Source organism: Muscardinus avellanarius (assembly GCF_963383645.1).
Source record: "Muscardinus avellanarius genome assembly, chromosome: 15".
Classification (NCBI taxonomy): Eukaryota; Metazoa; Chordata; class Mammalia; order Rodentia; family Gliridae; genus Muscardinus; species Muscardinus avellanarius.
The window spans coordinates 15,728,494-15,800,582 of record NC_137801.1 but is presented as its reverse complement, the minus strand read 5'-3'; the positions used below and the strand labels follow the sequence as shown (position 1 = coordinate 15,800,582).

Genomic DNA, 72,089 nt, shown 5'->3' with positions numbered 1-72,089 from the left:
ATACTGTGGAGACACTGGGATGACAACCCTCCATCTTCAAGCCAAGGAGAAAGGCTTCCCAAGAAACCAGCCCTCCAACACAACCATCTCAAACTTCCAGGATCCCTGATGATGAGAAAATAAATAACTGGTTTGAGCCACCTGGGCTATGGCACTTTGACACCGCAGCTCAAGCTGACTAATGCACAAGATGTGTTGGAAGTCACCGTGGAACATTCCGCACACACGCCAGACTCACGGTCCAGGAGGCATCTCAGAAATGAACTGAGATACTGAGGCCCCAGATGGTGGAGATGAGAAACATGATATGAAGGAGAAGGAAGAAAAGGATGGGTCACGTTCATAGAGAGGGTGGAGATTAGGCCTGAGCTTTGGCAACTGTGGTGAGACAGTGAATATCCTGAGAAAGAGGAAGGAGAGAAATAAAATGGGAGGGTGAGAAGAGTGAGACTTCTCACCCAGGGAAGTCTTTCTCCCTCCACAGAAGAATGCTAGACGGGCATCAGGGCCGAGAGAGGAGCTGCCGCTGGCCTGACCGAAGGATGGGCGTCAGGTCACCAGGGGTAGGGGGCTTTGGAGTCTCTAGAGTTTTCTGACTCTTCTGTCTCCCTCAGTCAGAAAGCGTTTAGCTTCTCTGACCAATAAGGGAGTTCACCAACCTTTTAACAAGGAGACACCGTTATGTTGCTAATGAAGTGAGAACCGAGTAATTATCTGGATAATTTAAGCATCTATCACCACTTTTAACTGAAATGTCCAGGAGAAGAGGTGTAGAAGTCAAGAGGAATAGACTGACTTGAATTGCCTCAATTTACCGTTTTATATTAGACTTGTCTAAATTAAGTGACACAGATGGCCTCCAGCTTTGCCTCGGGGTCAGGCGGTGACAGAGAGTGCTGTCAGCCAGTGTTCTCCCAGGGGACGCCAATCCAGAGGACAGCCCCGGCCCAGAATGAAAGTGAAGACAACTCATTTTATACTAACTAATTCTCAGCTATTTTATGAGTCTGATGTGGTATCTCACATTTCAGAATATTAATCCAATAGGATCAAGTATGTAACAAGCAATATTTAGCAAGTGCAGGTAACTACAGCAAAAGAACTGAGATATCCAACTAGCTTCTTATTTGCCTACTAGGGGGAAATATATAAAGGCACTTAGGAGGGGAAACTTATAATAAATGTTATTTACCTTAAGAACACAGGTTATTTACCTTAAGAACACAGCCAAAGAGCAGTGACCACAGGTGTTTCTGCATATTGGCATTTCTCCCATGTTCTTGCATATTGAATCAGAAAGCTGATGTTATCACAGGGGTGCCCTAGGCAATGCCTTAAACTCCATTGCCTTTGCTAGAAGTGGATTATTATGGTATTTCCAGGTTTCCTTTCTAGGTGCCCTTCTGGGGAGCCAGCTAAGACTCAGAATCTCCTTGTCTTATTTCTTTAACAAATGCTATGAAGAGTCACGGCTTTCCTAATCCTCTCATTGGGATTCAAGATGGTGGAGTATGAACTGCGCCGGATATAAAATCAGAACACCTGTGTTTGTGTTCTAGCTCATCTATTTATATGCCAAGAGATCCTGAAACATCACTTAACTTCAAGGAGCTTCAGGTGTGTGACCTATGATGCGTAGCATCAAACTCAGAGTTACTAGGATTAAAAGGGACAATAGACACCAAGGCCTTTTATGAACCACAAAGAGTTGTGCAACTGCTGTTCTTGCTAATAAGCCACTAGCCCATTCCCCCAGATAGAGAGCAGCTTGTGCGCATGTGCCACCAGCACTGAGATGCTGTCCTCTGTTGCTCGTTTGCGCTGCGCTGCATACATATTCATAATTGCTCCTTCTAGGTGCCTCTATTTATATAATGAGGACAGTGGAATCTGGTTTCTTACAGAGAACTTAAGACATGGTGCTTTTATTTCTGAGAATGGGGGTTAAAATAGCTCCTTTGCAGGGTTTTTCTTTTGAATATTAAATGGGTCTATTTATGAAAGTTAACTACCATGATGATTGGTTTATTTGGGGTCCTTTTTAGAGTTTTAAAAAATATTTATAAATTACTATGATTGTTTTTCTGTTGCCGCTCAGGAGCAGAGAGGCGAACTCATGACCCTCCCAGTACCTGGCACACTGCCGTCAGTCATTTGTCAGGGACCTAGGCTCATTCTGCTGATTTATTTGTTCCTCATCCTTACTCCCCACTCCTACTCCCAATTCATATTTTCCTACTTCTTATCAAAAGCGCCCCTTCTAAAGTGTTTGATATCACTTGGTTTTTATTTATGGCATTTTTAACTAATACGTATATAAGACATGTTTTCTATAAAACATGTTTCTCTGTTTTGGGTGCTTTATTTTTTAATCACATATACTTTATAAGTGAAAATGGAAGAACAGTTTTAGGGAATTATGGACACCAAAAAGAGTTTGAGATTTCAGCTTCAGAGACAGAGAACATTTCCTTTTTTTTTCTCTCTCTCTCTCTTCTGAAAAGGCCAGGGCTCATGACCTGCCCCATCAGGACTGTGGCTCTCAGCCCCAGAAACTGGCCTCTGACTGCTCTGGAAAACCCCAGGGAGAACAGACCTTGGTAAGGACTGATCCCAATCATTGAGCAACAGGACTGATGTCATCCTCTTGGGAACAGATCACACCCTATTAGCAAGGAGACAGAAGAGGCAACTTAGACTCACAGAACCTAGAAATTGTAAAGGTAAGGCTCAGAAGGAATCCTTTATACACCAAAACTGACGCAAAATGTGTTGTAGACTTAAATGCAAGGCCCCAAACTATAAACTTCCTAGAAGAAAACATAGGAACAAATGTTCTTAACCTTATTTTGGGCAATGATTTCTTAGATATGACAACAAAACAAGCCACAGAGGAAAAATAAATAAATTGGACTTCATCAGAATTTAAAATGCGTGTGCTTCAAAGGAAATTGAAAAGACAACTCATAGAGTAAGAGAACATATTTTCAAATACATATACATATGTATAGCTGATACATAAGTTGTATGTGGGATACATAAAGAACTCTTAAAAATTAATAATAAAAAGTTCAAACAATGCAATTAAAATTTCAAAACCCAAAGGATATGAGTAGACATTTTGCCAGAGGAGATGTACAAATTGCCAGTAAGGGCACCAAAAGATGTTGAACATCATTAGCTGTCATGTAAATGTTAAGTCAAAACTGCAGTGAGCTCACTTCACACCCACCATGATGGCAAGGATGTGGAGACACAGGAACCTTCCTAAAATGCTGCTGGGAACATTAAGAGTTAAGACACTTTGGTCAACCATCTGGAGGCTCCCAAAATTATTAAATATCAAATTTCCGTATAACCCACCAATTTCATTCCTAGGTATATATCTAAGATTAACAGAAACTTTCCATGAAAAAACCTTGAACACAAAACATTCATGGCAACATTATTCAGGATACCCATTAAGTTAAAACCGTACAAATGTCCATTAATTGATGAAAAAGTAAATAATATGTGACATACCCATATATATGGACTTATTTTATAATTAAAAGGAATTAAATGCTACCACATAGATAATGTTTGACTATACTAAGATAAAAAACAGTCACAAAAGGCTACACATTGTATGATCTCATTTATGTGAGAGAACTATAGGAGAAATAACTAAAATGACGAAAAGTAGACCTAGACTGAAGGAATGGGGAAACTAAGGGTGATGATTCATTGGTACCAGATTTCATTCTGAAGTGATGGAAATGTTCTAAAATTGATCATTGTGATACTAAAATCAAATTAAATGTACACTTTAAATGAATATTTCATGGCACATGAATCTTAACAAAGCTGGGTTTTGTTTGTTTGTCTGTCTGTCTGTCTGTTTAACTGTTTGTTAAAAATCCCTTTCCAGGGTGGACCGTAGAAGTCAGGATGGCCATTATTTTTTAAGTAACCTTATTAAAGTGCCACCGAAAAAGACAGACAATGAACCCCTGATACTAAATAGCATATTTCTACCCACTTTCTCTTTGGAGACTGTATTAGTCACCTCCGCATAACTACAATAGAACACCTGAGGCAGCAGAAAATTTATGCTAATAAATTTGGGAGATTAGGAGTTCAAGATCAGGTTGGTGTGATCATTGGATGGGCCTCTAGTGAGAGGGTGGCACATCATAGTGAGTGTGTGTGTGTGTGTGTGTGTGTGTGTGTGTGTCCACTGCCAAAAATGTCCAAGAAAGAGATGGCTCAGACATTTCCTTCCAAGGGCACCCTCAATGGCCTAGTGACCTTCCACTAGGTCCAAAGTTTCTACATTTTTTTATAGTGTCACCTCAGGGACCAAGCCTTTAACACCTGGGCCTCTGGGGGACATTCAGCATCTATGCCATGGGAGAGGCCAAATAGCCAATGAAGGCTGGGTTCCAGTGATGGCTAAGTTTCATGCTAATAAAAAGTGTATAGAGGAAAACAATATCAGGAAATCAGGAATTCCAGTATTGATTTTATACACATAGATAAAAGATGCTTTTTTATTTTTTGGTGGTACTGGGGTTCCTGGAAACCCTTCTACCTCCAGGCTACACTCCCAGACCCATTTTATACTTTTTAAAATTTGGAAACAGGGTCTCTTAAGCCAGAGAGGCTGGCTTCAAACCTGCGCGATCCTCCTATGTCTGCCTCCCAAACACAGGGATTACAACTGTGCACCACCACGCCCAGCTAAAAGATGCTTTTTTAAGAGTTAAACTACTGTGTTTCAAAATTCAAACAGAAGAAAAGAAAAAAACACTAAGTTGGCTAAGTCTTCCTCCCTCTTGTACCCTCAGGCTTCTAGTTCTCTTCACCCCAGACAACCCATGCTCAGTGTCTCCTGCACTTTTTTATGGACATTTTATACAAACAAAGCAAATAAATGGAAAAAATGCACAATAACAAATATAATCTGTCACCATCTGAAGTGATGTGGTTTTGACTTCAGAATCTAGGGAAGGATAGGATTGGAGACACTTGCGCCTCAATACAGACGTGGCTTCCAGCTTTCCCTGTGATGGGTGGCCTGTGACCCAGATGGAGCCCAGAAATAGCAGAAACTGAGATGCAGCCACAGAGCATTGCTATACATGTGCAGGATCCATCTGGCCATGTAGACAGGCTGGGGAAGTTTCCCTTTCAGGGACTCTTAATTGGTATGTTGATTAGATTATCACTTAATCTCATGAAATTCCATCAGTCAGGCAGCCTATTAGTGGATACCCAGGTATTCTCAGACTGATGGAACATCTATGCTGGGAGAAGACTGACCTATGGCCTTTTAAGAATTGAACTTCTGTGATTCTATATAATTAGCTACATAGTAATGTTTGTTTCAAATATAAGCCCACAAAATTCAATTAAAATTTTTCACTTTTAATGAGCAGTGATTACAAGGAATTCTACTTATATCAAAGATTCACCTCTATAAAACAATCTCTTAGCAAGTTTAAGAATTCAGGATAGATTTAGTATAATCAGTCAAATGAATATTCTGTATTGGACACTAGGAGATCTCAGTCCAGTTCTTATCGTGAGAAAAAAAAAAACATTAACAAAATTTTAAAGCAAAAAAAGGCTGTGTAGATTTCAGTTTTTCTATTTATAAAATGAGAACAGTAGTCTAGAGTTGGTGTCTAAGAGCCTCTCTGCCTGAGACTTTATGAATTCCTCTTCCTACAGCTCCATCACAGCTCTTGACAAGGAGGATTCAGCTCAGTACTCATGGCCTTCTGTACAATCTACAATTTTAATGCCATATGCACTGTATTTGGTGCCAAGTATACTGTGCACAGTGTTATAGTAACCCCCAGTTAAATTGAGGATTTTAATTAGCCTGGCAGCTCTGTCCCTGGCCCAGGCACAGAAAACTGTGTTGTCTCCCTATCCCCAACTTCCTAACTCCTCCATGGATTCCACTTAGCTGGCTGCGGCCCGATTTGTCAGACACATCCAGTATATACCCTCCTTCCTGCCACTGTTCTTTCAGAAGTGCCACTCACGCCAGTGACCTAGATCCTCCCACCTTCCAAGATCCAGCTCCAGTCTTACCCTCGTAACTGGCCAACATGTGATCGTGCCCATCTGATCTGAGCTCTCAGCAGACGGTGCTGAAGCAGGGCAGAGGATCCGGAAACAAGAAGGGTTGAAAAGGCCGAGCCGGGCGTGGTGGCACAGGCTTGTAATCCCAGCATTCGGGAGGCTGAGACCTGAGGATTGAGGTTTGTGGACAGGCTCAGCTACTTAGTGAGGCCATTTGCGACTCAGTGAGACCCTGTTTCCAAAAACAGACTAAAAAGGCCATCTGTATCACCTTCTGTGAGCTGCATTCTGAGGACAACCCGTGGGGGGAGGTGAGCAGAGACAATTGGCAGCAGGAAATGAGGGCCCTGCCAGCCCACAGGATCACAATTCAAATTAAGGATTGAAATTGGACAAGGACATCGGTCTCCCGAGAACTAGTTCTGACCAATTGTAAAAAGAGTCGATGGGGAGCCTCACTAAAGTTTAAAAGCTCACCTCCAAGAACTTTGCTGGCTTTTGTGTTTTGGGGTTCCCTCCCCCAAGTGTGAGGGGAGCTGTTTTTGTCTTCTATCTTTCCTTGATTTAAACTTTGATATATCTCTGCCTCTGGACAGGAACCCAGTAAGAGAAGACACCGGGTATCATTTTGGCACCTGAGATGGGTCGAAGGAAGGAAGCCAGGGAAGGAAGAATTTGGTTACAGTGCTTAGGTATATCCAAGAAAGCTTTGCTGAGGTCAAGGTAAGGACACAGCCTAAAGCTAGACTTGGGGGTGAGAGTTGTGTGTTTCCTCAGAACCCCCAGGAGAGCATGCCTTCTTTTATGGAAATCTGTTTAATATGGGTAGAGTTTATTTCTAAGAAGCCTGAGTGCAGGTCTTTTTAAGGTGACCTCCCTGAAATCCATCCTGCTCAATGGTCTCCAATCCTCAGCCACAGTTCCTAAACACCGTGAGATCTGGGCCCAGCGTAACTTACGGATTTGTTTCTCAAGTCCCAAAGAATCAAGTGCGTCCTAAAGGTCATCAGTCCTGTCTTCTCATCACACAGATGAGGACTGACACCTAGAACATCAGAAGCGATGCCAGAGAATCCTTGCTCACAGGCCCTGCCTCTCTTCTCATTCATACAGCTTCAAGTTCACTGTGCATTCTTTTTTTTTTTTTTTTTTCTGGTACTGGAGATGGAACCCAGGGCCGTTGTACCTCAAGCTACACCTTAGCCCTATTTTTTAGTCTTTTTTTTATTTTTGAAATAGAGTCTCACTGAGTTGCAAAGGGCCTCACTAAAGTAGCTGAGGCTGTCCGCGAACCGCGCTCCTCTGGTCTCAGCCTCCTGAATGCTCTGAATGCTGGGATTACAAGAATGTGCCACCATGCCCAGCTTCACCATGCATTCTAAATCCTGATATAAATATGTGCAGCAGCACCAAAGTGCAAAAGGGAAGATATATACAAAAGAAATCTGTCTCACAAGGACGTTAAGACCTTATGATCACAGTTCTCTCTCTCTCTCTCTCTCTCTCTCTCTCTCTCTCTCTCTCTCTCTCTCTCTCTCTTTCTCTCTCTCTCACACACACACACACACACACACACACACCTTTTTTAATTTTGGTAGTACTGAGACTGAATCCAGGAGTGTTCAATTTTCTTTTTGAAACATGGTCTCTCTAGGTTGCTTTGAGTCTAAGTTGCTGAGGCTAGCCTCAAATCTGAGATCCTCCTGTCTCAGCTTTCAAGTACTGAGATTACAGATGTGTGCCACCCACCCAGGTAGTCTTCCAGGACCCTGTAATCTGTGCTCTGCCTCTTCTTAGAAGGAAGAGGGTTGGGGGGGGGGTATGAAGGCATAAGCTACACGTGGTTCTTGCCCTCCAGGTTTATCTTCCTGGTTTGCAAGGTAAAATGTAAGCAGATGAAAATTTAAAAATCCTACAAGAGAAAAATATAAGTTCAAGGTAACCAGGTGTGTATGAACACTCTTCGTGATGCCATAGAGAAATTGACTGATAGGACCTTCACAGTCCTATATAGAAACAGACAGGAGATCAGGGTGAGAAGACATGGAGTCTGCCGTGGTTGGTCCCAAGGAAAGGCTCCTCCCAAGAGGTGGGGCAGCTGGAACCAGCCAGGGAGGGCAGAAGGATGCGCTCTGCATAGCCTGGGAGTGCACGTTCACATGCCAGAGCCTCGCTGCCCGCTGAATCCTGCTGACTTTTGACTTCTTTACCCATTAAGAACGGCTGCTCAACATTCTGACCTTAGCTCTTGGATAGCAGAATGACGAATGACGGAGTTGAAAAGTTTCTTTTTGCTTCTTCATGGGCTATTAACTCACTTGTAATATCTGCATTTGGCTGATACTGGGCCACCGTAGCATCTCCCACCTAAGTGCACCATCTTCTCAGTGTGTGTGTGTGTGTGTGTGTGTGTGTGTGTGTGTGTGTGTGTTGTCATCCGGATGTTCAGATCACGCTGCACATAGTTCCATCTACTTTTCTTGAAATTTACTTTCCAGCTTCTGGGCGCCATTTGCAATTATAATGCTGCCATAGGCCAGAGAGAGAGAGCTAGAGAGACGGGGAGGGGGGCTAATTAATCATTGTCAATACTGGTCCCTATTTGCCAGATGAGTTTTCTGAAGAACATGACTGGGAATAATTTGTATCCAATTGTATTTCCTCACTTTATGTCACTGAAAACATTTATTTAGCATAGTGGCCACTGTACAGAAATATCCTGAGAGCAATGGGGTATAGCTAAGTGGCATAAATTCATTCATGACATTCAGCTAATTAGGTACCAAAAACCTACTTCAGTATGTGAACTACACTGAACTCAAAATATTGGGATGCCGTGGTTTTCTGAACCTGGCCAGGCCCCTTCTGGTCACCTGCAGATGGCCATAAGGGATGATTCTGTTTCTGAGACAGTTCGCATGCTCCTTGAAATTCCACTAGTTCGGTGGCTTTCTAATGAGTACTCAGAGCCCCGTGATTACTCAGGTAGGTGGTTCACCCAACAGGACTTTGCATCCTTGAGCTGATAAGCGATAGTGACTCGTAGCTGCGTAGCTGCGTGACAAGTGGAGGGAGGACAGTCACCAGTCTGCTTGTTTTGTTAAGGCCTCCATTTGCTCAGAAAGGACAGAGGTTTCCCATACCTAGAACTCTGAGAAATCATCCCAAACTAATGTCTGCTCGGTCATGGCCACACATCAACCCCGCGGTTGCCCACTTCACTCCTACTCCCTTTCACAGTCCTTGGTTTTCTGCTTCTGTTCTTTTGGTCTCGGTAGATGTGTGGGTTGTGGTTAGCTAGCTCAGAGAAGTACCAAGCAAACACAGCCAAGCCAGATCACACACACAGAAAGAATCATAATGGCTACCTTTTACTGAGTGCCTTTTATTTGCCAAGTAGCTTGTTAGGTGTTTTATGTTTCACAAAAATTGTTTTATTTAATTCTCACTAAAATTCCTAGGAAGTAGGTATCATTAATCCTGTATCCACACAGAGGCTGGTGTGTCATTTGCCTGAGGTTACAAAGTTCGCAGCTAGGATTCAATCTCAGCTCTTCCTGAGTCTAACAGCCACGTTGGTTTCCTTTAAGATAGCTGACCCTCTCCGGACCAGAATTTTCTCTGTTCGAGGAGTAATTTATACACGATTGCTTCCTGGTCACGGATTCTATCTGAAATCTCTCTGAAAACTGGCCAGTGCTCTTGGAAACTTAGAACTCATGTAGGAGAATGAACTGAGGAAGATTCTGCTTAAAGGAGATTATAAAGGGTGATATCCATGCTCACAAAGAATAATATATTTTCAATTAACTTTCTTCTGGCAGCTCTGGGGATTAAACACAGGGGAATTCTACCTATGACCTACACCCCCATCCCAATTTTTTATTATTTATTTTGAAACAGGGTCTCACTAAGTTGCAGAGGACCTCACTTAGTAGCTGAGGCTGGCTGTGAACCTGTGATCCTCCTATCTCAGCCTCCCACGTACTGGAATTGCAAGGTTCAAATAACTTTTGACAGAAGAGCTAAGTAGTTTTCGTAATTTAAGAAAAATCTACATATCAGTCCTCACAGTATCTATGTGAATTTACTTAAGTCAGCCCAGCAATTGACCCTTTGTGTGGGTGGTATTTGTGTGCTAGGTAAGTACAGAGACAGAGGCACAGTCCAGGGTCACTTTCCAAAGGCCATCAGGAAAAGAAAAGGAAACAGAACACAGTACTATGGGGTCTCAGGTTTCCTTTTATAGAAATGGTGACAGTCCATTCAGGGGTACCCAAGCATCTCATGGTTTTCTCCTGTATCCAAGTGATCAGATTCATTTGTGATTCACAACTTAGAAAACATTAGGTATCCTACTGATGCTGACCATGGAACATTGGCCTCATCTCTCATTCAACAAAGAAAGCCCAATCGTGTGCTTGTAAATAGCATTAGACCTCTCTTACTGGTTTCCCTATATTAAACACTCTTACCTGTTTTCCCTGAAGTGAATATTCATGGGCGCTGGGTCATTTTCTCAAACTCTAACAGTGCTACTCCAGTGCAAAGCCAGACCACATAAAATAATGCACATAAATGCTCTGAGAAATGGGGTTTCTGGACAACTACTTTTCTGGATTATTCCTGTCGTAGCAATGTGAGTTTGGCCAGCCTTGTTTTGAGACCCCTGTAACATCCACCTTTAACAATATTCAAACATGGGAACCCAAAGCAATGGATCACTGAAGGAGTTTAGCTATCCACAGGGATTTTGTGGCTACAGACAATACCTGAGTGAGGGGAGGAATGGAGGCCCAGGTGTATCATGATGTGACTCCTTTGAGACAACAGGGTCTTTATATACAATTAGTTTCACAACTAACCCTCCTGGAACCATCAAAAAATTTAACAATTTTATAAGTAGCTTGCTACAAGCACAGGGATATAACCTTCAAATCATACAAAGCGGACATGTAACAATAACTACTGACTTCCCCAATGGTACTTCCTGTACCTTTTCCCCATTCCCTGGGGCCACCAGCCACTCTCAGTCCATCCTGTGTGCTACTCCAGCAGATACACTCTATGAGGTCTAGACTTTTTTTTTTAATAGCCTACCCTGGATACTCAACCACAATTTCCTAACTGATAACCTCTTATTTCTCCAGCCAGATTGGAGGTGCCTTGCAGACATAGCCAGGCTCAGACATTTAGACATCTCATCACAGTGCTACCCATCAAATGACCTTTCTGATGGATCCAGGGGCAGTAAAATCTGGCTGCTGAAATGGTTACGGCGTGCTGATTTCCTACAGAAAGAACGAGGGAAAGAACACCGTCAAGTTTCCTGGGGGTCCCGGATAGCTCACAGAGGAGAAGAAAGGATTCATGAGAAGGTTCTGGACTTGCTGGTGCTTACTGTACCCTCTTGTTCCCTCTGTGCTCTTCTTTGCCCTGCGTAGGAGGAAACTGGAGAGCTTGTGTTATGGGGGAAAACCTCACTCCTCAGTCTCCCGGTAGGACCCTGCCCAGCAGTGGGCCCTGGGAGCTGGCTCCGCCAAAGTCCCTCTCCTCTGGGTTTCTTGGACTCAAGTAGTGCCTGGACCAGTCCCCATTGCCCAGGGTCAGTATCCTGTCACATCACTGACCCAGATCTTCCTCTAGCTTCAAGAACTGAGCCGGATTGGGCTAGTCCATGCAGACCCAAAGTCCAGAGTGGGGAAGGATGTCTCAACTAGCACCTGAAGGACTGGCTCTCCAGAAGCCTCCCCGGTCAGAGCCCAAGGAGGGTGGGCCATCCCTGTGGCTGGTCATCTCTGCTAAAGGCAGCCAGCTAGGGGCAGGATGCCCAGATGGACGAGCCCCTCACCCCGCCACCCACTCTCTGAGACCCCAGCTGGGAGGGCTGAGCCAGAGGAAAGCTCAGGGTGACTGTGGCAGAGTCTAAGATGAGAGGAGCCCCCTCCCAGGCCCCTCCTCACAGCTCAGAGACAAGCCAGTGTGGAAAAGCAAACAGGCCAGGGATGCGCCCTTTGGACCTTTTGCAATTCTTAAGCCAGGGCCTCCCCAATAAATAGAGCGCTGGCGCGCGGGCGTGCATTCCCACCCGCCTGCCTGCCTGCCAGCCCAGCGAGCGAAAGTCTCTGCGGTGTCCAGGAGCCCTCAGAGCCAGCAGCGGCGCAGGCCGCAGCCAGGGAGCCGCCCCGTCCACCTGTCGGCCATGGGCCCTCCGAGGCCCTCGCGGCTGCGTCCACCGCTCCTGCTGCTGCTGCTCCTGGGCGCTGGCGCCTGGGCCCGTGAGTGCACTGGGGCCCCGGGTGCGGGCTGTGGCACCAGGCGGTGACTTAAACCCCAGGAGGTGGAAGCCTGCAGGGCAGGCAGGGGCAGCTTGGGCTTGGGTCAGGTGGAGGGCCAACACCGCCCGCCGGGTCTGGGTCTGGAACCAACACTAGCTGGTGGCTCCTCAGGACTCAGGATGGGGCTCATAGGTCGAGGGACTTATTACTCACTTATTGAAAATTAAGGACTAGCCGGGCATGATGGGACACACCTATAATCCCAGTACTTGCGAGGCTGAGACTGGAAGATCGCAGATTCCTAGCCAGCCTCAGCAATTCATCAAGACTCAAAGCAACCAGTCAGACTCTCCCTGTTTCAAACACAAAAAAAATTTTTTTAAGGACTGTAGGTGTAGCTCAGAGGTAGAATTCCCCTGGGTTCAATCCCCAGTATGACAAATTAATTAACGAACTAATTAATGAAAACCTATGCATAGTTCTCCTTGTCAGGCCCTGGCCCCCATAAAGAAGACATGGAAAAAAATCTCATTTTCTTTCTTCTTTCTTTACAGAAGATGAAGTGCTGGAAAACATCAACCCCGGCTGTCCAAGTAAGGCGTTTTCCCATGGGGTGTGGGGGCCCCAGTCCCTGATCCCTGTCTCTGGTCACTAAGGCCCCTCACCCCATAACCTACTCAGGCTGTCTGCCAGGCTGGGGTCACTGTCATCCTGGGACACTTTGAAGAGACCCATCTGCCCTGTTTATCAGTGACTAATCATTGATTCAAAATGTGTGGAGATGAAGAAATACAGACTTTAACCTTTGTGCAGAAATCCAGCCCACCACCTCTTAGTATTTACCTGACCCCTGGGGTCAGGGGAGCTGGGCTTGCTGCAGAACCAGTGTTTGCTAGAGCATCAGGCTTGGCCTCTGATGGTGCGGCACCGTCATCTGGTGGTCGTCATGCATCACTACATCCAGGCTCAGGAGCCTGATGTTATTTTTCTCGAATTGTTTACAAAATTCCTCTCAAATACAGTGGGATCCTACAGAAATTTCTTCTTGGGGGTTTCTTAAAGTCAATCAGATACCACTAATACTTGATTAACTTTTCCTTGGGCATTTGATGGAATAAAAATGGTAGTTGCAGAATTATGGTATTTTCACTCTGAGAAAGCATTAGAGACAGCATATATCCCTTGCCAAGTCTTAATTTTCCAAAGAGTCTCTCCTGTAGTTTTTCAGAGCCCCATTATTTGAAACTTGACACTCTCCTTCCTGCACCTCAAATGATTGTGTTCAAGGAATCCCAGTCTATTTAGACACGAGTCTCAGCACAAACATAATGGGGAAGTTAAATCTATAAAGGAAAATTAGGCATTAGGCAAAGTCAATTCAAAGTAACTTGAGTTCAGTTACAATTTTTATGATCTACACCACCACCTCTCTCTGCCCAGAACTGACAGAGTCATTGGGAGAGTTATTTCTGCTATATGGATGACTTATTTCTCCTTGTTTTAGAAGAAGCAACTCGATTCAAGCACCTCCGGAAATACATATACAACTATGAGGCTGAGAGTTCCAGCGGAGTCCCTGGGACTGCGGATTCTAGAAGCGCCACAAAGATCAACTGCAAGGTACAAAGGATGGGGGCTGGAGGGACCTGGAGCCCCAGGCTTCCCCCAGCACCAGGTGCCCAGCACCAGACTTTCCAGGAGGTCCAAGTTTATCCTTCCATTATCCTCCAAGATGTAATAGGAATACATCGACTAGTAGACTTGAACCTAAGCAACGCCTGTGAGTGAGCTAAGCGAGGCCAGAGTCTCAGGAAAGCACTGTGGAATGGGGTGTCGGCAACCAAGTCAAAAAGAATCTGTTGCTAAAAACAAGTGGATATAAGATAAACCACAACAAAAAAAAAGTTAAACATGCAATTTGTTCTAAAATAAAACTAATTCTTGAGAGTGGTTGGACTCCTGTGTGCATGCGGAGCAGATCCAAAGACCTCCACTGAGGTTCCTATGGGGAGAAGTCATATTTCCCTCTTCTCTACAGGGCTCTGTAGCTCCTGTCCGTGCCATCGGATAAAGTAGGCATTAACCACGTGTGGGTATTTAAATTCAGTGAAATGAACAGTTCAGTTCTTGGTGACATTAGTCACATTACGAGTGCCCAAAAGTCACCTAGAGGGTTCATGCTGACATATCAGTCAGTGCAAATGCAGAGCTCTCTCTCCATCACGGTAGAAAGATCTTTGAATAGTGCTAGACAGTGGTTGGGAATCTGTGTCCACTCCAGCTGTATTCAAAGCTCTCGAGAGGCCCAAGTTGTCACAGTTTTCTGGATGAGACTCATGAAACATTTGATGTTGAAACCAATATAGATATTGAAACCACTGATAGCCCTCTTCCTGCTTCCTATCATTTTTCTCAAATCTCACTTCCAGGCTGTCTTTCTTTCTAACTAAGCATAACAAATTCTTGATAACTAAAGTGAGTAACTTTAGAAGTAGTAAATGGACATCCTCTGCCCCAAGCATGGGACAAATGTAAGATACTTGTTATCCCAAAAGGAGAAACAGATTAAAACTAGAGTAAAGCCTGGGCCGATACATGGAGACCCATGAGGCATCTGTGGAACACGTGGTGTTGGGGAGCAGCCCATCATGTTCCCCAACATTTCCACTGGTGTCCTGATTAGAGATTAAGCCCGGGGCTGTGGGGACATCTCCCACCCTTGATGCAGAACCTCAGGATGCTGCTACCCTCCATTTTCAGGTCGAGCTGCAGGTTCCCCAACTCTGTAATTTCATCCTGAAGACCAGCCAGTGCACCCTGAAGGAGGTGTATGGCTTCAACCCTGAGGGCAAAGCCTTGCTGAAGAAGACCAAGAACTCTGAGGAGTTTGCAGCTGCCATGTCCAAGTAAGGCGTGGGCGTGTGCACTTACTTTTCTGAGCTCTGTGCATCCCTGGATGTGTGTGTGTGAGTGTGTGTGTGTGTGTGTGTGTGTGTGTGTGTGTGTTTGTGCACATTTCCACTGTGCGTTCGTAGTATGCATGACTCTGAGCAGACGTATTTGTGCTCAGTATTCAGCACGGGTTAGGAGACTGCAAAATTTTCGCAACTCTCAAAACCAGGGAAGCATTATTTACCCTTCCTGAGTTAGGTGCCTGTAATTGTCATTTAAATGTTCATCTAAAAGATCTCATGTTTTTAAGTTCCTTGAGACAGTTAGGGGGGAGTTTGGTTTAAACAAGTGAATTCTTGCTTAAAGAATTAAATAAGGCTGGTGCTTCGGGGTGGTCAGCATATATCCAGGCAGCACAGGCTGCGATGGCCAGTAGATGGTGGTGTGGGGCCTGTGTCTTTCAGGGCTAAGGGGAGCCAGGGCTTTAGCTCCCCCCTTCCCCTTCCAAGAGCTAGACTCTGGCCACTGCACATTGGAAGGCCAGTGTTGCTGTTCATAGCTAGCATTTCTTCTGACCAATCAGCATTCATGTTACACCAGTCAGTAAATATCTTCAACACCAGTGCTGCCTTGAGTTGCCTACTGAGAGTTTAGAGAGCCCGAAGTGTTTGTAAACACAGTCAGCCCTCGGTTGTTAATTCAATAGCATGAGGAAATTCCATCCCTGCCCATATTTCAATGTTCTGACTATTAAAAGCCAGCCCCTTCTCTGAAAAAGAGGCTTGGGTGCTTCTGTCTTCTATCAAAACATCTGGCTTTATCTGAGACTTAGATGTGTGTGGAGTAAAGGGGTATGGAGCCAGAAGAAATAGCAGTCACTTTTTGGCCCTTATGCTTCTCTGAACGCTGGGGAGTCCTGCTCTTGACCAGGTGTGCTGTTCAAGCTTGCAGTACCATGTCTGGAACTTTCTGACAGGTGCAGAGCTCTGGGAGAAATAGCTGCTGATCTTTTTCTCCTCCTTTTGATTTAACTAGAGCAGGTGCAGCCAGGCCCTCAGAAACCCAAAACTTCCCCCAATGGGAAGTTCCTAAGACCAAGGTCAACATGAACTTCAGATAGGGCCTGAAGCCATAATTCTGAATGTAAGCAAGTGTGGGTGGCACAAACCTGTAATCCCAGAACTTGGGAGTATGAGACAGGTTGATTGCAGGATCCAGGCCAGCCTCAGCAACTTAGTGGGACCCTGTTTTAAAATAAAGAAAAATAAAGAGGGCTGGGTGTATAACTCAGAGACAGAACGTGCCTGTGTTCCATCTTCAGTGCCAAAAGGAAGTGAATTTCAACAAATAAGTTCAAATTCACTAGTAGTCAGTAAATGCATATTACTATTATAAGGATATCTATTACCTTATACACCTCAGAGTGTAAAACTTTGAAACAGAAATGGCACCAATTTCAGACAGGCCAGGGAGGAGAAGTATTCCCATGCACTGCTGGTGGAATGAGAGCCACAGGGCATATCAATTGAAAATACATTCTCCAACACAACAATCCAATCTCTGGAACTCTCGCCCATGAAAATAATAGCAGTAATGCATGAAGATGAAGATAAATTAGAAAGATTCATAAGGATGTTTGTTTCAGTATTATTTGTTTGGTAAAAAAAAAAAGTCCAGTAAGAGAAAAAGTAAATGTCATCATTAAATGAAGTAATGTTGAATAAACTATATATAACCAAAGAATGAAATGTTACACAGCTATACCAAATGACTGAAAAATTTCATGGAATATAATTAAATGAGAAAAACAATATGGAGAAAAATATTTCCAACACAATTCCATTTGTTTGAAATGAATAATAACATTAACAATATCTTTATGTCTGTGTTTACATTCACTGCATCCATACATCACTCTTTGAACATGGAGATACTAATGAAATCTCCACTAGGGTGTCCAAATGTGGAGAGGGAATGGTAGATAGAGAACAGACAGAGGATGGGTGAGGAAAGAAAAGAAATAAAAGAATACTGAAGCCTTTATTTGTATACTTTTTTGAAAATGTGTATATGAGTGCATACATATATTTATAAAGAAATGATGTTAAAATCAGAACAGCTGAGCTTGAGGAAGCCCACCAAACCACCACCTTCCTTGCTCACAGCAGAAAAACAACCTCTCCGTGACCATATGCCCTCTCTCTCTGGGACAGATATGAACTCAGGCTGGCCATTCCTGAAGGGAAGCAAGTTTTCCTTTACCCAGAGGAGGATGAACCTAAACATATCCTTAACATCAAGAGAGGCATCGTTTCTGCCCTCCTGGTCCCACCAGAGACAGAAGAAGCTGAACAAGTGGTGTTCATGGTGAGAATTTAGAAAGCTGATGACCGTGGCCTTTTGAATTCCTGTTCATAGGTTAGAAACCAGGCCTACTGTTTCAGAAAGTGAACGGTGGTGTGGTGACACAGGAAACCCATATTGGTGTTAAATATCAGTGCCCACGGTTCCTCCTATTCCCTGGGCTCACTGATGAACCATCCCAAGTAGGTCAATCCTGTCAGGTCTAATTTTAAAGCAGTTATTAAAACCCTTGACCACTGCATCTGCTTTCATTTGATTTTTTTCCTCCCATCCCCACGTGCTGTGACCCAAGAAAGCCTGTGTGTGTTGTAGATGCCAAAAAGATTGGGATACGTTGATAGCCTCTTTTAAGAACGTGAGGTTTCAGTGTAGAAACAATTCAGCTTTATTCAGTCCCATGAATGCTGTTGAGTCCTTACTAATGTTCTGAGTTCTATACTCTAGGATGCTGAGAATACAGAGGTGTGTCCTGCACAGCCTTTCCTCAACCACCTTTAGCAGGTGTCTCCCAGCACTGGCTGACCAGGCACCAGCCACTCCTCCCTCTGCTGGGGGAAAAGAGTTCTTCCAAAATCTGTGTTCTTTCTGCCTTTGCTGCCAGGTTTCTTTCTTATCCCCTTGCAAATAAAGATGTTTTCCAGCGTTGAAATGCACCCAACTGCATCTTCTGCTCTCACAGGATACGGTGTATGGAAACTGCTCCACGCACATAACCATGAAGACCAGGAAGGGAACCGTGGCGACAGAAATATCCACTGAAAGAAACCTGCAGCAGTGTGACAGCTTCCAGCCTGTCAGCACAAGCGTCAGCCCACTGGCCCTCATCAAAGGCCTGGTGAGTCTCACACCACCATTGCACACTGAGTGGCATCCTCCTCACAAAAGCTCTGGAATGTTCCAGCTAGTGGGGGCCTCTGAGTGTATGCTCAGCTTGTTCTAGATAGGTAGGTAGGTAGGTAGGTAGGTGGACAGACAGACAGACAGACAGACTGAATATGAGCAGTACACTAAGGATAAGACACAGGAAGGACTGCCAAGGATGCCTGGCATATTATTAATGGAGCCAGGACTAGCATGAGGTTCCTGACTCTCAGCCCAAAGTTTGGTGTTTCCTGCAGTCTTTCTGTCATGACACAGGCCCATCTGCCATTACTGGAGAGTAAAGACTGTCCATCTCTGGGAAGGCAAAGCCACCTATTCTTACTTCCTGTGCAAGGGCTGGTCGTCCCAAGCATCTAGCCTCCAAGGAAGTATCGGGACCTGTATCCCATCCTCTCTCTCTCATTCCATGACGTGGCAAGACCTCGAGTGTTCCAGCTCCTGTCCTTCCACACACAGGTGTGGCCCTGACCAAAGTGAGGCCCTTGGGCCTCCTGCCTGGGCCACCCAGGAAGCAACCTTCTGTGCTATAAACCGGGGTCACAGAGCACGGTGTTAACTGAGTTTGCTCAACCCCTTGTCACATCTTCCGGGATGTGAGGCACAGGTTATCTCAGTCAACATGAAGGAGTTGAGCATTTGTGGCCATGCCAGGCAGTGTGCCTGGGCTTCATCCTTGGGGCTGAAAACAGGGAATCTGATGAGCATGAGGACCACAGTCTGCAGAGGTCGTGCACCGGTTTAGGTCTCTTGAGCACTTGCTGTGTGCTCCCCCCACTCTGGTCAGCAATGAGGGAGGGAAAGTAGCAAACCAAGCCTGGACCTTCACCTAGCGATGCCTTCGGGTGAATGCAGCCCCACACTTCATGCGATGCCAGCAAAGGACTGCACATAGCTTATCTGATAAGGATGTGGTGCATGAACCTGGACAATACAAAAGTTATTCAAATAGGAGAGACCAAAGGGCAGGCTTCCAGGCAAGGAAATCCTAATGAGTAGTGACATGGGAGGTGGTGGTGGTGGTGGATCTGAATGGGCTATCAGGTTTATGTGTTGTCTGGAATGAGAACTCCATTGAGGTGGAATGAGAGTCCACATCCTTAAGTATGATCACTGGTCATGTCCCCTTATCTAAAGGTCAATAATCTAGTTCTCTTCCTTTCTCTGAGTTTATGTAGTCTGCAGAACTCCCACTCCCTTCTACTTGAAGGAGAAATACCTACAACAGAAGACTCAGGGCCAAACCCTAGGGACTGATCAACATTCATCCTCCCATTTCATCCACAGGTCCACCCCCTGTCGACGCTGATTAGCAGCAGCCAGGCCTGCCAGTACACCCTGGATTCCAAGAGGAAGCATGTGTCGGAAGCCATCTGCAAGGAGCAACACCTGTTCCTGCCTTTCTCCTACAAGTAGGTCACCTGCTGCTCCCTGATCCATCACTTAATGGGTTGATGTGAGCTAAACACCCCTCAAGTGCCCTGTTGCTGGCCAGGCTGTGCCTGGGAGCAAAGATAGAGAGGCACAAACAGATCCCAACCCTGTCCCCCTTTTGAAGATTACAGGCAATTAAAAATATCAGGCATGAGAAGTCTTTATTATGGGTCTCAATTAAAGACAAATTGGTCTCAAAATAAAAAAAGACATCTTGGACTCAAACTTGAAGATCTGTAGATCCACAAAGGCAGTAGATCATTACAAGAGGCCCTAGTTAGAAATAGTTCCATGGAGGATTGGGATTGTTAACTGCACACTTGTGTTTCCAATCCATTTTGAAAACTAAAAAATAACTAACATTTACTCCATAATAATTATTGTTCTTGTCACTGTAGTGTGGGAGACACAAAAGAATTATTGGGAAGGACTGGTGTGGTGTTTAAGGTACGTTTGTCCTTCTGATGGAAGGACAACTAGTATGAGCAGGAAGAGATGGATGCTATTCATTAGGGGGTCAAGGCTGGCTAGATTTAACAGTGCTTTAAAATGTGGGCAGGATTTGGGCAAAAGCAGAGATAGGAAACTCTCCCCATGAAAAAAATAATATGTTCTGGGGAGCTGGCCATCCATGAGCTGTATGCTTCTTTTGTTATCAGGAATGAGTACGGGATGATGACACACGTCACACAGACTTTGAAACTTGAAGACACACCTAAGATCAACAGCCGCTTCTTTACTGAAGGTAAGACTTCATGTCCACATAAGTACAAGGGCATCTGTCCCAAGAAGTGCCTGTGATGGCTTAGCTCTTGGCTGGGCCCTGTTAGGTGTCTGCTTTCTAGTGAGTGGAGCAGACTCTGATGTTTTAGCCACTGAGTTACCACTAGTGAGCAAGCATAATCATTTCAGAATGTCAAGGAGGATAAAGGGATGGGAGAAGACTCCAAAGCTTCTTAGGGTTTACAAGTGACAACCTGGAACCCTAAGCTTCATGCGATGCCTTTGGTAGCGCTGACATCCTCATATAGCCTATGATAACCATAGGCCATCCTGGAAGAGGTGAGGCAGTTGAAAAATATCTTTAGGACCAGGCCAGATAGTGGTCCAAATAGTTAATCTTTAGAGCTAAAAGTAACTACAGAGATCTTTCACCCTAAGCCTGCATTATATTGTTTTTAATCTGCTGAAACTCTTTCTTGTGCATTCCTTCACCGTTCTCTTTGTTCACAGTGCCTGTGATGCCAGCTGGTACAGGCATGTGTTCTTAGACCCATTCTACAGAGGGACATTAATACGCAGGGAGGCTTGGCGAGGTAGTCGAGGTCACAAAAATCCAAAGATGATGTAAAATGAGCACTCGGGTCTAATCAAATCCAAGGCTGCCCATTGTAGCACACGTCCACATTGACCTTCATCCATCTTTTCTTGGCAGAAATCAGGGCAGAATGATGGAGGGGCTGCAAAATGATTGCCGCTCTCCACAGGCTGCTAATAGGCCCAATTAGAAGGGTTTTCAGGTGAGAACCACTAAGCCGAGCCCCAGCTGTCCCTGTGTCCGTAGCAGCGGCTCCTCCTCATCCTTTCCAGCATGATACTCAACTCAGATCAACCAGGCTTAAATTCCAGCCCTGCCTATTAGGGCTGGAGAGTTCTTGGGTAAGGTCTCTCAAACTTGCTCATCTGGGTTCTTAGTTCCCTTGTCTATAAGCTGAGGAATAATGCTAGTGCAGAGCCGGATACCTACTAGGTGCTGAGAATACAGTCATTTTCTTCTCTCTCCCCTTGTGGCTACTCCCCAGTTTCCCTTAAACAAAGACATGGGTGACCGAGATGTTGAAATAAGAAAGCATTGTTCGGATACTTTGCAGGTGCCCAGAAGGTGGGTCTGGCCTTTGAAAGTACCAAATCCACGTCGCTGCCAAAGCAGGCTGAGGCTGTTTTGAAAACCCTCCAGGAGCTGAAAAAACTGTCCATCTCTGAGCAGAATGCCCAGAGAGGCAATCTCTTCAATAAACTGGTTACTGAGCTGAGAGGCCTCGATGAGGAGGCAGTCACAGCCCTCTTGCCACAGCTCATCGAGGTGTCCAGGTAGGCCTTCAATGGTTGGGACTTCATCTCTCACGCAAGCTGGCAAAACTTTTAAACTTCAGAAAAGAGCCTCGGGAACCATTTAAATATCAGTCTGGTTGGTCAATTAGTCAATCGGTGAAATGTCTACTGGAGAGAGAACTATCAGCTAAGGCACTTAGAGTTTCATGGACAAGAAACACAACTCTGTGCTTGGTTTAACTCAGTGTATTTGTAGGAATGCACATGTACCCACCACATTCAAGGCAGGCCTGTAATTATGTGTTAAAACAGGAGGGAAGCAGCTCCCTCACTTGCTGGTGTCTTCTAATTCCTAGTTCTGTTTTGGGTACCTTGAAAAGTGTGAGGGGAAAAAAACTAGCGTGCCTTCTGGAAGCTGATAGGCTAGTGGAGAATGAGCTCACAGGAACAAAAGAGTGAAATTTCTCTAGACTTCAAGGCACTGGCTCTGGGTCTTGTAAAGGTCACAGAGGGACTGAAGCCAGGGATGGACCAGGCATGCTCTGTGTCCTGACCAGAGGGCAGTGGTAATAGTCCTCCCTTGGACTGAGATCCAGAAATCATTTTTCAGACTTTCCTGAACATTGCTTCCCCTGGGGAAATACTCGTAGGCAAAGCATCGTGTTTCTCAGCTCTGTGTTGGATTTTGAAAGAGAGTAGACTCAGATAGTGGATAAGGGACAGAGGTACGCTCCTGGAAGAGGGCACACCACGGGCCCCGGATCTCATCTGCGCCATCTGTGCTCTGTCTAACTCCCTCTGGATCTCTCTCCTCAGCCCCATCACTTTGCAAGCCTTGGTTCAGTGCGGACAGCCCCAGTGTTACACTCACATCCTGCAGTGGCTGAAAAGCGAGAAAGCTCACCCCCTCCTCGTAGATGTTGTCACCTACCTGGTGGCCCTGATCCCAGAGCCCTCGGCACAGAGGCTGCAGGAGATCTTTAAGACAGCCAAGGAGCAGCAGAGCCGGGCTACTCTATACGCACTGAGCCACGTGGCCAACAAGTGAGTCTCCACATTGCATTTCTCCTCCTGGAACAGAGAAAACCCCCACATTTGTATATTAACATGGCATCCCTCCCTCCACCTTCAAGTTCTGGTACTTACTCTTTTCTGTTTCTACTGGTCATGTTGAGAGTAACAACCTGATACAAAAGGAAACAACACATCAGGTGCTGTGTGCATGGGGGCTTGTTCACTTCGAACCTTACTATGATGTATAATTATAATGCATTAATGAAAGAAAAAGTATAGCCGGGCGTGGTGGCCCATGCTTGTAATCCCAGCATTTGGGAGGCTGAGACTGGAGGATCATGACTCGCAGACAGCCTCGGCTACTTAATGAGGCCCTTTGCAACTCAGTGAGACCCAGCTTCAAAATAAAGAATAAAAAAAAAAATAGGGCAGGGGGTGTAACTCCAAGGTCAAATGCCCCTGGGTTCCATCCCCAGATCCGGAGGGGAAAAAAAAGAAAAAGTATTAAAAAAAAAAAACTTGAAATCCAGGCATAGTGGTACATACCTGTAATCCTACTACTTGAGAGGCTGAGACAGGAGAATCACAGGTTTGAAGCCAGCCTCAGCAACTTAGTGAGGCTTTCAGCAACTTACCAAGGCTTTCAGTAACTTACCAAGGCTTTCAGTAAACTATTGAGACCCTATTTCCAAGTAAAAACAAAATACTGGGGTGTATTACAGAGTTAGAATGCCCCTGAGTTCCAACCCTAGTTCCACAAAAACAAAAAAAATGTACACACACAAAAATAAGTAAATAAAATGGGGCTGAGGGTATAGCTCAGAAGTTGAATACTCTGGGCTCAATCCCCAGTATTTAGGTTGATTGCTAAATAAATAATCTTGAAATAAGAAGTTAGCAAACACACATTTGGGTTTTAAGAGAGCCTAGCTGTGTTGGCTGAATCCAAACTCTCTTCTATTATTCTGCAGCTATTATAAAATGACCCGCACAGTGACTCAGGACCTGCAGGACATCGCCGATTACCTGTTGGAACAGATTCGCAACGAGTGCACTGGGGATGAAGAACACACCTACTTGATTCTGAGGGTACTTTCAGTCTTCTGTAAAATTTACACCACTTCAGAAACACTCTTCTACCTGGGTGAGGTGGCGCACGCTTGTAATCCCAGTACTTGGGAGACTGGGACAGAAGGATCTGAGTTCACAGCCAGCCTCAGCTAATTAGTGAGGCCCTCCACCGCTTAGTGAAATCCTCTTTCAAAATTAAAGAATAAAAAATTGGGCTTGGGGCGTATCTCCGAGGTAGAATGTCCCTGGGTTCCATCCCCAGCACCACAAAAAAGAAAGAAAGAAAGAAAGAAAGAAAGAAAGAAAGAAAGAAAGAAAGAAAGAAAGGGAGGGAAAGAGAGAGAGAGAGAGAGAAAGAAAGAAGGAAAGAAAGAAAGAACCACTCTTCTAGGATACTCCTTACTTCTCCTTCTGTACTGTGGTGAGTTCTTTTTTTTTCCTTTTCTTTAATGCAGGTCATTGGAAATATGGGCAGAACCTTGGAGCAGGTAATGCCAAGATTCAAGTCTTCAGTCCTGAAATGTATCAAAAGTGCAAACCCGTCACTGCGGATTCAGAAAGCTGCCATCCAGGCCCTGAGGAAGATGGAGCTTGGAGACGAGGTGAAGTACACAGAGGGCTGCAAGGGAAAGTTCATGTGGATCTGTGAGATCTGGGGAGGAAAAAGGGGGAATGAGAGTCTAAGTATCATCATTACTCTACATTCGTCTACTGTTTTCTGATTGCCAATTTCAACAAGCCTATCGACTTGACTGCCAGGCAGTACATGGACATGGGAGACATATTTAACCTTGCTCCTCCTCCATCATTAAGAACACAAAGTTTTGCATTATGCTGGCTATCCTTCCACTTTGATCATCAATTTCATCTTGGAAAAACATGCTTAATTTTCCCCCAGTGTCACCAAACTAGGATAGCAAACCTGATCTTACCTGAGGTAGCAAAAACTTCAGTTTGGGGACTTACCTTATTTATGAGCTCCAAACTTTCATTAACCTTCCCACATTGGCTCTCACTCTGAAATGATTTATGTTAAAAACAACGTTATCTTCACAGTGACAGATCTCCAAAACTGAGTCAAAATTTGCATCTTTTTTTTATCGGTACATTATAGTCATACACCTTGATGGATAAATGCACGATGCGTGCATGTATGTCTCTACCATCTTGCACTCCGTAAATCTGTATCTCTTAATACAATGGAATTCAGGGAATATTTGATGGAAGTTCTCTGGGAACCCTACCTTGAGCTGATTGCTCTGGGGGAACAGTCGTGAGATGATTCGCCATCAGCATTTAAAGAGAGTTATTAGAAGAGAGATTGGGAGTATACCAGTGCTAGCATATTTCATATTCTGATCAAAGGACAGTGATAATCATCTCTTCTTTTGGCTGCAGGTTCGGGGAATCCTTCTTCAGACTTTCGTTGACAGTGCCTTTCCAGTAGACAAGCGGCTGGCTGCCTATCTCATGCTGATGAGGGATCCTTCTCAGGCTGACATTAACAAAATTGTCCAACTCCTCCTGCGGGAGCAGAATGAGCAAGTGAAGAACTTTGTGGCTTCTCACATTGCCAACATCTTGAACTCAGAAGAACTGGATATCCAAAGGTAAGTCCCTTCCAGCCATGGTAGTGCATGCCTGCAATCTCAGTACTTGGGAGGCTGAGACAGGAGGATTGCAGGCTCAAAGCCAGCCACAGCAATTTAGTGAGACTTTCAGCAACTAGTAAGACCTTATTTCAAAAATTTTAAAAAAATAGAAAGGGCTGGGGGTGTAGCTTAGAGGTAGAATGCCCCTGTTTCAGTCCCAAGTACCATAAAACAAAACAAAACAAAAAACAAAGCAAAAGTAAGTCCCCCATCCATCCGTGGGGTAGAATTCCAAGCCTCCGTCCTGGTACGGGTATGCCTGCCCTTTATGGAGTGTGCTTTCTTCAGGAACTCAGCAGACCCTGAGCCAAAGTCTTGGGGCAAATGAAACCCGTATATTTTAGCAGCCATTGGGAATCCAAATTTACTTGGGATACAAGAGACAGTGACCAAGTAACATGGCATATTGGCTCAAAGTATATCCTTTCATCTAGTCTGAAAAACTTTGTAAGAGAAGCCCTGGAAGAATCTCAGCTTCCATCTGTCAGAGACTTCAGAGAATTTTCCCGGAACTATCACCTGTTCAAATCTGTTTCTCTTCCGTCGCTTGACCCAGTCTCGGCCAAAATCGAAGGGAATCTTATTTTTGATCCAAATAATTATCTTCCCAAAGAAAGCATGCTGAAAACGACCCTCAATGTCTTTGGATTTCACCCAGGTGACCTCTTTGAGGTATGTGTGCAACTGAAAGCCTGGGGAGGGGTGAGAATCACCAGTCAGTTCCTACCTTCCCTTTGAGCCCTCTTTCTTTCCTTCCTCACCCTCTTCTTTCTCCACTAGGGGTCATCTGAAGCATAATTCCTTATATTAATGGGATGTAGATGTTTTGGAGAAGTCCTTCAACCCCAAATCTAAGGAAATGCTTGAGCTATCCAGTTATATCTGGATCAAATCCTAAACCCACTCCCAACTCTGAAACCTTGGTTTAATTATTTATCCTGTGATCTCTATCTGTCTCTTGTAGAAAAAAAGCAAATGAGTTCTACAATTTAAGATTCTAGTGAGATTGAAATAGACTGCTTTCTATAAGAGCTAAGCTCAGCTCCTTCCCCATGGTTTTCACCAAATAATTTTTTAATTAAACAGACATAAAGGATTACAAGAGGCTGATGTGCAGCTGAAAACCCCAATGGCATACTCTTATTTCGTTTCTTTCCTCAGATTGGCTTAGAAGGAAAAGGCTTTGAGCCAACACTGGAAGCTCTTTTTGGGAAGCAAGGATTTTTCCCAAACAGCGTAAACAAAGCTTTGTATTGGGTCAATGGCCAAGTTCCTGACCATGTCTCCAAGGTCTTGGTAGACCACTTCGGCTATACCAAAGACGATAAACATGAGCAGGTATGTATTTGCTAAGTCCCCTCTCCAGGAAAGCTTTGGGTCTCAGTGCAAAAGAATTCTTTTCTAAGCATGGAGGGTACAATCTAACTGAAATGATAATTGTGGTTCTCTATCTATTTATCAGTTTTATGGGGGTAAGGACCAGTAGTCTATGCAGTTAAGGGCCGCATGCAAATTAAGCGTTCCCAGGAACCAGACTCAGTGTAGGCACTCTAGAAAAATGATTAAGAATAGAAAGTCTGGAGCATGGGTTTGTGTTTTAACCTCAGTCTTCCAAGTTGCTTGATACTGTATGTATCTGTTCCTGCATCTCCAGGGTACCAATATAATCCATATCACACAATTCTTTAAAGACTAAATAAAATAAAGTATGTAAAATGCTAAGCACAGTGCCTGACACTAGTATTGGTTTGATAAAAAGACACTAGTGCATGTTTTGTATTAATATTTTCAGCCTTATTAGCTGATTTCGTTGGTTGTCACTCACACCAGGGCCCTAGCACATAGGACCAAAAATCCAAATGGAAGCTGGCAACGAGCTCCGTTTAAGGAGCAGAAACTAGGTTGCATAATCTGGAGCTTCTTATTTTTTAACTTTTGCTACAAAAGTGTGGTCTGATAACAGCCTTCTAGAAATGCAGGTTCCCAGGCCTACCTAGGACCAACTGAGTCAGAACCTGCCCTTTAACGAGACTCTAGGGGAATTGTGCGTAACTCTGAGACTGAGGAGCGGGGCAGTAATTTGGTCCCAGATGCTCATCAGCAGCCTCACCTCTGTCTTCTGATTTCCTCACCTCTGCTTGAAGCCAAGGGTCTTTGATCTGCTTGGGGTTGAGCAGTCTCTCTTCTTTCTTAATACATGTGCATCCACTTACGGAATTCTTCCTGTCTCTAAGAAAAAGAGGTCTTCAATCAGGTGTTTTACAGCGTTTTTGCTGACTTATACAGCACCTAAATTTTCTCAAGAAACCTTGTCAAAGAGAGCTGAGGAAGGGGACAGAGGGTCTTTTAATCTCAAAGAACCCTAGGATTCTTAGCATCCTGAAAAACAGGGATTCCCCTTACTATTGCCCACATTTCAAAGTGGTCCTTAAATTACGAAGCACAGCTACCGCTGACAACATTTTGGGTGTGTTTTGTGTGTGTTTTGTGTGTGTGTTTTTTTTTTTTAATCTCTGTTTAGAGAAATTATCTTTCAGTCAAACGTGAGAGCCCGATTTCATTGTCTGTTCCATATCCCCACTTTGAGAGTTTGTATTTAGGCCAATCACAGCTACAGTAGACAGACCCTACCCTAGCACTCTAAAGGTGTTGGACAGAGCTAACATCTCACTATAAATTTTGTTATAAAAACCCTAGGACATGGTAAAAGGAATTATGCCCATTGTTGAAAAGCTGATGAAAGATTTGAAATCCAGAGACGCCCCGGAGGCCAGAGCTTACCTCCGCATCTTGGGAGAAGAACTTGGCTTTGTCAGGCTCCAAGACCTCAAGCTCCTGGCAAGGCTATTGCTGAATGGTGTTCGAACTCTGCAGGGCATCCCCCAGATGGTAAGTGAACCGGGCCCCAGCAGAGAGCACATGGATTAGCCCATGCTCTTCTTAGATATCCCAGGCTCCCTTAAGATTCCAGCCACACAAATCTGAGAACATGCATATACTCCCCTCAATGACACAAATTTGCCTTGAATTTCAATGAAGATGATTCTATACTCAAAAGGAACTGGCAACATTCAAAAATGAAACTATTCATAATGTGAGCTGTATCTTTTAAGGGCATTCATTTGAGCTTCTAGAAAACAATGTTATGTGTCCCTCTCTCTACCTATGACCAAGGCACCTTTTAACATTGAAATGATACAAGGATTATGAAAGAAAGCATGTGGAGAGCTGTAATCCATTATTCAAATATTTGTTATTTTTATTCATATTAATTTCCAAGTAAAGGAAAAAATATACTCCCTGTGGTTAGATAAAATAACTATACTGGCATTAGGAAAACAAATCTCGAGTTATTTTATGAAAATGTCATTAAAAACAAAAACTAGTGTATATTAATATATACCTCATTTCTGGAGCCCCTGGGTTTCAATGAAGGCTGAGACAGGAGGATCTCAGGTTCAAAGCCTTGGCAAATTGGCAAGGCTCTCAGCAAACAAGTGAGACCCTGTTTCCAAATAAGAAACAAAGTCGGGCTGGGGATACAGTTTGGAGGTAGAATACAGCTGAGTTAAATCCCCAGTACCAAATTTAACTTTACCATAATATAATATATTTCAAGTAAACTCTCATTCACATTCAGGTGTTTTTTTTTTTTTTTTTTCAAATTAAACCATGGCATGCATGATGCTTAAAGTTCATAAGCCTCTGGGTCCAGTGATACTCTTCTGAACTGCCAGCTGAAAAAGATATATCATTCAATCTAGAAAAATTTTCCATACTCCAGTGCACTGAAATCAGTAATTATTAACTTATTTGTCAAACTGGTTAGCTAATCCAAATGTGCTATTTTTTTCCTTCCTTTCTATATGATATGTGGGAAGTTGCATTTAACAAACTCAAAAAAGGGTTGGCTTTAAAGTGGTCTCCCTGTTGAATTGCAGATTGAAGAGGCCATGAGGGAAGGCTCAAAGAATGACTTGTTTCTCCACTACATCTTCATGGACAATGCCTTTGAGCTTCCCACTGGAGTAGGATTACAATTGCAAGTGTCTTTATCTGGAGTCATCACCCCTGGGGCCAAGGCTGGAGTGAAACTGGAAGTCGCCAACGTAAGATCCTGTTTGCATTGATTGCAAACAAATCAATGGTGGTTGTTATTCTTTTCCTTCAGGGTGGGTTTTTTGGGTGCACATATTAAAAAATGTGTTTCTAGTTCAAGACAGAGTATCTCATCACTGTCACCACCTCATCAATGTTTATGAAAAACTTTAGGGTTCCACCAGCTTGCCCCATCTCACCATCTCTAGTTGGGGTACAGCCAAAAGACAAGAACTTAGCTCTCAGTAAATGAGCCTATTTTCCCGTCACCTTTCTATCCATTTATGCTTAAAGTTAACTGAGGTGCTTCCCCACCCTGGGTAGTGCAGTATGGCTCTGGGGAATCTAAGAATCTGGCTTTTCCCAGTTCCCCAAAGCCAGATATATATGAATTAATTAATTCATATCACAATAAGGTTTCCTGAGGTGTGAGTTATCCAGGGGTACTTGCACCAAGATGGGAAAGGGAGGTCAGTCTTAGAGCTGGGGGATGAGGTATCTAACAATACTGAGTAGGTTGTTTTCTGACTTACAGAAGCAGGCTGACCTTGTGGTAAAGCCCTCTGTGTCTGTGGAGTTTGTAACAAATATGGGTATCATCATTCCTGACTTCGCTAGGAGCGGCGTCCAAATGAATACCAACTTCTTCCATGAGTCAGGTCTGGAGGCTCGTGTGGCCCTAAAGGCGGGACAACTAAAGTTTGTCATTCCTTCTCCAAAGAAGCCCGTCAAGCTGTTCAGTGGCAGGTAACTCTTTCAGCCAGGCCTGCCTGGCCAGTTTGAAAGAGTTGACAATGTATTTGTAGGATTTGGCCAGGCTAGGTAGCCGATTGAGATCATTCAGGTCCCAGTGAAGCAGGAAGAGGAGGGAGGGAAGGTTCTGGAGTACCCATTTTTAACCTATCCTACACTCAAACACAATAGATAATTGCCTTTTTCTCTACTGTCTACATTTTACTAAATTAGCCTGTTGGATTACAGGCATGTGCCACCATGTCCAGTTCATTGCAATGTTCTTAGATGCTATTTCAAATAGTGGTAGGGAAGGTCTCCTCTACTCTTTTATGAACTTGAAAGTTCACTCTACTGCAATACAGGTATCAGATAATTACCCCTCCTTCCTTTGCCAGGAAAAACCTTGCCAGCAAGGGTTTACGTTGCACGTTTCTAGCAAGATATGGTAGTATTATGCTTGTAAATCTCAATACTTGGGAGTCTGAGACAAGAGGACTGCAGGTTTGTGGTCAGCCTCAGAAAATTTGTAAGACCCTCATCAACTTAGTGAGACCCTGTTTCAAAATAAATAAATAAAATATGACTAGGAGTGTAACTCAGAGGTAGAATGCCTCTGGATTCAATCCCCAGTACTGAAAAAAAAAAATCAGTGCAATGTCTGAAACATAAGAGTCACCTGTGGTTGCTAGTCCTATATTGATGTCCTAACTATTATTAGTATTTGTTTCTCAGTAAATCGAATAATTCAAGGGCAGGGAAGAGGCAGAGAGGAGGATAAGGGGGTGTGTGTGCGACGTGGTGTGGCGTGGGTCTGGGACGTTCACTGTGATTCGTGACTCGAAGCCGACTCAGATTTTCCATTCTTCCCCAGCAACACGTTACACTTGCTCTCAACCACCAAAACAGAAGTGATCCCACCTCTCGTGGAGAACAGGCAGACCTGGTCGACTTGCAGGCCTTTTATCACCGGCCTTGACTACTGCACCACTGGGGCATACTCTAATGCCAGCTCCACAGAGTCAGCCTCCTACTACCCACTGACGGGGGACACCAGGTGAGAGCCCGGACCCTCCGGCCTCTGCGCCTTTCCCGTGTGTCTAGGCCCGCATCACGGTCCTTGGGGGCTTGCACCAACTTTTGGGTAGTTAAAGCATCCACCTTCTGGCTGCCACTTCAGGCGTTACCTTTCCCCTTCATGCACTGGATGAGTTCACAGAAGATTCCAGTTTGCTCCCCACTTGTCCGTTTCTGAGCCTCCACACACGCGGGCCTGAGCTTCCTGCAGCCCGCCAGTGCCCGCCAGGCCTCCGCTTAGGTGCCCCTTGTCTTTGTCCCCCGTTTCCACTGCTGATTTTTGACTTTGCTGGCACCGCCAGCCAACACCTGCTCATCTTCATCCCTTTGTCTTGGGCTTCTGGAGGGACTGAAAGCAATCTTAAAGATCATAATTAGTTTCAGGAGGGAGATAATGTTCGAGTGAGGACCCTCATTCCAGTCAGCATTCTACCTGCTGTGATTGAATTACCTGCCACCCACAACTTAGAGAAGGGGAGGTTTATTGGGGCTCACTTTTTCTGAGGTTTCAGCTCATAGGACCAACTCTGAAGTTATAAATGGCAAAGGCAGAGACAGAACAAAGGGACATAGATAGTCCCCAAGGTCGCACTGCCAGTGATCTTCCTCCAGCTGCACCCTACCTACCTGCGTTCCATCCAGTACATTCATGCACATTATTAACCCATCAATGGACATTTCCACTGATGAGAGTAAAACGCTCATGCTTCAATTATTTTACCTCTGAACACTTTTGCATTGCCAATACCTAAGTCTTTCCAAAGGACATTCTATATCCGAATCACAGCAGCCCTATCTATATTACACTTGAGGCAGAAATGGGTGTGTTACAGGGGATGTTTTTATCACCATTGAAAGCCCTAATGGTATGTATGGATGCATTGTCACATCTTCAGATATGAACTGGAACTGAGGCCTACGGGGACAGTAGAGCAGTATTCCGCCAGCGCAGCCTATGAACTTGAGAGAGAGGACGAAGCTTTGGTGGACGCGCTGAAGTTTCTCATTCAGGCAGAAGGTGAGTACCCAGAAAGAGGCTGCTTCCTCTCTCCCCTCAGTCTCAAGTCCAGGAATCACAAGGAGAACATATTTAAAGTGATGTATTTAACAAATACGGAGTGTGTACAGCACAGTAAATGTCAGACCTTTCCCAAGAGCTATAGCTAGAAGAGTAAACAATGGAGATAAAGTTTCTATCTTCAGGGAAATTACAGTAAACATCCAAGCAAGTAAATATTCAGGATGTCAGACCAGTATTGGCTGAAGCAGAGGGACCAGGGAGGAAAGCGATAGAAGATGGGATCCAAGAAGAAGAGGGAGGCAGGGGGAGATGCTCTCACAGGCCCTGGGGAGAACTCTGACTTTTGCTAAGAAGCCACTGCAGATTTTTTGGGATTGAAGTATAGGTTCAGAAAAGATTGTAGGGGACAAGAAAATATAATGAAGTTATTGCAATAATCCAGGTAAGAGATGGAGATGCTTTGTATGAGAATGATGGCAGGAGATAAAAGGAGTGGTCAGAGTCTGGCCATATTTTGAAGGTTAGCCTTTACCATGAGCCGCTGTTCCATGAGCTCACAGCTGCTTCCCCACCAGCGCCTTTGTGGGCCTTTGAGTTTCTGGAACACTTCTTCCAGAACTCTGCATGGCACAGCTCTTCTCTGCTCGGTGGTCTCTGCCCACCTAGGCCTTTAGCAGAGAGAACTTCACTGACCACCACATATAGCATGTCTTTGATCCCTTTCTCATACCTTCATGTCCAGTTTTACTTTGCTTCGTAACATCTATGATCATCTGATGTGGGTAACCAATTTTATTTTCTGTGCACCTTTCACTAGAAGGTAAGTTTTAGGAGGGCAGGATCCCCAGGCCAAGGACAGTGCCGAGCTCATAACAGGCCATCGGCAAATATGTGTAAGTTAAATAAATGGATGCATGAATACCACGGGTAAAATCCTGAGCTGTGTTTAAGCACACCGAGCACTTAGGTCTCTCTGCCTTCCTCTCTCTTTTCTTGTACTAAACAGCCTCTTAGCCCAGCACACATCTTGATTATTTTGTATACTCTTTCAGGTGTGAAGCAGACAGAGACTACTATGGTGTTTAAATATAATCGGCAGAGAAGAACTTTAACCAGTGAAATTCAAGTTCCAGATTTTAATGTTGACTTTGGGACAATCCTCAGAGTTAGTGATGAATCTGTTAAGGACAAGAAGTCTTACAAACTCACCCTGGACATTCAGAACAAGAAAATCACTGAGGTCACTCTCATGGGCCATGTAAGGTAAGGAAGACTAAGGTGGATTTGACCTGGACCACAGGCCCTGGAGCACTTTCCCTTCTTCCCCCAGTCTTAATCTGACCAAAACAAGTGCATCTCTGGCCAACAATCCAAGTAGCAAATAGAACTTTCAATATCTTGGCTCTCTGCACTTATTTATGGTATTCATGCATCCATTTATTTAACTTACACATATTTGCTGATGGCCTGTTATGAGCTCGGCACTGTCTTGGCCTGGGGATCCTGCCCTCCTAAAACTTACCTTCTAGTGAAAGGTGCATTAAAAAATTATCTCAGGCCTCATAACAAACTGAAAGGTAGGTATGAGTTCTTCTGTTTTATAGTCAAGGAAATGGATGCTTGGAGCTATTGAATTATTTGGCCAAGGCTACAAAGCTAGTAAATAGCAGGAGAGGATTAAAAGTTTTCAGAAAGTTTAGCTGTCCCCCCACATCCCTCTGCAAAGTCCTGAATATTAGCTTTAGAAACCAATGTGTTTGTCCATCTCTGATTATATCTGGAACCCACCCATGTGTCTTATTTTTATCATTGGTGCATTGTGGTCATACATCTTAATGGAGTACAAGATGGTAAAGGCATGCATGCACACATTAATCACTAAACCTGAAGCTTCTAACTGTTGGAGCCTATGTTTCTCCTTTGAACAGTTCAAATCCACTGATGCTCACTGGTTGTCTTTCCCACAGTTGCGACATGAAGGAAGAAGGCAAAATCAAAGGTGTCATTTCCATACCCAGCTTGCAGGCGGAGGCTAGAAGTGAGATCCTGACCCTGTGGTCTCCAACCAAACTGCTCCTCCACATGGACTCCTCTGCTACGGCTTACGGCTCCACAGTCTCCAAGAGGCTGTCATGGAGCTACGGTAGGTCCCTCTTGCCCCACAAGAGCACTTCTAGGAGTGCTGTGTGCCAAGTCTAGCTGTCAAGAGCCATCAACACGGGATGATGTATCACTGACTAGTATTTCACATGTGCATTTTCAGATGACAAGAAGATTGAGTTTGAATGGAACACAGGCACTAATGTGAATACACAAAAATTGGCTTCTGAGTTCCCCGTGGACCTCTCTGATTATCCTAGAAGCTTGAATATGTATGCTGATCGTCTCCTGGATTACACAGTTCCTCAAACGGACATGACTCTTAGGCACATGGGTTCCAAATTGGTCACTGTAAGTATGAATCGGTCAGCAAAATAAATTCACGGTTATAAGTGCTAATCACATCCTTGGCTCTGAGTTTGGTGCAAGAGGGTATCCAAAGGTGTGTGAGGGATGTGTCCTGCCCACAGTTCCAGGATTCCTAGAGATAAAGGAAACATCATGCATTGCTAGTTACCCAGATACACAAAGCTGCATGGGATAAATAGCAAATGGATGCTACTAAGAAAAGGAGTTTGATGTGCCTAAAGATGTCAAAAGAAGCTGCAAAACACTGGGGAGGGGTCTAGCTATGTTGTCAGGTGTTTGTTCTCTGCAAAAAGAAAGAATAAACTGGGCATGGTGGTGCCTGCCTACAATGCCATTACTTCAGAGGCTTAGACAGAAGGATGGCAGGTTCACCACCAGCCTCAGCCACTTAAGGAGACCCTGTTTCAATAAAATAAAATAAGATAGAATGCCCCTGGGTTCAAGCTCCAGTACAAAAAAAAAAAAAGATTTTTGGAGAAATCACCTAATGTTGTTTGTACTTTGAGTCTCATTAGGCTCATTTCTTGCTCTAAACATTTTCTCTCATTGTGTAGGCCACAAACACCTGGCTTCAGATGGCATCTAGGACTCTACCTTATGCCCAGACTTTTCAGGATCACCTTAATGGCCTCCAGAAAATGGGATTCGCAAACTTCCACATCCCAGAAAACCTCTTCTTAAAAAGGTAAAAGAAGGCACCACGCAAGTTTCTCGAACCTCACAAAATAAACAGAAAATCTTGCTTAGCATGAGTTAGACTTTTGCTAATTTAAATTTTTCAAGAGAAATAAGTGTTTTCAAGGTGATAACTGTAGAATAAACACTACAGAATTTTTACACTATTAAACGTGAGGTCCAAATGTGAATGCCAGCCCAGTCAGGAAGAACTTAGGAAAATAACCAAGGGATTCTGGTGCCTTTCTCCCCAAATGTTTCATTCACTGCAGTCTGAATTTAAGGGCATTCAGCTTTCTTCCATGACAACCAAACGCCCCCTTTGTTCTGGATCAGGGATATAGTTAAACATGTTTGACTGTGAAGAATTCAAGAGTGGCTGGAGGAATTACTGGCTCCAGGCTTGCTGTTTGTTAAGCTTTAGGTTCAGAACAGCCACTGACCATTGGTTGAAGGCAGCACTCCCAGAGATACTCAGCTTATTAATGCAACTTAATCCTTAAGAGAAAGTTAGAGCCAAGTGTGGTGGTGCATACCTGTAATTCCAGTATTTAGGAGGCTGAGATAGGAGGATTACAGGTTCAAGGCCAGCCTCAGGAATTAAGTGAGACTCGCTGCAATTTAATGAGACTCTGTTTTAAAATACAAAAGTAAAAAGGGGCCGGGGTATAGCTTAGAGGTAGGATGCCCCTGGGTCCAATCCCCAGCACTAAAAAAAAAAAAAAAATGAGAGAGACAGAGAAAGAAAGTAAGTTAGATTCTGAATTACTTGATTCATTTCTATATTTTACAGTTGATTTATCTCTTTATTATCCTCAAGGTTAATTTTTTTTTGCTGGTACTGGGGTTCCTGGAAGCCCTTCTACCTTTGGGCTACACTCCCAGACCTATTTTTACATTTTTTTAAATTTGGAAACAGGGTCTCCTAAGCCAGCGCGCGCGGCGGGCTTCGAACCTGTGCGATCCTCCTGTCTCTGCCTCCCAAGCGCGGGGATTACAAGCGTGCGCCACCACGCCCGGCCTCAAGGTTAATTTTTTAAAAAGAGATGGACTATGTCAGATGAGCCTTTCTACAGTCTGTGGCTGAGCAGCATGTTTTCATAAGCCAGATTGTTGTGAAAGGGCAGAATTCTATCTGAGTACCCATATGGACAAAGACTGCAGGAGCCAGAGAATGGGATAGCAGCATGGAGGGCCCAGGAGCCTTCTTTCATTGCTGGTGTTTCCAGACCCAAGAGCTGGGTGGTGGGGGGGGGGGGGTCTTAGTGATCATCAGTCATCCTCCTGCTGATTTGGGGATCCTGGACAGACAGCATCCAGCCCTTTTTTGCAGTAATACAATGAAGAGTTGATGTGCCCATAGCCATTAAATCCAGCTGTCCTACTTTATTTTGTGTGTGGGTTATCATATTAGTTCATTGGATGTGCATAGAATTGACAAGATTGCAAAGTGCTTTTAGATTTTTTTTTCTCGTTTTATATCCATGGCCAACTCTGTGAGGTCAGCAGAAAGGGCACAATTATCCTCAGTATGCAGATAACATCACTGAGATGCAGAAAAGCTAATTCACTAAGATAACAGTGTCAATCCATGGACATTGCAACTCTCAGGTTTACTGACTCTCAGACCTGTGTTTTCTCCACATATCAAGTTTCTTTGGCTCAGTTCAACAAATATGTAGCAACTATCCACTCAGCCCATGATAGTAGATGAGATGCAGTGAGGAGATAGAAACTAGATAGTGTAGTCCTTCTTCCCAGAAAAGCACCAACCAATAAACAAAAAGCTAATTATATAACCAGAATCAGGACCTGCTCTTTGAGCTAGGTCTAAGGGATGATATCACTATAAGATACATATTCTATGTTTATAATGAGAATGAGAGAAATTATCGATAGCTCAGGTAGGATGGTAATGGTAAGGGGTAACTTTTGAAAGGGTTTTGAAAGACTTTGTGTCTCAGGTAGAGGAAAGATCAGAGGGATCTTATAGGATGTTAAATGCAACATGAGTCTGGGAATGGGACAGATGCAATATTGCTAGGAAGATCAGATGAAGAGATCTTTGCATTCTTAATGTCTGACTTAATGACTGAACATCGCTTTTGTTCTTCCTGTCAGTGATGGCCGGATCAAATATACCTTGAACAAGAACAGTGTGCAAATTGAGATTCCTTTGCCTTTGGGTGGAAAATCTTCTAAAGACCTGAAGCTGCTGGAGACTATTAGGACACCAGCCCTCAACTTCAAGCCTGTGGGATTCCACCTGCCGGCTCAAGAGTTCCAAGTCCCCACTTTTACCATTCCCAAGTCATATCAGCTGCAGGTGCCTCTCTTGGGTGTTCTGGACCTTTCCACCAATGTCTACAGCAACGTGTACAACTGGTCCGCCTCCTACACTGGTGGCAATACCAGCAGAGACTATTTCAGCCTTCAGGCTCGGTATCACATGAAGGCTGACTCTGTGATTGACCTGTTCTCCTACAGCGTGCAAGGTGAGCCCCACTCAGGTGAAGAGTGCAGGCTCTAACAGGAGAGCCTCCTCCCAGAGGAAAGGACTTGGGCTTTCTTAGAGATATTTCCTTTGCTACTTCATTCATTTAACTAATAAAAATATTTATCAAACATATAGTATATTTGATATTCTGCTCCATGATTAAGAAAGAAAGCACTCATTTTTAGGACTTTATACCAGCAGTTATAATTCAGGAGAGAAGTGCTCTGATAGAGTGTATAAATATAAAGTAAAGTGGAAGCTCTGAATAAGGGAACCCAAAAAGGTCTGCAGGGGTCAGGGACAGCTTCTGGGACAAATGCCTTTTAATATCAAGCTTTGTACTTGTGTTATACATAAGGAGATCATCATTACAACTGACCTAAATAAGTGGGACCTTATTATTAAAGGACTTTAGACACTAGTGATTGTTTTTTTTACTTACTTTAACCAATGTCTTTGATTTTTTTATGTTAGGATCTGGAGAAACAACATATGATCACAGGAATACATTCACGTTATCCTGCGATGGTTCTCTACGCCACAAATTTCTAAATTCAAATATGAAACTCAGTCATGCAGAGAAAGTCGGAAACATCCCAGCCTCAAAAGGTTTACTAACGTTTGATGCATCCAGTGCCTGGGGACCACAGATGTCTGCTTCCGTCCATTTGGATTCCAAAAGGAAACAACATTTGTTTATCAGGGACATCAAGATGGATGGGCAGTTCAGAGCCTCTTCGTTCTATGCTAAAGGCATCTATGACCTGTCATGTCAGAAGGATTACACCACTGGTCAGCTAAGTGGACAGTCCAACCTAAGGTTTAACTCCACCTACCTCCAGGGTACCAACCAGATCGTAGGAACGTATGAAGATGGAACCCTGGTCCTCACCTCCACCTCTGACCTGCAAGATGGCATCTTTAAAAATACCGCTTCCCTGAGATATGAGAACCACGAGCTGACTGTGAGATCTGACAGCAGTGGGAAGTATGAGGACTTTGCCACTTCGAACAAGGTGGATCTGACCATCTCCAGGCAGAACGCATTGCTACGTTCTGAGTATCAGGCCGATTACAGATCACTGAGGTTCTTCACCCTGCTTTCTGGGTCACTGAATTCCCACGGTGTTGAGCTGAATGCTGACATCTTGGGCACAGACAAGGTTAATAATGGTGCACATAAGGCAACGCTCAGGATCAGCAGAGATGGACTGTCAACCAGCGCGACTACCAACTTCAAGTACAGTCCCTTGTTGATGGAGAACGAGCTGAATGCGGAGCTTGGCCTCTCGGGGGCATCTGTGAGAGTGTCAACAAATGGTCGCTTTAGGGAGCACAATGCAAAATTCAGCCTGGATGGTAAAGCCGCCCTGACCGAGGTGTCGCTGGGAAGTGCTTACCAGGCCATGATCCTGGGCGTCGACAGCAAAAACGTTTTCAACTTCAGAATCAACCGGGAAGGTCTGAAGCTTTCAAATGACATGATGGGCTCATATGCGGACATGAAACTAGACCACACCAACAGTCTGAACATCGCAGGCTTATCCCTGGACTTCTCCTCCAAACTCGACAACATTTATAGCTCTGACAAGTCTTATAAGCAAAATTTTAACTTACAGCTTCAGCCCTATTCTCTCGTCACTACTTTAAACAATGACCTGAAATACAACGCTCTGGACCTGACGAGCAGTGGCAAATTACGGCTGGAGCCCCTGAAGGTGAATGTTGCCGGTAACCTAAAAGGAACCTACCAAAATGATGAAATAAAACACATCTACACCATTTCTTACGCCGACTTGTCAGCAAGTTATAAAGCAGACACCGTAGCTAGCGTCCAGGGTATGAAGTTTAGCCATCGGCTCAACACTGACATTGCCGGGCTGGCTTCTACCATCGACATCAATACAAACTATAACTCAGACTCGCTGCATTTCAGCAATGTTTTCCACTCTATGATAGCCCCGTTTACCATGGCGATCGACGCACACACAAATGGCAATGGGAAACTGGCTCTCTGGGGAGAACACACTGGGCAGCTATATAGCAAATTCCTGTTGAAAGCAGAACCTCTGGCCCTTACTTTCTCTCATGATTACAAGGGATCCACAAGTCACCATCTCCTGCCCGAGGAAAGCATCAGCACAGCATTTGATCACAGAGTCAGTGCCCTACTTACTCCCGCTGAGCAGAAGAGCACCTGGGTACTCAAGACCCAGCTGAACAACAACGAGTACCACCAGGACTTTGAAGCTTACAACACTAAGGACAAAATTGGTGTGGAGCTTAGTGGGCGAACCGTGACTGACCTCACTGTGCTGGACTCCCCAGTGAAAGTGCCATTTTTACTCAGTAAGCCCGTCAATGTCATTGATGCCTTAGAGATGAGAGATGCTGTTGACCAGCCCCAGGAATTCACAATTGTTGCTTCTGTAAAGTATGATAAGAATCAGGATGTTCATACCATCGATCTCCCATTCTTTAAAACCCTACCAGAATATTTGCAGAGAAATCGGATAGTGATTATAACTGTACTGGAAGCCATACAGAAAGAACTGAAACGTATTGATATTGATCAATTTGTGAGAAAATACAGAGCAGCCCTGGGCAGACTCCCACAGGAAGTCAATGACTATCTGAATTCACTCAATTGGGAGAGACAAGTTTCCAGTGCCCAAGAGAAACTAGCTGCTTTTGCAGAAAATTATAGAGTTACAGGAAATGATCTACAGACTGCGTTATATAATGCCAAAATCAACTTTAATGAAAAACTCTCTCAACTTGAGACATATGTGATACAATTTGATCAGTATATTAAAGACAATTATGAGCTATATGAGTTTAAAACAGTTATTGTTAAAGTTATTGATGAAATCATTGAAAAATGGAAGATGCTTGATGAACATTATCATATTTATGTAAATCTAGTAAAGACAATCCATGATCTTTGTTTGTTTGTTGAAAACGTTGATTTTAATAGAACTGGAAGTAGTACTGCATCCTGGCTTCAAAATTTGGATACCAGGTATCAAATCAGAATTCAGATGCAAGAAAAGTTGCAGCAGCTCAAGACACAGATTCAGAATATAAACATTGAGGCCCTTGCTGCAGAGTTAAAACAACAGGTTAAGGCTGCTGATGTCAGAGTGATTTTAGATCAGTTAAGAACTGCAATTCCATTTCAAAGAATAAAGGACACTATTGAACATGTCAGATACTTTGTTATAAATCTTACTGAAGATTTTGATGTAACTGAGAAAATCAATGTCTTTAGAGCCATAGTCCATGAGTTAATTAAGAAATACAAAATAGACCAACAAATCCAGGTTTTAATGAATAAATCAGTAGAGTTTGCCCACCAATATAAACTGAAAGAGACTGTCCAGACACTAAGCAATTTCCTACAACAGGTTGAGATAAAATATTACCATAAGAAATTGGTTGGATCCATTGATGATGCTGTCGAACAGCTTAAAACATTGTCTTTGGAAAAAATCATTGAAGAAATAAACAGATTGCTTGATATGTTGATAAAGAAATTAAGATCATTTGATTACCACCAGTTCGTAGATGAAACCAACAAGAAAATTCGTGAGGTGACTCAGAGAATCAATGGGGAAATTCAGGCTCTGGAGCTACCGCAGAAAACTGAAGCCCTAAAACTGTATGTGGAGGATATTAATGCCGTGGTCTCTGTCTCTCTGGAAAAGATAAAGAACACCAAAATAACTTTATTCATCGATTGGCTACAGGATGCATTGGATTCTGAATCTTTGATGCACATGAAACCCAAACTCCTAGAGATTCTAGAGGACATACGAGACCGAATTTATCAAATGGACATTCAACAGGAACTTGAGCGATACCTGTCTCTGTTGAGCCAGGTTTACAGTACACTTGTCACCTACATTTCTGATTGGTGGATTCTTGCTGCAAAAAACCTTACTGACTTTGCTGAGCAATATTCTATCCAAGACTGGGCTAAAAAAGTGAAAGTACTAGTGGAACAAGGGTTGACCATTCCTGAAATCCAGACCATCTTCGGGACCATACCTGCCTTTGAGGTCAGTCTTCATGCTCTTCAGGAAGCCACCTTCCACACACCTGACTTCGTAGTCCCCTTGACAGATTTGAGGATTCCATCCATTCAGATAAACTTCAAAGAGTTAAAAGACATAAAAATCCCTTCCAGGTTTCTCACACCAGAATTTACTCTCTTCAAGTTTCACGTGCCTTCCTTCACAGTCGACTGGAGAGAGATCAAATTAAAGATCATCAGAATCATTGACCAGATGCTAAGCAGTGAGCTGCAGTGGCCAGTTCCGGAAGTGTACCTGGGGGATCTGATGATGGGAGACAGTCCTCTTGCTAAACTCCCTCTGCCAGACTTTCATTTACCAGAAACCGTAATTCCGGAATTCGTGATCCCAAATCTCAACCTTAATGATTTTCAAGTTCCTGACCTTCACATACCAGAATTCGAGCTTCCCCACATCTCGATACACACAGTCCAGATACCTGCTTTTGGCAAACTGAATGGTATTTTGAAAATCCATTCCCCCCTTTTCACGTTAGATGCGAATGCTGACCTACAGAATATAACTACTTCAGAGCATAAGGCAGAGATTGCAGCTTCCGTCACGGCCAAAGCACAGTCCAAATTAGAAGTTCTCAATTTTGATTTTCAAGCAAATGTCCAGCTCTCAGACCCAAAGATTAATCCACTGATTCTGAAAGAATCAGTGACATTTTCCAGCAGGTACCTGAAAACAGAGCATGAAAGTGAAATACTATTTTCTGAAGGTGCCCTTGAGGGAAAATCAAGCACGGTGGCAAGTTTAAACACAGAAAAAAACACACTGGAGCTTAATAATGGTGTGGTCATCAAGATAAATGATCAGCTTACCCTGGACAGCCACACAAAGTACTTCCACAAACTGAACATTCCCAAACTGGACTTCTCCAGCAAGGCTAACCTGAACCATGATATCAAGACATTATTAGAAGTTGGACACATAGCATGGACTTCGTCTGGAACAGGGTCATGGAAATGGGCCTTCCCCAAATTCTCAGATGAGGGAACACATGAATCACAAATTACCTTCACTGTGGAAGGACCCCTCACTTCCTTCAGATGGTCCAATAAGATCAACAGCAAACACCTAAGAGTAAGCCAAAAGTTGATTTCTGAATCCAGCTTTCTCAACTTTTCTAAATTTGAAATCCAGTCTGAAGTTGAATCTCAGCATGTGGGCCGCAGTGTTCTAACCGCCAGTGGAACAGCCCTGCTGGGAGAAGGGAAGGCAGAGGTCACTGGTGACCACAATGCTCATTTAAATGGAAAAGTTATCGGAACTCTGAAAAATTCTCTTCTCTTTTCAGCCCAACCCTTTGAAGTTACTGCATCAACAAATAATGAAGGAAACTTGAAAATTAGTTTTCCATTAAAATTGGTTGGGAAGATAGACTTCCTAAATAATTATGCAGTGTTTCTTGGTCCTCATGCCCAGCAAGCAAGTTGGCAAGCAAGTGCTAGGTTCAATCAATATAAGTACAATCACAACTTCTCTGCTGCCAACGATGAGCACAGCATAGAAGCCCATGTAGAAATCAATGGAGATGCCAACCTGGATTTCTTAACTGTTCCTTTGACATTTCCTGAAATTCATCTGCCTTATTCAACACTCACAACTCCCTCACTGAAAGATTTCTCCATATGGGAAGAAACTGGCTTAAAAGAATTCTTGAAAACAACAAAGCAATCGTTTGATTTAAGTGTAAAAGCTCAGTATAAAAAAAACAAAGACAAGCATTCCATTGCAATTCCTTTGGGTGCGTTCTATAAGTTTATCAGTCAGAAAGTCAATTCCTTGGACAGGCATTTTGAGGAAGCCAGAGACAATGTAATAGATTTTCTCAATGCATCCTATAATAAAGCAAAAAGTAAGTTTGATATATACAAAGGTGAAAAATCCCCCAGTGAGCTCCCCATGGCATTTCAAATTCCTGGATACACTATTCCTTCATACATGTTAAATCTCCCATCCCTTGAGCTGCCAGTCCTTCATATCCCTAGGAATCAACTCAAACTTTCTCTTCCAGATCTCAAAGAACTGAGTAACATAAACGAAATATTCATTCCAGCCATGGGCAATATTACGTATGATTTTTCCTTCAAGTCAAGTGTCATAACACTGAATACTAATGTTGGGCTTTTTAACCAATCAGATATTGTCGCTCATTTCCTTTCTTCCTCTTTGTTCATCATTGATGCCCTGCAGTACAAAGTGGAGGGCACTTCAAGCTTGACGAGGAAAAGAGGGTTGAAGTTAGCCACCGCTCTGTCTCTCAATAACAAATTTGTGGAAGGAAGTCATGACAGTACCATTAGCTTAACCAAGAAGAACCTGGAAGCCTCACTGACTACAACCACCAAAGTCCACGTACCGATTCTGAGAATGCATTTCAAGCAAGAACTTAGGGGAAACACAAAGTCAAAACCTACTCTCTCTTCATCCACTGAACTGAAGTATGATTTTAATTCCTCAAAGCTGTACTCTACTGCTAAAGGGGCAGTTGACCACAAGCTCAGCCTAGAAACCCTCACCTCTTACTTCTCCATTGAATCATCTACCAAAGGAGATATCAAGGGTTCGGTGCTTTCGCGGGAATATTCAGGAACTGTTGCCAGCGAGGCCAGCACTTATCTGAATGCCAAGGGCTCTCGGTCTTCTGTGAAGCTCCAGGGAGCTTCCAAAGTTGATGGTATCTGGGACCTTGAAGTAAAAGAAAGTTTTGCTGGAGAAGCCACTCTCCGGCGCATCTATGCCATCTGGGAACACAATATGAAAAACCACCTGCACCTCGAGGGCCTCTTTTTCACACATGGAGAACATACAAGCAAAGCCACCCTGGAACTCTCCCCATGGACAGTGGCAACCCTTGTTCAGGTTCGTGCAAGTCAGCCTAGTTCCCACTTTAACATCCCTTACTTTGGCCAGGAATTGGCCCTGAATGCTAACATGAACAACCAGAAGGTTAGCTGGAAAAGCGAGGCCAGGGTTCATTTTTGGGCTCTCCAAAACAATATCCAGCTTTCCAATGACCAGGAAGAGGCACGCCTTGAAATTGCAGGATCTATAGAAGGAAAGCTCTCTTACCTCAAACATATCATCCTACCAGTGTATGAAAAGAGCTTATGGGACCTCTTAAAGCTGGATGTAACCACCAGCACTGAAAGAAGACAGCATCTTCAAGCTTCAACTGCTCTTGTGTACACCAAAAACCGCAATGGCTATCATTTCTCTGTCCCTGTGCAAGAACTGGCTGATAAATTTGTTATCCCAGGGCTGAAACTAAACGATCTAAATTCAGTTTTTGTCACACCTACATTCCAAATCCCGTTTACAGATCTTCAGATCCCATCCTACAGACTTGACTTTGGTGAAATAAAGATCTATAAGAAGTTAAGTACTTCACCATTTTCCCTCAACCTACCAACACTACTCACAGTAGAATTCCCCGGAGTTGACGTGGTAACAAAATATTCAGAACCAGAAGACTCTTCAGTTCCCTTTTTTGAGATATCAGTACCTGAAGCTCAGTTAACTGTGTCCGATATCACTCTTAAGCAAAGTTTTTCAGATGGCAGTTTTGTTTTGGATCTAAACAAGATGGCCAAAAAAATTGCAGACTTCGAGTTACCTACAATCAGCATACCTGAGCAGACAATTGAGATTCCTTCCGTGAAGTTCTCTGTACCTGCTGGAATTTTTATTCCTTTTTTTGGAACACTAACTGCGCGATTTGGGGTGGCCTCTCCCCTGTATAATGCCACTTGGAGTGCCAGTTTGAAAAACAAAGCAAGTCATATTGAAACATTCTTGGATTCTACATGTAGCTCCACCTTACAGTTCCTGGAATATGACCTAAATGGTAAGAGAATATTTCAACTCCTATCTTAAATACCATATGTTTTCAGTGAGTGTGTGAGTATAGAATCATACATGTATTAACATGGCACTGGAGATTGAACCCAGGGACGTTTTACCTCTGTGCTACACTTTCAGCCCTATTTTATTATTGTTTTGAAACAGGATCTCACTGGGTTGTTAAGAGTCTCACTAAATTGCTGAGCCTGTCTTTGAACCTTGTGATCTTCCTGTCTCAGCCTCCCAAATAGTGAGATTATAGGTGTGTGCCACCATGCCCAGTTGAATTATATATTAGTCAGGACTATAGGCACAATTATACTCTTAGCAAAATTTAAAAGAGGAGATACATATATAACCTATATGTAAAGATCAAGTTATAGAAAATATACTAACATTCAAGAAGAACAAGTTCAAAGAAAATAAATCTTTCTGTAATTACTTGGATAAATGATATCTTCTCACAATATTATTAAAAAAAATAGGTAGGGTAGTGGGTATAGCTCAGTGGTAGAGTGAATGCCTAACATGCATGAGGCTCTGGGTTTGATCTCTAGCACTGCTAAGATAAATCTTTCTTTTTAGTTTAAAGAACTATGAACTTGCTGGGCGTGGTGGCGCACGCTTGTAATCCCCGCGCTTGGGAGGCAGAGACAAGAGGATCGCGCAGGTTTGAAGCCAGCCAGCCATGCTAGCTTAGGAGACCTTGTTTTCAAATAAAAAAGTATAAAATAGGTCAGTCTGAGAGTGTAGCCCGGAAGTAGAAGGGTTTCCAGGAACCCCAGTACTACAAAAAAAAAAAAACTACGAACTTCATATTTCATGCTTTAAACATATGAGTTATGTATTTGGTTACCATATCGAATCCTCCCAGTTTGGAATCAAGCAAGATATAACTCAGTGGTCGACTGTTTGCCCAGCATGTGCAAGGGCCTGGGTTCAGTCTTCAGTAATACACACACACACACACACACACACACACACACACACACATTATCCCAGCTTTCACAATGAAAACATCTGTGTCACATAGTTATTCACCTAATAAAATATAAAATCTCTCCAATACAGTTGTGGGAACACACAAAGTCGAAGATGGCATGTTCATCTGTAAGACGAAAGGAACACTGGCACATCGTGACTTCAGTGTAGAATATAAAGAAGATGGCAAATATAAAGGACTCTGGTATGAAATTTAGACTACTTTACCCCTTTTTTCTTTTTCTTTTTTCTCTTTTTCTCCTCCTCCTCCTCCTCCTCCTCCTCCTCCTCCTCCTCCTCCTCCTCCCTCTTCTTCTTCTTCTTTTGCAGTACTGGGGATGGAACCCAGATGCATTCTACCTCTGAGCTACAACCTCAGCCCTATTTTTTATTCTTTCTTTATTTTGAAACAGGGTCTCACTGAGTTGCAAGGGCCTCACTAAGTAACTGAGGCTGAGAACCACAATCTCCCTGTCTCAGATTCCCAAATGCTAGAATTACAAGCATGAGCCACCACACCTGGCTACTTCACCCCTTTTCAAAGCTCTCTGTGATGTTTTCCATCTCTGTTTTCCTTACATTATGACTCACCCACCTTTCTCTTTGTAGGACCTGGGAAGGAGAGGCTCACCTGGACGTCACCAGCCCAGTGTTCACTGAGCTCCACCTACAATACCAAGAAAATGAGGAGAGCCTCTCTTCCTCAGCAGCCTCCCCAGCCATAGGTACTATAGGCCTGGACTTGGGAAAAGAAGATGATCATAGTATAAACTGGAATGTCTATTTCTACCCTCAGGTGAGTCCAATAGAGTGATTTATACCTACCCAGAAGCAAACAGAGATCTGGGACAGATATATTTAATTAAATTCAATTTTTCTAGAGAGTTCTCAAGTTAGATGAAAGACAGGCACTGAGATGCAATTATGAGATGCACACATGACATCATATTAGCAGGATTGTTTTATTACTTCTGGGCAAATCCAGAAAGATGAGGGTCATGAGTCCTCACCTAAATCACGGGCACACTCTGCCATATGCTGAGTTTATTTTTCAAATCACATTTCCTAGAAGTATTTGAAGCTTCAAAATTCTTCCCCATAATAGAATTATTTGATGGGACATATAAAATTGCTCTTGTGTCATTTATAAGCTCTTCCAAGGACAAATCTAAGATACCATAACCAGAGGGGGAGACCTAATTTGGTTCTATCACTGGAGTTTGTCATCAGCTTGAAGAAGAAACACTGAAATTGATACTCCAGATCTCTTCTGGATAGGCTCTGGGATTTGTCCTTTTTTGGCAACTTCTGTCTCTGAATGTGCCTTTTCCTTTATCTCTTCCCTTCTTCTTTATCCTCCTATCCCTTTATCCTTCTCTTCCCCCTTCACTTCTAATTTTCAGTCCTAGGAAGGCCTTATTATTAAGTATCACTGGATAAGTACCAAGTAAAAAATTTTATTTTTCTGGGGCATGTAAGAAGGAAAAATTAACAGCAGTGAACTTGTTTAATCATAAAACAAACACATGAACTGACATATGAAAGATAAATCCCCTTCAGAATATGAAAGATCCTCTGATCTTTACTTTTAACTGCTAATGAAGTTTTAGTGTAGTATGTTATATAATCAGAGTAATTGAAAACATGTTCTTTTCATCTTTATTTCTTTTTTCCTCTCTGGTTTTAGTCCTCTACAGATAGAAGACTCAACATATTCAAAACCAAATGGAGATGCCAGAAACCTGGCAAGGAAATTCAGATCAAATTTAATTGGGAAGAAGAAGCCGCTTCTAGATTGCTAAGTTCTCTGAAAGACAATTTACCCAGGGCCACAGGAGCCTTTTATGATTATGTCAACCAGTACCACCAGGAGTACACAGGGCTCAACCTGAGAGACGCTTCTTCGAGGCTAACAAGAAGTCTTCAGACCAGTGCTGAGAGAGCCTATCAGGAGGCCATGAGGCAGATTGATGAGATGAATAGGGGGTTCCAGGGTGCAGCCAACAGCACCATGAGAGCCTACCAGGAGTGGAAAGATGATGCCCAGGATCTGTACCAGGAACTGTTGGCACAGAGCTATGCCAATCCCCAGAGAATCAAGGATAAGGCACTTGACAGTCTAGTACAAATTACTCAGGACTACGAGGTGGCAGCTAAGCATCTCACTGACTCGTTCATTGATTTCCTGACATCCACCAGATTCCAGCTCCCAGGAAAAAACAGGACATACACTGCAGATGAACTCTCCTCTATGGCCGTGAACAAAGTTGGGAAGATACTGTCCCAGGCATGTTCAAATATCCATAATGGGTTAGAAAAACTGTTTTCCTATGTCCTACACCTAGTGGAGAAATTTGATATAATCATGGTTCCTTTAAATTCAGAGGACTATAAAGTAATCGATATAATTCTGGAGAGTAGGGAAAGTTTGAAATCGTTATCACAAGAAGTCCAAGAGACATTGAATGAACTCCAGTCTCTCAAGATTACAGAGATGCTAAGTGACCTTCAAGAGCTTTTACAAAGCATTTTCCAAAGCATTGAAAGTGAAGCTAAACTCCTAAAGAAGAAGGAAATTACTGAGATCATTAGTGATATTGGCAGATTTTATAGCATCTGTATTTCATTTGCCCAGGAAAATCTATGGCCTGATATTGATGAACTCAATAAACTTGTTCAAGAGAAACTTCAGGGAGCACCTCAGTACCTGCAGCAGCTCTATCAATACATAAAGGCTCTTCGCAAAGAATATTTTGATCCAAGTGTACTTGGCTGGACAGTGAAGTATTATGAACTCGAAGAAAAGATAATTGAGCTGATCAAAAACCTCATAGTTGCCCTTAGGGACTTCCATTCCCAATATGCTCCCGGTGTTACTAGCTTTGCTTCCCGACTCTCAAGTCAAGTTAAGCAGTTTGTGCACAGAGCTATCAAAGAATATTTTAGCATCCTTGCTGATGCCAATGGAAACGGGAAAGAGAAGGTTGCAGAGCTTTCTGCTGCTGCTCAGGAAACAATTAAAAGCTGGGCCATTGCAGTGAAGGAAATCATTTCTGATTACCACCAGCAGTTCCTATCTAAACTGCAGGATTTTCCAGACCAACTCTCTGATTACCATGAAAAATTCATTGCCGCGTCCACAAGATTGATTGACCTGTCCATTCAGAGCTACCACATGTACCTAAGATATATCACCGAGTTGCTGAAAAGGCTGCAGTCAGCCACAACCAATGATATGAGCCCCTACATAATGGTTTCTCCGGGGGAACTGACTCTTACCTTTTAATTTTGTTAAAGCAATCCTCATTTATTCATCTATTCAATTAAGCTTTCACATACTAGAGGAAAATGTTAAACTATTGATAAAACCATACATTGAGCCACCCCTGCAGCAGACAGCTGACCACAGGCAGTACATACGAGCCAGACCTGCACTGAAGCTGGTACGAGATCTCTGGACTCTGGGGGATGACCTGTTTTCGCAAGTTAAAGAAAATCAGTATCTGAGTTATTTTGCTAAGCTTAGGAAGGGGAAAACAAATAAAAATATTCTTTATTGTGTATCAGTGTGGCTCATTTGTATGAAAAGATACTGGAAAGAGGGTATCAATTCAAATGTTCTGACATCTCAAAACCTCCAGAAAAACATATACTGTGATTTAAGTAATAGCCTAAACGTGAAAGGGCGAAGCTATAGAGGAAAAGAAGCCATGGATCTCAGGAAATGTATTTGCCAAGTGAAAAGGAAAAAGGATTAACAACGATTTTGACATGATTTGATCCTGAGGAGCACAGGCATCATTTGTGTTCCCGTGCTACTTGATCTTCCTCACCTACCTGTCTGCCCTTGCCAGCCAGAGCTGGCTGCTGGGCTTTTGAGATTAAACCAACAGGGCCTTTATTTCAGTCAGCCTGATAGTATTAGAGAAGGGGTGGTGGGAGTCCTGGCCTCAAGGGCTTTGTGAAAATAGAGACCCCAGATGCTCAGCCTGTGTCCCCTCTAGGCAAAGTAAGTATGCCTAGGAGATGAGGGAGGGGGCCATGGATTCCTAACATTTCTGCAACTAAGCATGCATTTATGTTCTTAAACTTCCTTATTTTTCCAAATACAATGTCTAGTAATCCTAGGTGTGATCACAATACAAGGGCTTCTCCTGCCACATGCACTCCATTCTGACTCTGATTTTAAGCATTGGTAATGTCCAGGCAAAGCCTTCAACCTGAGTCCTTGCAAGGGAAGAGTGCACAGAATCTGTGCACTACAACTTTTACTCATACTTTGGGAATAGTAGGTATCAAATAGCACATTCCTTTCAATGGCATTGAAGATCAAAGTAAAAAAATGACCTTTGGAGAATATGAAGTTAGGAGTTACTGATACCTAAGACCCACCTAAGCTCTCTTTACAAAATACCATATTCATCCAAAAATACCTCAACCTCCACCATCTTCCCATAAAGCCTTTATAAATGTCTTGGTGAAGCCCACTGTTGAAATTTATAAACAAACAGGGCATGTACCATGGTACACACCTATAATCCCAGTACTTGGGAGGAGAGGACCACAGGTTTGAGAAAAGCAAAGGAGGCCTTAAACTATGGCTTAATCTGGGGGGAAAGGAATTAAGCCCTCATTTTAACAGTCCCTGGGCTCATGAGATGATTTTTCTTTTTCGGTACTATGGATGTAACCCAGGGGCATTGTATCTCCGAGCTACCACCCCAGCCCTATTTTTTAGTCTTCTTATTTTTATTTGAAATAGGATCTCATTGAGTTGTGAAGGGCCTCACTAAGTAGCTGAGGCTGTCTGTGAACCGTGATCCCCCAGTCTCAGCCTCCCAAATGCTGGGATTACAAGCATGCGCCACCATGCCCAGCTATGGCTATGAGATGATATTTAGATGTGGAGCTAAAATGAGGGGAAAATATTCATCAATTTAAAATGGTCATACAATTACAGTGTCTTTTATGCAGCTCCCTGACAGCCACCCCCACTATGAAGTGCCCATGACTGGCTTGGACCATGATTGGGCCACATAGGACCTATCTGCGAGCACCTTGGTCAAGTCATAGATGTTGAGAATGTTGAGGAGAAGTAGGATAAATTATCATCATAAAAACAGAATCCAGTAGTTATTTATTTAATACACAGAGAATGAACACAAAAGCCATTAGAAATGGAGCTCTTGGTAAGTCACTGGAGCCAGGAATTGGAGGGTCTGGGAGAGAGGAAGAATGGGGAGAAGAGTGAGTGCCTTGTCTTTTCTCTGCTGGTATAACAGAATGTCACAGACCAGGCAACTGTAGACTATAGAAGGAATAACTAGTAAGTCCTATCACCAGTCGGGAAAGAAAGAAACAGAAGAAAGAACACATTCACTTTTCACAGTTCTAGAGGTTTGGAAGTCTAAGGCCATGGCTCCAATGTCCAGTGAGGGCTCTTGCTCTGTGTTATAACATGGCAGAACAGCAAGCAGTGCAAGACACAAGAAGAAAGACGGAACTCTGCCCTTTTATAACTAATCCACTCCCCTGATAACAGCCTTAATTTATTCATAGAGTTGACACCCTAATGAGAAAACCACCTCCTCAAGGCCTCACTTCTCAATACTGTTGCTTTGGGAATTAAGCTTCCAACTCATGTACTTTGGGGCACAGGAAAACCCTTAGCTCTGCATAAAGCAGAGCTTAGAATTAAGATATTTTTTAACTTGTGCAACGTGAAGAATTATGGAACAACAATAGGAACAGGAAGAACATGTAGATGTGTGATAACATGGTGAGTTTCAATTCTCAGTGACTGGCCCAAGTGAAATTACCTTGCAGGAAAATTGGAGAGGAGGGCCTAAGAAGCAATATTCAAGGGAATTGGGGGAAAGGATAGTTTTAACCAATTATTGTATTAATTTCATGTATCTTTAGAAATTTAACAAGAAAACAAAGACTTTTCCTCTTGTACAATTAATTATTGTCCTAGAGTGAGTCATGTACCTCTCCTAAGAATACACTGTGAAGTGATGCGGCAAGTCCTGCTGGAAACGCAAATATTCTATAAAACAGACATCAAAAGCTTAAAACTAAAGGAGAAACCAAATAATGGAGCCCAGCCCAAGTCCCTAGAACTTTGGAAGCATGACAAAATGGGGATCTTTGGTTTGACTCCCAGGTCCCACCTATATTAGTGGCACCATCCCCAGGATAAACCTTACAATGAAAGGTTCTGTTTAGATGGGGCACCACCAGGTATCTTTGACACTGTCCCCCTTTTTGTCAGCTTTTTACTTGAAGCCTGGTCAGTTGAAGAGCCCAATTTCTTCTTTTTTGATGAGATGAGCAAAGGACCCTTGGAGTTCCCATTCCAGGTCCGCCTTTCTGGCTCTAATTTATGATTTAGTCCCCATTCAGTCAGAGAAGGGGCCAAAATGGCCCTCCAATAGGGCCTGCAAGATGGAAGCCAGCGTGGACACAGATGTTCCCTCTAAAAGTGTCTAATAACCCAAGATAAATGTGTAGAAACAGACCCTACCTCTTAGCTCATCTCTTTGGATGCTGTTTCACATTAAGAAGTCAGCGACAACTCCCTTTCCAATGCTCTGTTTGTTGGTGGGATGGCTGGGTGGTCACCAACAAATAACATTCCACAGTCCCATAAAAATTGGTAGAGTAGGTACACATGTCTCCGCAAGGGAAGAGCTGTGCTTCCCCCCACCCCCAATCTGGGCCCTGCCTTCCCAGGTCAATAAAGGGCTCAGGTCAGTGGTGCCCAAGTCACTAGTCACAAAGCTCTGGCCCTGGGGCCATTTTTTTTCTCTAGAATTGACACCAATGAGGCTCAGTCATGGGGCAAGAGGGATGACTCAGTCCTCAGAGGTGGCTGTTCCTGAGCTACAGACAAGCATCCTTAACCTCCTCCATAAGCTCTTGCTTAGGCTGTCAGCAGTGCAGCAGGAACACCAAACCACATTCAGCAGAGGCTTCCAGAGTCTAGAAGCTAAACTAGACAGGGGCCTGAGCAAAAGGAACTCTGGAAACTGCCCAGCTTCCCAAGGGACATCTCTGCTTCTTCCCAGCTCAGCTCTTGAAAGAAGGCAAGTATACTTTGGCCTCTCTTTACCCATCCAGGAAAATTTCTTGAAGGATTTCTGACCTCCTAGTATGGTCCATTTTCTCCTGATCCCTCTTCTAGTAATCTCAGGAGCCCTGTGAGTCCTCCTCACTTGGGCCCTGTCCTGGTAGAGGGTTACCTCCAGCCTTCCATAGCAGGGTTCTGATTATTTCTATGCCCTGAATGCTTGCTTAGGATGATACTACCAAAGCTATGAAATAAGTCAGGGGAAGTGCCAGATGCCTGTAATCCTCGTACTTGGGAGGCTGAAACAGAAGAATTGCAGATTCTAAGACAGTCTCAGCAAATTAGTGAGGCACTCAGCAACTTATTAAGACACTGTTTCAAAACAAAAAATAAAACATAAATCTGAGGGTGTAGCTCAGATACAGAATCCTCTGTGCTTGTAATCCTCGCGCTTGGGAGGCTGAGACAGGAGGACTGCACGGGTTCGAAGCCAGCCTCAGCTACTTACTGAAGCTTTCAGCAACTTAGCGAGACCCTGTTTCCAAATAAAATATAAAAAAGGTCTGGGAGTATAGCCTGGAGGTAGAAAGCCTCTGGGTTCCACCCCCAGTACCACACAAAAAAAAAAATTCCTCTGGGTTTAATCCCCAATATTTATATTTATATATACATTTATATTTATATTTACAAATATGTAAAATATATTTTCCTTGAAAGGGGAAGTTTTTTCATCAAAAAATCTGAGGTATTCTGAAGAAGAAAAAAAAGCACAAAACAATTTTAGGACTTAATATGTGCCAAGTATTCAAGATATTTCTTTCCCCTCTTCTGTTTTAATTAATTAGTAGAATTTAATTAATAGCATTAATTAAACTCACTACCCTGAGAACCTCACAAAGGAGAAAGTTAGTAATGTCAAAAGCTTTCCAGAAGGAGTTGGGCCCGATGGGTTTCAGTCCCTGATAGAATATTTTCACTTTTTATTGGTACATTATATTCATACATCAAAATGGGGTAAAACACTTGTGTGGACATACATGTACACAGCACCCAATTAGCCCCTACCCAATTCCCACCCCATTTTCTGCTTGCTCCCTCTCTGTGTCTGAAAGAAGAAAACACAGAGGGAAACTGTAGAAGGTAGAATTTATAGGCAATTATTCTGCAAAAAAAGACAGTCACTTGCATTGAAATGTGATTTCTGTGCCAATTATGACCCTGCTTCACTTTATACAATCACTAGGTCCTGCTAAAAAATAAAACAATAGTGTATATCCAAAGACAATGTAAACAGAGTTAAAAGTTACTGATAGAATGGGATAAAATATTTCCAAATGCTATATCTGAAGGTATATTAGTATCCCAACTAGAAATCCTAAAAATTAGCAACAATAAAAGCAAACAATACAATTTAGAGATATGTAAAAGACTAACATAAATAATGAATCTCCACAGATAACCAATCTTAATTGTCTGTTGGATGGAAAATCTTGTTTCTCTGGTTCTGGTGTGTGTTATCTAATTCTTCTTTGTAGTTAATCTCTTTGAGTATTACTCTAGCGCTGGTTTTGAAGACATAAATTCCTTCAGTTTCTGTTTGTCATGGAAGCTTCTTATTTCCCCATCTAATTTGATAGAAAGTTTTGCTGGGTAGGAAATTTTTGGCTGGAAGTTGTTTTCTTTCAGAGTTTAGAATATGTTACTCCAAGCCCTTCTGGCTCTCAGGACTTGGTTTGGGAAGTCTGGAGTGATTCTAATTGGTTTGCCTCTGAATGTCACTTGACCCTTTGATTTTGTTGCCTTTAAGATTCTCTGCTAGGCTTCCACATTGGTCATGTTCACAGTTATGTGGTGTGGGGATCCTCTTCTCCGATCCTGTCTAAAGGGAGTTCTATAAGTTTCCTGGACCTGTGTATTGACCTCTTGCTCTATGTTTGGAAAATTTTCTGCTATTACTTCCTTGAAGAGATTGTTGAACCCTTTGGTTTCACCTTCTTTTCCCTCTTCTATTCCAATTATTCTTAGGTTAGCTCTCTTAAAATGGAACCATATTTCTTCAATGTCAGATTCCTGCTGTTGGATTTTTTTTTCTAAATTAGAAACTATGCGTTCATTTTTGGAGTGATCATCTTCTAAGAGTGAGATTCTATTCTCCATGTGGTCTAATCGGTTGTTTGTACTTTGAATTGAGGCCTTTACTTCATTAATTGCATCCTTTATCTCTTTTTGGCTCTCTTTGAATTCTTTTTGAAACACCTCTATTATTTCTACAGTTATTTTCCTGATTTGACCTTCTAGAAATCTCTGAATTTCTGTTTTATCGGGTTCTGATGTTGTGGGGTTGTGGGCATTCATTGCTCCAGTATTATTCCTCTTTCCCATGATTTTGGAAGTTTACGCCTTCTCTGGATTCTTCCCTCGGGTCACTACAACTTCACTTAAGGTGCTCTGGATCTCAAGTCTGTGGTATCTCAGTCCCCACTACTCCTTTACTGGATTGTATCACAGAGTCTCAGACCCAGGGAGTCAATCGAGGCTGCTTTAGACCATGGAAGGTGCCAGGTTGGATGTTCTCCTATGGTGTGATATCTCTGCCACTGCCACTCCCCCTCTGGGTCAAGTCCCTGGGAATGCAGTACTGAGATTTCTCCTCTAGGTGCCGCAATTTGACTCACTGTTGTTGAAGCTGATGGAGCTGTAGTGGACTCGGTGAATTCACTGATGCTGCCGCTGGTGGCAATATTGTGCCACTGCCACACCCTCGGCCATGAGGCTGGTGCATTTCTTCTCTGTTTTTGAGCTCCACTATGAGTCCCTGCAGGGTGTGCTGATTCTAGCCCCTGGGAGCTTTATACGCTCTCTGCGCCGAAAAATCTGCCAAATTCTGCCTGGCTGTTCCGCAGCAGCTCACCTCAGCTCACTGTCCACTGCTCCTCTCTGGAGCCTGGTGGGCTGTTGAGTGCACTGTTCTGGTGCCGTTTGGTGAACTCACCGCTGCCGTCGGCAGTAAGGTGCTGCTGCTGCGTCCTCGGCCGTGAGGCCGGTGTATCTCCTCTCTGGCTCTGAGCTCCGTTCTGAGTCCCCCTTCTCTCTGGGGCCTAGTGCTGCAAGGGAAGATGGCGCCCGCCGCTCCGCACTGCGGCTCCAGCCGCAACACTGCGGTCTGGTTTCTTTCTGGTGTCTCATTTTTCCAGCCCTCTTTTTCTCTGTCCCTTGTAATTACCTTTTTTGTTTTTCTGCTGATGGTGTTTTCTGGCTATGAAAGGCGCTGATTTTGTGGTAATAGAGATTGGTTGTTAGCGGGGCTCGTAAGCCCTGCTTTTCTCCGTCGCCATCTTCCCAGAAGTCATCAAAGAATATTTGAAACTCAACAAGCAAACTTGATAGGGAATTTTCTGGTTAAGTCAAATGTCATCTTACTCTGTGAACCATTCTACCTAAGATGAGTCCTTTTTGCAGGCAGCAGAGGTTTTGTTGTGGAGTTTTCTTATATCACACTGGTACCAAGACAGGTCTTTTGAGGCCATTGGAAGACTATGTACAATGAATGCAGTGGGTGGTGAGAGGGATATGGCTCTGTTATCCCTGAAATACTTCTGGTCTGGGAAATCATAAATCAAGAGAAATGAAGCAGGTGACTCGGCTTGTGTGTATCATGCATTTCGCTCACATGGGACCCAGACCAGCACAGGAGCAGGAGATACTTCCATCATTTTTGTTTTTCTATCGCTGTGACCAAAATACCCTAACAGCAGCAACGTAGAGGAGGAAAGATTTATTGGGGCTCACAGTTTCAGAGGTCTGTCCATAGGACCGGCTCTGAAGCACAAATGTCAGAGCAGAGGGCCACTACTCTGGCCTCCTGGAGGTGGGATGCATAGAGATAATCCCCCAGGCCACACCCCCAGTGACCTACCTCCTGCAGTCGCATCCTACCTGCCTACTTTACCACCCAGTCTATTAGTCCATCAATAGAGTCATCCGCCGATGAAATTAGAACCCTCGAGATCCCATTATGTCACCCTGTGAACATTTTTGCATGGCGACTACGTGAGCTTTTACAGGGGACATTCTGTATCCACACCATGACAAGCTCTTCATCACTGATGCAAAGAGGTCATGGCTTCCCTGGACAGTCACAGTTCCTGACCCAGGTTATACTTTCACCTCCAGCGGAGGCTGCTCCTGTCCCTTGGTGACATCCCATGCTTTGCTACTCACTCTCAGTCTTGCCTTTCCCTTTGGCACACCATCCCCAGGTCCTCTGAAGTCCTGCCTCCTTCAGGAAGCTTTCCAGGAGCACGTAGTCCTGTCCTGAGCTCCCAGCCTTGACTGTCAGCCCCACAGTGGATGCCCACCATTCTCCCCAATGTGTATTCCCTCTGTGCTGACCCCAGGAAGGACAGGCCTGACCTGGCACCTCAGCCAGACTGGCCTTGGCCTCTAAGCCCGCTGCACTCTCTGGTCTGCCAGCCTCAGTGTGAGATCCAGGGGCCCAGCCATCCTCACTCTACTGTGACGACAGGATCTGCCTCTCTACCCTGGGGAAGGTTGGATGGTGTGCTCCAGCCCCGAAGGTGGCCCTGCCCAAGACCAGCTGCATTTCACAGAGCTGCACAGATGCCCCCACCTACTACCAGCTGCATTTCATGTACTACACAGTCGGGTGCCCTCTTCAGTACCCTTTCCACCTGAGCTGTAGAGGAAAGAGTAGGCTGGAGGGGGAGGGAGCCTGGTCCTGGGGTTCTGCAGCCCTGAGTGCTATTCCCAGTTTGGCATCGGTGACACCTGTCACAACACCTCCCTGACCCTTCATGTCTCCATTGTCAACTATCCCTCTCACAGGAGCACAGGTGAGTTTGATGGCTTGTGCACCCAGTGCCTCATGCTCTGCCAGGCACACAGTAGCTACTGAGAAAGGTTCGCACACATGGATTGTGGTCAGGAGTCCCAGATTTCCCTACCCAGGTGGTTTCTGCTGAGCTCTGCCTCCAAGAACCAGCCTGCTTCCCCACTCGTCCAACCCAGGCCAGCTCTCCACACGCTCTTGTTTCTTGCAAGACACTTTCTCTCACTGGACAGAACACACGCTTCCTGTCAGCTTTTATTTTCATGATGACTTGCTTATGAGCAGGGCATCCTGTTCTTGGAATTTCTTGTTAAAATATTTCATTTAATTAAGTTTTTACAACCAGCTCTGCTTTGTGTCTGTCAGAAGGTAGAGGCCAGTGCAGCCTTACCCTTGTCTCTCCGGGAGGCCAGCTCACTGAGACTTGGGAGAGCTGGGCCTAGGCCCCAAGGCTACACTCTGGGGTCTCCAGTTTCCCCATCTGCCTCATAAGGACTGGGTGTGTCAAAGGCTGGATCCCTCACTGGAGACCAAGGGAACACCAGAAACTCTGCCTGAGCATTCTCCAGTGGCACTCTCGATCTGGCGACTGAGCCCGATGTCTGAGCCCCAAACCCAATCGAGGATTAACAAGCTATGGAAAATCACAGGCACCTCTGAGCATTCCCACAAACTCAACCTGTGACCTATGTCTGGCCCCATTCCTCCCCAGAATTCCTCCTCACTCCATTCGATGGCCTTCTCCAGCCTGGCTTCTACCCTCCTTTCCTGGGCATCATGCCCCTGCTCCGTGGTTAGACTTTCAGCCCTCATCCATCCTGCCTCCACTCCTCCACATTCCTGTCCCCAACCTTGCCTACAACTGGGCTGCTGCAGACTCCTCTGTCTTCTCTGCCACTGCCCTGACTCAGGGTTTCACTGGGGAGGCCTCTGGAGGTGGGAAACTCAACTAAGCAAGTATTCCTTTCCCCCACAGATCTGGCCGCCACCTCTCAAGAATCTGTAGTCAGGGAGACGGCCCCAAGTGCTGTCCTACCACATTTATTTTAAAAGACTACAGATCAGGTGCACCTTTCAGCTAAACATAAAACCACTTTGAACAATAGGGAAGGGAATAGAACCCGATGGGGACAGGTGAACAGGGACATTTTTGTAGGATGTTCTCAACAGGGAGGTAACTGCACTTATGGCTCAGCGCATCAGACCAATTGGGCTTTCCTGTTGCTCTCCCAGTCCTGCTAGAAAGCCCACTCCATACTGACAAGGCAGGAAAGGTGGACTGTTCCTGGTGCCAGGCAGACTGGTTCATCATAGGGTGGCACCAGAGAAATTCTACCTTCCTGGCAGAATTCTCCTTCCTCCCCAACAGGCCATCTCCTGATGCAACCCCACCCCATACCTGGCCCTAAGGAACCACCATGGTTCCTGCATAATTCCAGGCTCCTTGTGGCGTTGCTAAGAGGCCGGCTGCCACCTGTCAGGAATTTGCGGTCAGGGATGTGGCAGAATGCGCTGTTTTCCCACACTCGTATTTTAAAAGGTTACAGACCATGTGTGTATAATAGGCAGAACATTAGGTCACTTGTCTCACTTAGAACAATAATCCGTTTTGCTAGGGGTCAGGTTGACACAAAGAATCTGTCCAGACCAGGTCTCTTGATGGGACTTAGCCCTCCCCTCAAACTAATGAAATTTTCAACTCGTGGGTACTTGAGTTAATAAAGTGTGCCACACATCTGCTTGGGCCACTGGCAGAAGAAAGCCCTGGGGTTCAATTTTGAGATCACTGACATAATGTTTGAGTGGTCCCCCGCTGTCCCCCGGCAGGACACCAAATTAAGGAAAGCCGTACAATGAATGTGTGAGAAAAAAAACATTAGTGTATAAACACGGGGGCCAAGGACCCCGGAGGGAAGGGTGAGTGAGAGGAGGCCTCGGAATTACAGAGGGAGGGTCGCAGGGGGCCACCGCTGGGATTTCACACCAGTGGCCTACAGGTAATGAATTATTTTAAAAGGAAATTGGCACCCACATGATCTCAGGTCAAAAAGATGAGAAAAGCAAAAAGAGCATATTTTTCTATGGCTGTTAAATTAAGTGGGAAAGGATAATAGGAGCGGTTCTAAGCCAAATAGAAAGCTGGAGGTGAGGATATCAGAGGGCCCCAGGAGAGGTGAAGTTCCAAGCCCCAGAGACCCCTGAGAATCCCGCCACCCTCCGCTCCCACTGCCAACACGCCGGCTCCAGTGGAGAGGGCTCTATTGCCCACTGAGATGTGAACCAGCCTCCAGCTTGCCCAGATGCCCACAGATAGAAAACCAAGCTCCAAATTCCTCAGGGTGTGCAGACCCCAGTGAGCTTCATCCCCTGAATACTTGCAAAGTCTGGAGAGGAGGGGACAGAGGGTGAGCCTGGAGATTCTGCGGTCTTCCTCAAAGGAAGATGTCAGAAGTTGAGGTCTTCTTCCATTCATGGCCCGTCTACCAAGACATTCCCTGGCACTGTGCAGTTTGTACCAAGGCTGGGCATCCCCTCCCAGGAAGCTGAATGGTAAGAAGCATGGGCACACCCCTGCGACTCCTGGTGTCCTCCCTGGTGGGAGGGTGAGTGTTATAAGAAGGGTGCTCAGGTCCCCGGGCTGCAGGTGGGATCCTAGGCTGAGGAGGATGCAGGACTGGCTGTATCACCACCAGAACAGTCCCACGCCACAGCCAGGAATCCAGAGGTCCGAGGTTCTGGGGAAGGGCTGCAGCTGACTCCTGCAAGGTCAGCCGGCCCTTCTGCTCCTGGTGGGTTCTGCGGGGACATTGAGGTCAGGGTGGGGAACACCAGTTACTTGTCCTTGGTTCTTCCATGGCATCAATACATCGACCTCTAATGCCAACCACATGCTTTGGGGGCCAACTCCGTGGGGCACACTGAAGGGCTGGGTAAGACAAACACACAGGGACAGGGAAATGAGCCCAGTTCTGCTGGATCCTGCCCTTGGGCTCTGCAACCAACTCTAGGAAGCAGACTTTGCTCCCCGCTGGGACCAGGTCTCCTGAAAGTACAGGAAAGGGCTCACCAGTGTAGCTCCTAGGGCTTTGCCAGCAGCCCTTACCTCGTCCCTTCCTTTCCCAGCGACATGCCACTTCTTTGTCCCCACAAAGCCCTCTCCTCAGGCCTCCACTTTGCTGGACCTCCCTCTCCTCTGGCCAGCCCTCCCTCCATCCCCCTGCCTCTGTGGCCTGCGTAGTCCCTTGGCCTGGCCTGAAGTCATGGGCCTTGGCCTCTCCTAGGTCTCTGACTGGGGCCTGTGCTTCTGGCAGGGCTCAGCAAAGCCAGGTAGACCAGCTGTCAACTCCAAGGCAGTGTTGGTCCGGGTCACGGTCACTCCAGAGTGCCAGGAGCCCGCCCTCCCAGGGCAGACTGCACCCTACTCCTGCAGTCCCTTTCTTAGTGAGAATTCAGCAAGCAAAATAAAGGAGAGCCAGGGCGAGGTGGGACTAGTCCCCAAAAGGGGCCACATCATGATTAATGACACTCCCAGCGTTCCCCAGGCTCTCTAAGCAACTGCACATGGTGGCTGTGGAATGTGCCAGCGGCCTCTCAGAGCCTCCCTCCCCTCCTCGAAGCTCCAGGGCTTCTGTCTGCCTGAAGAAACGTCCATGCCCACAATTTCCCAACATCGAACCCAAAGTTCACTGCAAAGAAACAAGAGGCTTTACCCAGACCCCAGCCTCCCACCAAGGACTCAGGAAGACTCCGGAGCCCCGCCGCCTGAGTTCCAATCCCCCCTCCCTCATGCCCTGGAGTGTGAGCTTGGACAGGTTACCAAGCTGTTCTGTATCTCCATTTTTGCATGTACAAAAGGGGGAAAGAGTTGAACTTGGCTCAGAGGATTCCTACAAAGAGTAGGAATGGCTTAGAGTCTTATCTGACATAATGTAAATGTGCTGAGTGCTTGCTAGTTCTGTTCTCTGATAATCTGCCTCCAGAAACCTGCTACTCCCTGAGTACAATCAGATACCACACCAGTGCAAAGCACGGTGGTATACATCTATAATCCCAGTACTTGGGAAGCTGAGATGGAAGGATTGCAGATTCAAGGCCAGCCTCAACAACTTAGTGAGCCCCACAACTTAGTGAGACCCTGTTTCCAAATAAAAAATAAAAAGGGCTGAGGGTGTAGCTTGGAGGTAGAATACCCTGGATTCTGTCTCAAAGGAAGGAAGGAACTCATCAGGCATTGGCTTCTACTTTTCTCACCATCCCTGAAAGTAGCAGCAGCTTTCCGCATCGTTTGGTACCTGGGTCCTTGGAGTCCTATTTCTACCTCACTAACTCAACGGCAGCGTCTACTCAGGCTCACAATGTAAAGCGTGCGTGTCTCAGGTAATGGGGTCAGTCTAGCTGGCCGATCTGGACAAGCCACTGCTTCATTCCACAGGGAAAGGGCTCAATGACACACACACACACACACACACACACCCTTCCTGAAGTCACTAGGAGCCCAGGTTCCACAAGGGGCATCTGCTACAGCACACACACAAAGGAAGGGAACAAGTTATCTGTAGTGATCAACTTAGGTACACAGGAAGTAACAAAAGGCTTATATCTGTCCCTAATGTCTCCCAAGTGCCACCATCAGCCACGGAGCCCAGGACTCTGCGATACATACCTAGCTGGAAAAGCCACACCTAACTGGAAGCATCTCATTCCTCAGTGGCCCCTCATGTCACAGACCCAGGGAGGCCCAAGGCCAGGACCCAGTCACACCAATCCAGACCACGGCTGTCCATCTGTGTAATGAAATAGGCGGAGCAAGTGGTCTGAGAAGGCTTTCAAATTCTGTTACTACTTTTTCATTATCACCATCATCATCATGAGGAATAAAAACAGGACTCATCTGTAGATCACTTAGCACAAGGTGATATCGATGATGTTATGGCGAACCCATGGAGACACAGCGTGATATTTATTTATTTATTTATTTATTTATTTATTTATTTATTTATTTTGGTGGTACTGGGGTTCCTGGAAGGCCTTCTACCTCCGGGCTACACTCCCAGACCTATTTTTTTTTTTTTTTTTTTTTTGGAAACAGGGTCTCCTAAGCCAGCGCGCTCGGCTGGCTTCGAACCTGCGCGATCCTCCTGTCTCTGCCTCCCAAGCGCGGGGATTACAAGCGTGCGCCACCACGCCCGGCCACAGCGTGATCTTTATAAATGGGGAAACTGAGGCTCAGGGAGGTGAAGTAGCTTCGCATGTATGATTTCTTTATAAACAGACAACCGGGCATAAAACCTAGATCTGCATTATCTCCAAAATCATACCAGGAAACGCACCCTTCCCTTTTATAATAAAAGTGATGGCACCGATAATACTAACAACTCTTCGTGCCGGACGCAGAGTATGGGCACTATCTCATTTCATCTTCATACCACTGCACATAGAGGTGACTGTACAAGAGACTTTTACAAGAGATTAGTTAAAGAGTACCCTAACATGCAAATCCACCTGTGTCACTTCTTTTGCTGAAAACCAAACTCACCTACACCAGAGCCTATTTTTCTAACTGCTCACCCACGTTTATCCTGGATGACAGCAGAACTGGTATTCTCCCCATTAGCACCAGAAAGGCCACCAATCATTTAAATACTTTTGGACCAGTTGGCACATAGTTGTTTCTCTGGCTCCTCAAATGCTCCCACACACTTTCTTTTGTGTGTGTGTGTGTGTGTGTGTGTGTGTGTGGTACTGGGGATGGAATCCAGGAGCACTGTACCTCGGAGATACACCCCTGCTCTAGTTTTTAGTCCTTTGATTTTTGAAACAGGGTCTCACTGAGTTGCAAAGGGCCTGGCCAAGTAGACGAGGCTGTCTTTGAGAACCACGATCCTCTGGTCTCTGCCTCCCGAATGCTGGGATTACAAGTGTGTGCCACCACGCCCGGCCCACACTGTCACTTTGGCCACTCCCAGGGGACCCTCTGGGCCTCCATGACACACAGCCATGATGTATTTCCAACAGTGTCCATTTGAATTGACCAGCGCCTTGGAAGGCTGAGTGTTAAATATTCTGAACATTATCCTTGGTGATGATGACTTGGGCATATATACAAGCATGCAGGTGCCCACATACTGACCTCTGCCTTCCACAGTCATACCTAGAACACAAGGATTCAGGAAATGCCTATGTGCCCCCACAGGCTCCTGCACATTTATACTTACACACATGGATACATATCTGTACGAATGTATGCCTACATGTACATGCAAAAAAACAGATCACCCCTACACACACATACACACCCCACTAGCTCAACCTCCTTCTTGGTGCCTCCCAGAAACACCCTACTCCAGCCTCACGGTCAGCCTCTACATCCAACATTCTTTTCTGCTCCCTGAAATCCTCTTGGCTGCTCCCTGGAAACCAAAGGCTTTGCTATCAGATACCTGGAAGCAGAGGAGCTCAGAAGCAATCGTTAGGTGGCTGGTCCTAGAGAAAGAAGGCCAAGGGGAAAAGTCCTTGTCACCTTGACCTGGAATGCGTGGACCCCACGCAGACCTGGCACACACTTGATTCTTGATTGATATTACCTCAGCTGGTAGAGAAAACACCCAGAAACAGGCAGTCACATCTCACTGCCAGCAGCCACCAAGCTGCCGGTAAGCTCACATTCATTTATTCTCTTGTCAGAAAGGAGATGAGGATTCTTGGTTCCGCCAGTGCCAGGTGAGCCCAGCTTGATACCAGCCAAAGATGAAGCACTCCTTAGCTGGCCTGTTGCTATCCATGGAGTGCTCCAAGACACCCAGTGAGGATGGTCTTCCTGGGACTTGTATAGGACTTCCCATCACGTAGCACTATAGCACTTCATTCTGAAAGGCACTGTGCAGGTCAGCCCTGAGCACCGAGAGAGGTCTCTCTCAGTCAGATCCCTACCTGTTACCTCAGCCAGTATCACCCAGTGCTGTGACTGCAGAGGGGAGATGGGGTATCATCTATCATTCAACAAACATTTAATGAGCATCTTCTACGTGCCAGGGACTCCTCTAGGCACTGGAGTAGCTCTTCTACAGAGCTCTTCCTTTATATCACATTAATGCTATAGGTGCTGGACATTGTAACTGTTTCTGCTGGCCAAAAGGCAATTGGGCCCCAGAACCACACACACACATCCCTCCCAGCTTGGACTGCCTGATCTCATGGCCAGAACAGTAGCTGAGCTGCCCAGGAAAGGCCTGTGGTGCCTGCGTGTTCAGTGTTGGGTAAGGAGACATCTGTGGTCTCTGCTGGAGAAAGGGTACTCTCACCCAAAGGACTGCAGCCTGCAATTTCTCTAGGAAGTGCCCAACTGTAGCCCAGGTACTTTTTTTTTTTTTTTTTTTTGGTGGTACTGGGGACGGAACCTTTCTACCTCTGGGCTACACTCCCAGACCTATTTTTATATTTTTATTTGGAAACAGGGTCTCTTAAGCCAGCAAGGGGCTTCGAACCTGTGTGATCCTGTCTCCGCCTCCCAAAGGTGGGGATTACAACCGTGCGCCACCACACCCAGCTTTGTAGCCAAGTACTCTTGAAATATAACTCAGCTCACTCGAAGAACTCCATGGATGAGCTGGGCCGGATGGGGCCTTGCCTGCTGGAGAAATGCACGTTCAGTCATAGGCGAGTGCTGTTTCTGTTTCATTTGGAGTAGTAGAGCTCCCGGGAATTCCAGAGGTGACACTGAAGTATGGAATGCTCACAGCCTGGACGCCAAGACGAACAGAGTTGTTCTGAGACATTCCCAGCCAAATTTCTGTGCTCTGGAAGCCACTTACCAAAGTGGCTGCACCAGGACCAAGCCACTCGCCACTGGGACCAGCTGGCTGCCTACAGCCAGAGAAGAGCCCAGGGCCCCTGCATTCCTTTAGGATTCTTCTCACAACATCTGCACACCGGGCTCAGGGCCAGACACAGAGGCAAAACCAAGCCACAAGATAGCAGCTTCCCTGCTCCTAAAAACTGTTCAAGATGTTTGCAAGCACAGAACCTGGGACCTGACCTCATGTGACCTTGGATGCCTGAAGGAACCAACAGTTCCCATAAGCGGACCCTGAAGGACGAAGACAGGCACCTAGATGACCTTAATGGAATGGGCAGGGTCCATTTCATGGACCTAGATTAGAAGGGAGGAGTGCCACCAACAGCTGCAGAATAGACCCGAATAATGGAGAGACTGGAAACTCCCAATTACAAGTTCCACCTCGACCAGTATACCCTTTGAAAGATTCTCAGTCACAAACAGTCAGCCCTCTCTTCTCCCTAACCTGCGGCTGCTCAGATTCCTTTGCTGCTGGCTGACTGGGGAGAGATACTTGAATGTGTATCTATCTCCTTGCTGGTCAGCCTTACATATAGCTCTTTCCTGTGTGCAAACCAGTACCATAGTTTATAGGCTTCTGAGTGCATTGGGCTGGGAGCTCTTGACCTGTAACAGATGCGGTGGCTTCATAAACTTACTGACTGCCTTGGCCTACAGAAGAATCCGCTCAACAGGCCCTTTCTCCAATGCCTATGTGCCTTCTCCATCCCCCTGCCACTGCTGTAGCCATTAACTCTCCCCTCCTGCACCTTGCTGGAAAGGAGGGCATGCGGATGGGAGACAGGTCCCTGGACGGCACTTGCTCACCCACATCCTCCCTGGGTACCTACGAATAGCTCTGCAGAGAAGGCAATATCATCCGACTCTGTCTCCAGTCCAAAAAATACTATATACACAATAAATATCCGGTTTCAGAGGTAGACTGGCTATGGGCTTCCTGCCTTCCACCAAGGATAAACCACGTGCAGAAAGCCCCCAAGGAGCCCGGAGGGCTGCCTCCCTGGAAGAACAGGCTGAAGCCCATGGGGATGGGTAAGAGGCCAACGGCCAGGCTGGGGCCTTTTTCTTGGCTCCTCAGACCCATATAAGCTGGTTATTCAATCTCAGGGAGGTGTGACGTAGGAGAGCCCAACTGAGGACCCTTTTCTCATCTCTGAGGTGCACAGCAGACTTCCTAAGTCACTGCATGCAGCAAAGGTCCCAGGGCAGCATGCAGAGCTGCCTGCAAGTCCTCTCCACCCTGCATCTGTGCTCCTCAGCAAAAACAGCTGGTTAACATGGCCTGGCTCACTCAATGGAAGCCTCTCCCTGGCCACCAGCCCTGAGGCAGGGCTTCTCCCCTGTCACCTGACAGGCCTGCTGAGCCCTAGACTATCACCCCAGTGCACAGGCCTCTCCTTTACGGCAGGTCTAAACTCCAAGAGCCTGCCACCCTTTCCCTCAAGACATGCAAGCTCTCCTTCCCCTAAAATCTCTGACCTCCGCCTCCAGGAATATGACTGGTGCCTCCTCCAACCTACAGCATCTCATTACACAGCTCAACGAGCAGGTCATCATGAAGCCAGGTCCTCCAAGTATGCGTGGGCACACCTGAGCCCTGTGGTCTGTCTGGACTCACACCCAACTCACTTTTGCCTTTACAGGCTAAAAGGTCTCCTTACCAATTAATCAGAAATTATAAAACTGGCCCTCAAATGAATTTTAGCCTGCTGGCTCGTGTGAATCTTGGTTCAGCAGTTTGAGAAGTGTTGGAGCAGCCCCTGATTCCCCTGATGCCTTCCTGGAGGTACTTTGTGTATCAGATTCCCAGGGTAGCCATAGCAAAGCTCCCCTGGCTTGGTGGCTCAAGCAGCAGATATTTATCTTCTCACAGTGCTGAGGACCAGAAGTCTGAGATCAATATGGCAACAGGGTTGGCTCCTTCAAAGAGCTGGGTAATTTGTCACATGCCTCCCTCCTAGTTTCTGGAAGTGACTGGCGATCTTTGGCATTTCTTGATGTGTGAAAGTATCACCCCGAACCCTTCCTTTTATCTTCTCATGCTGTTCTCTTGTACGCCTGCATTCCCGTTTCCACTTTTTACAAGGATACCAGTCATATTGGATTGAGACCCATCCTAACAATCTCATCTTGACTAATTATGTCTTCAAAGATCACATTCATAGGTACCAGGGGTAAGAACTTCAACATGTGAATTAGAGGTGCATGACTCAACCCAAAACACATTGCCCCATCCAGGTCTATCTCTAAAGGCCTTCTGTTTTAATCAGCTTTTCCATCACCATGACCAAAACACCTGACAAGTGCAACTTAGAGGAGCAAAGGTTTATTTGGCTCAAAGTTTTAGAGGGTCAATCCATGGTCGCCTGCTCTAAGGCAGAAACCATGATAGCAGGACATGTGGCAGAGCAAAGCCACTCTCAGTCATGGCAGCCAAGGGATAGGGTTGGGGAGAGAGAGAAGAGAGAGAGAGAGAGAGAGATAGAGAGAGAGAGTCAGTCCAGGAATGTGTATAGTCCCCAAGGCCACACATCCAGTGACCTACTTCTTCCAGCCACAGCCCACTTCTGGAACCTCCTGTGTTGAGAACCATGCTTTCAACACATGAGCTTTGGGGGGGGCATTCTAAACTCAAATCATAATACCCTGTATCCTCTGCAAGGTCTGGGGCTGAAGACCATAAAGCCCTGTGTTTTTAAAGGATGGGTAAAGTCTCATATCTTGAGGACCCAGCCCTGGGCCTCATCCTCTTCCTCCCAGACCGTGGGCTGGTCCTCTGCCCTCTGCGCTCCTTGTGTCTTTCTGGTGCTCTGCATGGAAAGAGTCCTCCCCAAGCCCTGCCCTGCCTAGTGATCCAATGGAACACACGGGTCAGACTCAATGTTTATCTGACTGGAAGGAAACATCGGTGGCAAAGTGAATCTTAGACAAATTTCCCAATTGGTTTCTGCTTGTAGTGTGTGTGTGTGTGTGTGTGTGTGTGTGTGTGTGTGTGTGTGTGTACTGGGGATTGAACTCAAGTGTATTTTACCTCCTAGCTATGCCACCACCCCTTTTTTCATTTTTTTTGTCTTGAAACAGTCTCACTATGAAGCTGTCCTCAAACCTATAATTCACCTGCCTCAGCCTCCCAGGTACTGGGATTACAGGCATATGACACCACAGCAAGTTCTGCTTGCCTTTCTTTCCAAAGTCAGGAAGAAGACACGACAGGGCATCAAGACTGCCTACTCAAAGTCTGGAATGTTTTGCAATGATCTCTTGTCAAATATGAGGGCAGATAGGAAAATATTTTTTATATTTTTATTTTTATTTTTGGTGGTACTGGGGTTCCTGGAAGCCCTTCTACCTCCAGGCTACACTCCCAGACCTATTTTATACTTTTTTATTTTTGGAAACAGGGTCTCTTAAGCCAGCGCGCCTAGCTTCGAACCTGCGCGATCCTCCTGTCTCCACCTCCCAAGTGCGGGGATTACAAGCGTGGGCCACCATGCCCGGCTGGAAAATATTTTTTTAAATAACTTCAGAAATGTCCTTTGTTAGCCGGGCACACGCTTTTAATCCCAGCATTCGGGAGGCTGAGACAGGAAGATTGCAGTTCGCGGACAGCCTCAGCTACTTAGTGAGGCCCTCTGCAACTCAGTGAGACCCAGTTTCAAAATAAAGAATAAAAAAATAGGGCAGGGCATGTAGCTCAGAGGGAGAATCCCCCTGGGTTCCATCCCCAGACCCGCAAAAAAAAAAAAAATGTCCTTTGTTACTTCATCTGTTCCTCTTCCCAATGTAGCTGAGGGAGAGCTCTGAGAGGTCTCAGAAGACTGGTGCCATTACTGGTGTGCAGGCTCTGGAGGTGGGCTGCCAGGAGCCACAGCCCAGCTCTACCACTTCCCTGGATTTGCCACCTTGGTAGCTTACTAAGCCTCTCAGCATCAGTTTCTCCATCTGCAAAAGAGCAGTTACGATCAGAATTATCTCAGGAGATTGCAGAAGACAGGTAATGAGGTAATCAAAGCACGGAGCCCACCAACTGGCATGACACAAATGCTCACAAGCAGTCACCATTAGCTATATGGCTAGGACTCTAAGAAACCAGGCCTGGGTCCCTGGGCACTGATGAGAATAGTGTTACCGTTTGGATGTAGCATGTTCCCCAAACTTCAGGGTTAGCAAGGCCGCCGTGTTGAAGGCATGCTGGTTGCTGGGGAGGGGTCCCTGGGAGCATGCCTGGGAAGAGTGTTTCCTGGGCAGACTGAGGCAGTTTCCTGCCCTTCTCTCTCCTCTGCCACCATGAGCTGACACAAGCTCTTACCCTTCTCGCTATCTCTCTGCTCCCTACCATGATGAACAGAGGAAGTGTATCAGTGGCAGACGCTTCCCTCAAAATTGACCATGGCCTGTGAACCTCTCCAGATTCATAAGCACATAAAACCCTTCTTCTAAGTGTTGGGTGTCTGGTGTTCAGCTCACAGTGGGAAAAATGCTGACTGCGATGATGGGAGATGCTGAATCTCTAACTAAGGTCACCACCCATTCAACAACTGTAGGAAAAGTAGGGATATTTATTCTTGACTTCCAGACAGGGCCTCGTTCTGGACATTCTCTGGGGTTTTAAGTAATGGGGGAAGGTACCGCTCTCTCCTCTCCCACTATCTGTGGTTCTTTTGCTGAAGCTGAAGTACAATGGCTGTAGGATCTGTTTCCTCCAAATTTCTGCAGTTTCATCCATGACCTAAAGTGTCACCTCAGGGAGAAAGAGATTTCAAAGAGCTCAGTAAACAAAAAGCACTATACCAGGAGTCCAGCGAGTGAGCTCAGGTCTGCTATAATGACCTTGTGCACGTCATAGCTGTGAGATTCTAGGCTCAAAAAGATGTAAGGTCACCCCTCAGCCTCTCCAAGGGCAAAGACAGATGGAGCCTCCGTGTGTCAGGGTCCTCATGATGCTCCTTGTGAGATGCCAGCACACTGACAACCACATGTTCTCCTCCTTGCCTTCCCCTCACCCTGAGAAATCAACAGTCAAAAGTAGGGTTCCCAAAGGACAGGAGAAAAGCGAGCAGGAGAACAGAGAGCTCTCGCTTCACACCAGAATGGGAAATGGAAACTGAACCAGCACCTCCCTAA

General features: G+C 44.9%; 1 protein-coding gene across 1 annotated transcript; it reads left to right on the top strand.

Moving 5' to 3' along the window:
- Nucleotides 1-12,277: 12,277 nt before the first annotated feature.
- On the top strand, nucleotides 12,278-50,475 carry APOB (apolipoprotein B; the record flags this gene model as incomplete). Its single annotated transcript, XM_080711327.1, has 29 exons — nucleotides 12,278-12,353; nucleotides 12,908-12,946; nucleotides 13,858-13,973; nucleotides 15,114-15,259; nucleotides 17,459-17,612; nucleotides 18,289-18,444; nucleotides 19,776-19,900; nucleotides 20,582-20,667; nucleotides 21,794-22,013; nucleotides 22,791-23,018; nucleotides 23,960-24,077; nucleotides 24,515-24,661; nucleotides 25,458-25,669; nucleotides 26,146-26,383; nucleotides 26,873-27,049; nucleotides 28,409-28,600; nucleotides 29,653-29,820; nucleotides 30,345-30,556; nucleotides 31,416-31,598; nucleotides 32,515-32,636; nucleotides 33,692-33,902; nucleotides 34,607-34,782; nucleotides 34,903-35,090; nucleotides 35,663-35,793; nucleotides 37,905-38,278; nucleotides 38,755-46,212; nucleotides 47,280-47,394; nucleotides 47,799-47,985; nucleotides 48,877-50,475. The coding sequence occupies 29 exons, from the start codon at nucleotides 12,278-12,280 to the stop codon at nucleotides 50,473-50,475; spliced, it is 13,554 nt and encodes a 4,517-aa protein (XP_080567453.1).
- Nucleotides 50,476-72,089: the final 21,614 nt, after the last annotated feature.